Source organism: Rattus norvegicus, chromosome 10 (genome assembly GCF_021556685.1).
Source record: "Rattus norvegicus strain SHRSP/BbbUtx chromosome 10, alternate assembly SHRSP_T2T, whole genome shotgun sequence".
NCBI classification, from domain to species: Eukaryota; Metazoa; Chordata; class Mammalia; order Rodentia; family Muridae; genus Rattus; species Rattus norvegicus.
The window spans coordinates 42,444,077-42,514,560 of NC_141543.1; the positions used below are offsets into that span (position 1 = coordinate 42,444,077).

Genomic DNA, 70,484 nt, shown 5'->3' on the forward strand with positions numbered 1-70,484 from the left:
TGGCGAGTGCCTTTACACAGTGCGCCATCTCGCTGGTTGGAACCTGTAGCTTTACTCACTGTGGGCTTCCTGGATCACTGTGGCCCGTGATCTGACTGAAGGGCTTTGCAGAGTTGACTTTGCTGAGAGTTGCTAGACCTTTCCTTATACAGGTAGAAGTTTTTTCACCAAATGCCCAACTGCTCTTCAGTCTGGGCCCAGATCTCTGTCTAGAATGGGCTGAAGGTGTCTCCCAGGAAGGTGAGCTCACAAGGAATTAGCCATGTGTGGGGCTGGACTCTTCTGTGTGCTGGGCCCCCTCAAACCCCGGGGGAGGGGTTGGGGATGTAGCTCAGTGGTAGAGCGCTTGCCTAGGAAGCGCAAGGCCCTGGGTTCGGTCCCCAGCTCCGAAAAAAAGAACCAAAAAAAAAAAAAAACCAACCCGGGGGAGGCAGTGTTGGCTGGGTGTCCAGAAGGGTCAGAGATGGGTGCACAGTGTGGGTACCAGTTACGTCTACAAACACACAGACTCACACACGAGTGTTCACACATGGAACCACGCACACGGGTGGGGAGGTGCACACCCAACCTGCACAGATCACATGTGCACACACACATAGCTCTACATTCAAATGCACAGACCGGGGTGTACACAGAGACGCACGCAGCCGTGCACGTCTCATGTGCACACAGAACTTTGGTCTGTGGAAGACAGATGACCCTGTGTGCATTGTGGGAACTAAGATGGCAGCTAGCTTTGTGAGTTCAAGGACACCTGGGGCTTTCCTGTGGGCCCAGCAGCTGAGGATGCAGACAAGAAAAATGGCTCAGGTCTCCCACCGGTGGGGAGCAGACACCCGGATGCTGGCTGCCGTTGGTGGGGCCGTTAGCATGCACCTGTGCCAAGCAAGCTGCTTGAGGGTGGGAAGGAACAGAGACCCCGTGCAGATGTCACGCCAGCAAGAGGGGGTGAGCCTTGAAGCTTAGGTTCTACAATACAACTCACATTGACCCTAGAGCGGGCTCACAGGAGGGAAGGGGGGAGAATCTGGCATTTCAGTATAGTGAAGAGACTGTGTGGGATCCAGAAGAGCCCCTGCTTTGTGGTTAGAAAGGCACCATCTGCTGCTTTAGCCTTCTTATTTTATTTTACAGGTTATTATTGTGTGTTAGGAAGCACACAAACAATGGGTACCTAGGTTGAGGTCAGGGGACAACTCTGAGGAGTCAGTTCTCTCCTTCCGCTTTTATGTGCATCTTGGGGAATCAAACTCAAGTCACCAGGCCTGAGCAGCAATCGCCTTTATCCTCTGAGCCATCTTGCCGACCCTGCTGCCTCAGCTTTATCATCTCTGAAATGGGCTAATGAAGATATCTCCCTTTGGGGGTGCCGGGAGAACCAGATGAGAATGGGAGTTACTGCTCTGCTCAGTTCCTAAGAACTAAAAAGATGGCAGCCTTTAACAAAAGCCTATTCATCCCCATCCTGGGCCACCAGAGTAAGGAGCTGTTGGTGAGAGTCCTCTGTAGTCTGTTCCCACTGGGGAGTTGAATCCTGCTCCGAGTGGGTTAGTTCCTGGCCCTGATGTGGTCCAAAGCTGTGCTGGTCTTAGTCTGACTTGCTGTGTGTCCTTGAGTAAGTTGCTTTGCCTTTCTGAACTCCAGCAGCCTCATCCTCTCTAGCTTAACTAGCTGGGAAGCTCAAATAAAATTGTGCATTTAAAACCATCTGGCGAGGCCAGGAATCAGCTGGGAGCCACTCTGGTTCAGGCTTTGGAATATCACTCTCAAGGCCACCTGCCAATTACCATCCTTCCAACTGCTGCTCACAGGTGCCCATGAAGGCTGTCCCCATCAGCCTGTCTCCTACACCCACACTGTGTGGACACCATGGGAGCCCAAGAAGTACTCTAGTCTCTGCTCTACTGTGTACACTCTCCTGGAGGCCTGCGTCTCAGAGCTTCCCATTTCACCAGGAAGCTCATATCCAACTGGCCGGATGGACAGGACCTGACTGCACGCCCTGGAGACAGCCTGTGCAAGATGGGCCCAGTCTGTCCCTTGGGGCAGGACACCTAGCCTGGGCCTGTGAACTAAGGGATGGAGATGAATTTGCACCAGGGGCTTGATCCAACCTAATCCATTCCTACCCATGTAAGGAAGTCTGGAGCCATTGAATGGGAAGCCTGGCCCTGTCTGGGCCTAGTCATCCTCAAAGAAATGTTACCTAGGGTGAGTGGCAGCGGCCATGGCTGCAGTCCCTCAGAGTGGTGAGCAGACAGCATTGCTGCTGAGTGCACCCCCGCCCCCGCCCTGCCCTGACTCATCCAGAAAGCACGTGGCCACAGGGGACTCTGTCCCCTTTGCCTTTGGTTTCTGCTCCCCACTCAAACAACCTTGTTTTCAAGTGAAAACCCACAGAGCGCTTTCCCCGGGCTCTGATCCCCGAAACAAACAAAGGATGTTGGTCTGTGTTTTGGTTTGTTTTGAAGCTGCAGAAAAGAGAGGGAAATGGGTCACCTCAGGAACTCCAAGAGTGGTGGCTGAGGGCTGTGTGGTGGCCTCCGTGGTGGTGTCTAGCTCCAGAGGAGGATGGCTTGGCAAGGTCACCCTGGGTGGGCTCTAATCCTCAGGGAATGACTCCCCCACACACACTGGATGCTCTGACCCGAGTGGAGGAACCCTATGGGGCTCAGGAGCACACAGGAAGGCAGCAGGCTGGGATCCTAGGCTAGACTGAGAGACCCTTTGCCCAGTGACATTGAACAAAGCTTGTCTTTCTCTGAAATTCCGTTTCTAGGCTACCAGGCTCAGCTCTGACCCTGAGCTGCAGGGACCCAAGGCCATCGGGAAAGCCCTGTCAGGCCTGAGGGGACTTCCTGCCTCTTTCCACAACTCAGAGGAGGCTCCCACAGCACCTGGGGCCCAGGTTTTATGGCTATGCCCTTGAGGCCTGTGGCTGTTCCTCAGAGGTGTGCAGGTCCTGGAAGCCATGAGGAATAGTCTAGAACCTTTTAGCTTTGACCTTTTTCCTTCTTGCCGGTGCAGCAGCCTGAATGGCAGCCAGCCTCTGAGGGACTTGGTTTTCAAGGAGAGGTCTCAAGTAACCAGGACTAGCCTGAATCTCACTGTGTAGCCAAAGATGAGCTTTCCAGTCTGAACCTACTGTTTCCACCTCCCAAGTGCTGGTGACCCAGGCGTGTACCACCACACAGTTAATCAGCACTGGGGTTTGAACCCAGAGCTTTGTGCGTGTTAGGCAAACACTCTACCAACAGCTGCATCTGCAGACATTTCTTGTTTTGTTTTGACATAGATCTTACCGTGGAGCCCAGGGTGGCCTTGAACTCATGGCGATCCTCCTGCCTCAGCCTCCCTAGTATTAAGGATAAGTCTACCTCAGTGTTCATGCTCAGGTCAAGCCAGTGTGTTTTGGCCGTGTGTGTGTGTGTGTGTGTGTGTGTGTGTGTGTGTGTCCTTGATCCTTATTGTGAAAGCCATGGCTCCTCTGTTCCAGCAAGCTACACACTCCTTATTTTGCACATTATGTAGGGAGGCTCACAGGTCTCCCTGCCGAGTCCTTGGCCAGTTAAAGAAATGCATGCAGGAGCCTCCCAAGGCCCCATTTCTCACTTTTGAGATGTCATAGTAAACACAGGGTGCTGCTGTCAGAGAAGACATCTTATTGGTGGCCAAAAGATAAGGTGGAGACCCCAACCTGGGCCCTGTTTGGAGGTTCCCCTGCCCCTGGAAGAGCTGCTGGCACCATTTGCTTTCACACTGGCCGACACAGGTTTGTGGGAAGCTTTGGGTGGAGGGGGCTCTGCAGCCCACCCACTTGGGAGAGAGAGGCAGGCGCATCCCTGTGAGTTTAAGGCCAGCCTCCTCTACAGAGTGAGTTCCAGGACAGCTAGGACTACATAGAGGAACACTATTTCAAAAAAACAAAACAAACTCAAAACAAAACTACAACAACAAACAAACAAGACACACATCGCACGTGGAGCCAGAGGAAGGTGATGGTGCCCAGCTGTAATCCCAGAATTTGGGAGACTGAGGCAGTCGGAGCAGGAATTCCAAATCAGGAGGTCAGCATGCAACACACCAGACACCGTCTCATAAAAAGCCAAGTAGGATAGCGGGAGGCTTCAGTAGGTAAAGGGGCATGTCCCACAAGCCTGGTTCAATCCCCGGAAACCAGGTAAAGGGGAAAACTGTCTTTAGAAAGTCCTCTGCCGGGGGCTGGAGAGACGTCTCAGCGGTTAAGAGCACTGACTGCTCTTCCAGAGGTCCTGAGTTCAAATCCCAGCAACCACATGGTGGCTCACAACCATCTGTAAAGAGATCTGATGCCCTCTTCTGGTGTGTCTGAAGACAGCTACAGTGTACTTATATATAAAATAAATGAATAAATCTTTAAAAAAAATGTTTAAAAAAAAAAAAAGAAAGAAAGTCCTCTGCCTTCCACAGGAGTTCTCTGTGCTCTCTCTCTCTCTCTCTCTCTCTCTCTCTCTCTCTCTCTCTCTCTCTCTTTGAGTAATTATAAAATTCTTAAAAAGCTAAACAAACAAACAAACACACACACACACACACACACACACACACACACACACACACACACACACACACACACACACACACACACACACACACACACACACACACACACACACACTCAAGTGGCCAGAGGCTAGTGCCTGCTCCTTTCTTACTGTTGGGCACCAGGAAGGAGTCTCTTCTTTTTGGTCATCTTCTAGCGCCACCTGGTGGCCAATTATTCAAATAGCAAAGGCGCTTTCAATAGACTTGGCCCGAGGGAGCTTCACCAAATGCAAAGGCAAAATGGTCTTGGGGCAAAGGCCAGCTTCGGTAGTTCTCTCCAGATGATTCCAACATGAGGCAGGGTTGCAGAGTCACTATGATACCATAGGTAGGCTTTCTGTTTCTCGAAAATCCAGAAGGAAGGGTGGGTGGGATGGTTGGGAGCCTTCCAAAGAGCTTCACTTCCCTGGTGTGGAATCTCCCTTCATTGCTAAGGACTCAGAGGCGTTTAAACCAGTGAACACTGACCACCAGAATGGAGCACCGTGCAGACAACCCACTGAGCCCATGATAGACCCTTACATCATTGTCTGTGCTGTTTCACTGATTCCCAATTTTTCCATCACGGCCTTCATTAATTCATTTTATGGCACAATTTTTAGCCCAATATCCTGTGATTTAGTGTGTGTGTGTGTGTGTGTGTGTGTGTGTGTAAGAGAGAGAGACAGAGACTCACCCAGAAATAAAACTATTCTGTAGCCCAGGCTAGCCTGTAATTGGTCATCTTCTCAGCCTCTAGACTGCTGGGATCAAAGGCTTGTATCCTTGAGCCCAGATAATCAATAATCATTTTAAAAACTGTTGCATGTGTTTATGTGTGTATGTATACACACACCAATGCATGTTAAGGTCAAAGGACGACTCATGAAAATCAGTTTTTAATCAATTCATGTTATCAGGCTTGGTCTTTTTATGTCAGCTTAACCCAAGCTGCAGTCATTGGAGAGGAGCGGAGAGGAACCTCACTTGAGAAACTCCCTTCATAAGATCCAGCTATTGGCAATATTCTGAGCATTTTCCTAATTCTCTCTCTTTTTTTTTTGAAGATTTATTTACTATATATAAGTACACTGTAGCTGTCTTCAGACACACCAGAAAAGGGCAAAAGGGCATCAGATCCCATTACACATGATTGTGAGTCACCATGTGGTTGCTGGGAGTTGAACTCGGGACCTCTGGAAGAGCAGCCAGTGCTCTTAACCACTGAGCCATCTCTCCAGCCTTTAATTCTTTTTTTTTTTTCTTTTTCTTCTTTTTTTCGGAGCTGGGGACCGAACCCAGGGCCTTGCGCTTGCTAGGCAAGCGCTCTACCACTGAGCTAAATCCCCAACCCGCCTTTAATTCTTAATATGTGATTGAGTCCAGCCCATGTCTGGGCTGGTGGTCCTAGGTTCTATAAGAAAGCAGGATGAGGGGGGGCTGGAGAGATGGCTTGGTGGTTAGGGCATTGACTACTCTCCTACTGTGTGTTCTGGGGATCAAACTCAGGTCGACAAGCTTGTGTGGCAAGCATTTTACCCACTGGGCCATCTTGTCCGCCTTGAGTCAGGGACTCTACTGAATCTGGAACTTATCTGTTCAAGACCAGCATATCTTTTCAGAGAATATGATTTAATTTACTATGTATAATATAATTTTAAGTTGCTGGTCCAAAATATCCTTCTGAAAAACAAATGTCCTACTAGCTAGTATTTTGTCTTTATTTTTCTTTTCTGTTTTCTTTCTCTCTTTCTCTCTCTCTCTCTTTCTTTCTTTCTTTCTTTCTTTCTTTCTTTCTTTCTTTCTTTCTTTCTTTTGTAGTTTTTGCTGTTATCATTTTGTTTTGGAGAAAGAGTTTCTCTGTAACAGCCCTGGCAGTCCTGGAACTCTCTCTGTAGACTAGGCTGGCCTTGAACTTGCAGAGCTCTCCCTTCACCCCCACAGAGTTCTGGGATTAAAGACATGCACCTCCATGCCCGGCCCTTGTGTTTGCTTTTTGAGACAGTGGTCTCATCACGTATCTCTGGCTGTCCTGGAATTCACTATGTAGACCAAGCTTGCTTCAAACAGAGATCTGCCTTCCTCTGCCTCCCCAGTGCTGGAATTAAAGGTGTGCACCACTATGCCTAGCTAGAATATTATTATTTTTTACATTTTATTTGTTTGTCGGTTTATGTATTTGATGGTGGTAGGAGGGTTTGGGTCTACTTGCATATGAAAATCAGAGGACATTTGGGTTCACCCTTTCTATTCAGAAGAGTGACCCGATCCCAGCTATCAAGCATCCCTACCCACTGAGCCATCTCACCACTTGCTTCTTTTTTTTTTTTTTTTCTTTTTTTTGGAGCTGGGGACTGAACCCAGGGCCTTTCGCTTGCTAGGCAAGCGCTCTACCACTGAGCTAAATCCCCAACCCCCCCCCCCACTTGCTTCTTTATGCTGCTCTGAATGACCACAGATTTGGTGGCTCAAAGAAACACTGCTTTGAGCCAGGAGTGTTGGTACAAACCTAGAATCCCAACACCTGTGAGACAGGAGCAAAGGGTTGGCAAGCCCGCTCTGGGCTACACTGAGTATGAGCTCATCCACACTACAGCATGAGACCCTGTCTCAACAAGACCAAACAATATTTACAGTGCTGGCAGCCAGAAGCCTAAAACGGCTTCCCTGGGTCAGGCAGGCTTCTTCCCTTTCAACCTGCGGAGCTACAGTTCCTGCCATGTGGCCTCTTCCTCCACCTTCAAAGCCAGCAGGTAACATCTCTTGTCACTGGAGCTGCTTCTGAGCAGGCTCTCCTGTCTCCCTCGTGTGAGGACACAGATGAGTAGACACGGTACTGAGGAGTAGACATGGTGACGGTCCATAAGGTAACAAGATAAAGAATTCCTATTGCCTTGGGGGCGAGAGGGTAGCACACACCTTCAATCCCAGCACTGGGAAGGCAGAAGCAGGTGGATCTCTGGAGACTCCTGGTCTACGGAACGAGTTCCAGAGCAGCCAGAGCTACCTAGAGAAACCCAAGGGATCCAAAAAAGAACTCCCATTGCCTACATGTGGTCTATCACATGCAACACATCAATCAGTCCTGTATCCATAGTGACTACAGGTGGTCTATCACATGCAACACACCGATCCTGTATCCATAGTGATGCTAGTGCAAGCACACTCACTGAACTGCCAGTAATGTAAAAACAGAACGCATGGGGTGCTGGAGAGATAGCTCAATGGTTAGGAGTGCTTGCTGCTCTCGCAGAGAACTGGAGTTCATTTCCAGCACCCACACCCCATCATGGCTGTGACAGTTGGTCTCTTGTGGGTCATTCCATTTTCGTCCCTCACTTGTCACCGCGATTATACTTTCTGCTTCCCAATGACATTCTCTCTCTCTCTCTCTCTCTCTCTCTCTCTCTCTCTGAAGCCTGATCTCCTGGAAGGAAGGCAAGGACTTTGGCATTCGTGGTCCCTCCACGCCTCCCAGGCAAAATACCTTGATTCCTCATGGAGGTGGCTCTGAGGGAAGGATGTGGGGGTGCTGAGGTTAAGGGAGGTTGTGGAAGGCCTTTCCCATCACTCCACAGCCCACTGCCCTTGAGAGTCTCAGTCCTATCACTGTTGCTATTATACTATAGATAATTCTTTGTCATGGAGCCCTGCTCTGGGTAGATGTTTGCCAGCATCCCTACTGCCTCAGTGATTCCAGTGTCGTGGTGATTTTTCCCGGTGTCATGATGAAATTCCTAACAAAAGGCTTCAGGAAGGTAAGGTCTATTCTGGCTTACGGCTTGAGGGTACACTCCGTTGTGGTGGGGAAGGCTTGGGGGCAGGAGTATGAGGATGCTAGTGACACTCTGTCTGTCTGTCGTTAGGAGATGGAAAAGAATGCGGGCGGTCAGCTTGCTCTCCCCCCGCCCCCCCCCCCCGCCCCATTTGAGTCAGTCTTGGACCCCAGCCATGGGATGGTGCCGCCTACATCCAGGGTCTTCCCTCCTCTGTGCAACCGCCTTCACAGACACACATGGGTGTGTTTCCTAGGTGATTCCAAACCCAGGCAGGGTGACAATGAAGATTAACTATGACAGCCTCCTACTCCCAACCTGTGAGGATCAAAAATACCTCTTGAGATTGCCAAAATACTCCCCGGAAGCAAGGGCCGAGTCTCCTTTGGGATCGGATCAGAAAGTCGTCAGGACATGCTACTGGGGATGAGATGCAACTGCTAATCGTTTCCTTACTGGCCCCACTTACCTCATTAGGAAATATGTGGACTGATAACCTCATTCCCGGCAGGGAAATGAGAGAATTTACTTCAAGACATCACGCAGGCTTCCAAGCAAGCAACCTGGGGGAGTGCTGCCACCTGTTGGTAAGTGGGCAGAAGTGCATTCTTGGATGAGGTTGAGGGACAGCAAGTTGTTGCTAGTAAGATCCCCAAGGAGCCGGTAGTAAAGCCAGGCAGAGTGAATAGAAAGTAGAGGACTCGGCAGACACAGGGAATTTTATATCAATCAGCGATGTTGAGAAGAAATCTGGTATTGGTTCAATCGGCCCCTTTTCCTGTAGAGAGTATGACCCTTAGCATCTCTGGCTATATGCTTGGCTCCGTGCGTTCGCACCAGGGAAAGGACACCAAGTGCTGGCATCCAGTCTGACTACTTGCCTAGCAATAGCTGTCCTTGGCTAGACTGGTGGGCATTCCAGAGGCCGCCCCCTCCCCCGAGACTGGCCTCTATGGAAATCAGGAGGATGGCACAGCCAATGGCTGTTCCTATATCCACCATCTTCCCCGGAGCCCATGCCTCCTCCAGCACTTCCAGCTCTGTGTGGCTGTATACTACAGCTGGGAACACAGCTTCAGTCTGTGCAGACCACGATTTCCACTTCATCTAATTCATAGAACCCACTGCCACCCTTGTCTTAAGTCCAACTTCAGTCTCCCATGATTCTGGCTGCAGTGTTCATGGGGCTGCATTCAGTTGTGTTTGGCCATGCCTAGAATCTTCTATGGGACAGTTATAGATTACATTCCTGAGGCACCCATGTTTTGAGGAAGATGGGGTGAAGAGGCTGCTGGGGTCCTTTCTGCTGCTTCTTTTTAATTTTGTTTTGTTTTGTTTTGTTTTCTTCTTCTTCTTCTTAGACATGGTCTCATTGCAAAACACTGACTGGGCTACGACTCGCTATGTAGACCAACCTAGCCTCAAACTCACATGCATGCTAGAGGGAAGCACACCTATGCTAGACAGCTCTCAGCCTCTGTGCTGTCCCTCTCCCTCAGAGGTCCCTCATTCACCCAGCTGTCACTGCATGTCTTGCCTCCCCAGCAAGACTAAGAACTGAATAGGATATGGGAGAAGCAGGCACCACTGCCCTTGCAAAACTAATAATCAAAGGATTAGATAGACTTTGCTCAAAATGCCATAGACATTACACGTAAAGACTGGCCACGGTGTCACGTGCCCGTAACCCAGGTGCTCTGGAGCACAGGAAGGATGATCAGGAGTTCAAGGTCAGAGAAAGGTGGAAGCCTGGACAGTGTGAGATATTTTCTCAAAAAAGCAAAGCGAAACAAAAATGAGGACTGACTGGACCCCCATGTAAACCCAGCACTCAGAAGGCAGGGGCAGTTGGATCTCTGTGAGTTTGAGATAGGTTTCTCTCTCTCTCTCCTCTCTCTCTCTCTCTCTCTCTCTCTCTCTCTCTTTCTCTCATACTTGTGGGTCAGGATGCATGGGTCCTGCCTGCTGGCCATGCCTCCTGCTGTGATGTTCACCGACTCACCCTCTGAAACTGTGAGCAAGGCACTTGTCTGGGATGCCTTGGTCATGGTATCTCTTCACATCAGGAAAGTAGCTAAGACAAGGGTTATAGCTCATTGTTTGTCCCCTCCAAGAGCTAGGTAGAACCTTAACTCTAAGGTGACTACAGAGGCTGTAAGGTCATGAGAACTCTGACCTGGTGAGATGTCATCATGGCACGAGCTGCATTCTCCTGCTTACCCAACCTTTACCCGTCCATCCTGTGATGTCCCCCACCATGGAAGATGCGTGGGGAAGCCCCCTTCTATGGCACTTGCCAGCTTCCACAGCTGTGAGCCATCCATTCTCTTTCTTGTAGTGTCCCCAGCAGTGATGGCAGGAGTAACGAACTGAGACACAAGCAAAAACATTCGGGGGGAGTTGGGCAGTGGTAGTGCATCCGGGAGGCAGAAGCAGGCAGATCTCTGAGTTCAAGGCCAGCCTGGTCTACAGAGTGAGTTCCAGGACAGCCAGGGCTAACGTCTCAAGAAACCTATCTCAATAAATAAATAAATGAATAAATAAATACACACATAAATAAATACCAGCAAACCTGGGGCAGGGAAGATGGCTCAGCAGCTAAGACTGAGTACCACTCTTGCAGAGCCCCCTAGTTCAGTTCCTAGCACTCACTTTGGGCAGCTCACAACTGCCTGCAACTCCAGCTTCAAGGAAGCTGATGCCCTTATCCAACCATGTGTATTGTAATGCTAAATACTGGCCCCCAGGGTCTGGTTGCCCCAGGGACAAGAGAATTTGCACATACACACAGTGATGCTATAGAATCTTGCCCCCCCCCAAGTTATCCCTGATTGGTTAATAAAGATGCCAATAGCCTATAGCTGAGCAGAAGGAACAAGGAAGATAGGCGGGGTTTGGGGCCTGAGGAGAGACCACAAGGAGGGAGTGGTAGGTAGAGGGAGGGAAGATACTGCGGGATAAGTGAGTCATAAAAACATGGCCATGAGGGCTGGCTGACTGGAGATAAGAGCAGCTCAGATGGACCATGGCAGGTCATAACAGGGTTATTATTTTTTTTTCTTGGTTCTTTTTTTCGGAGCTGGGGACCGAACCCAGGGCCTTGCGCTTCCTAGGTAAGCGCTCTACCACTGAGCTAAATCCCCAGCCCCTATAACAGGGTTATTGATAGGGAAGTAGATATAATAACTTAGAGGACAGATGTCTGACCAGCTCTAGTGCACTAAAGGCTTATTATACATATAAAGGTTGTGCGTTTTTTATCTGAGAACTGAATGATCAAAGGTGGGGTGAGAACCCCCAACTGAGATTAAATATTTACTATAACACTAAATATTTAGAAATATTAATTCATTTTTATTTTATATGTATGAACATTTTGCCTGCATGTACATATATGCACTGTGTGTGCACCTAGTGCCTGAAGAGGCCAGAAGAGGGCGCCAGATCCCCTTGGAACTGGGGCATGGAGGGTTGTGAGTCACCATGTGGATGCTGGGAACAGAATCTGGGTCCTCTGCAAGAGCAACGAGTGTTTTTAACTGTCGAGCCATTTCTCTAACCCCATAAAAAATGTTGTTGTTGTTGTTGTTGTTGTTGTTGTTGTTGTTGTTGTTGTTGTTGCTGCTGCTGCTGCTGCTGCTGCTGCTGCTGCTGCTGCTGCTGCTGCTGCTGCTGCTGCTGCTGTTGTTGTGTTAACAATCAGTTTATTATGTAGACGAATCTGGCTTTGCTCAAACTCAGAGATCCACCTGCCTCTGCCTCCTGAGTGATGAGATTAAATGTGTGTGCCTTCACACCTGGCCTAACTTTTTTTTAATATCCTAAAGCTCTCAGAATGGCGGAGCATGCCTGTAATCACAGCATCTGGGAGGCTGAGGCAGGGCAAGGTCTAGTTCAAAGCCACCCTGGAGTACAGAGGGATCCTTATTTCCAAGGAAAAGAAAGGAGATAAGGTTCTGAAACAGAACAGAGGTTCTGAAACAGGCAGAGTGTGGCGATGCACTCTTGTAGTCCTAACGCTTCACAGTTCGAGGCAGAAGTATTGCCACAAATTAGAGGCCAACTGAGCTACGTGACTCTGGCCTCAAAGGCTAAAACCACTAGAGGATACCACAGAATGTGGAGCTGAAAGCAGCCACAGTCTGACTTTCTTTCTTTTTCCCTTGCTAAGGAAACACTTTCCTCTGGGTCTGGTGTTCTCAGGTACCTTAAGGTGCGTTGGGTGGGAGGTTGTGAGTAAGGGCAACACCCCATGGTAGAAGTGGAGCCCCTCAAACAGGGCCATGGCCCACCTGCAGCATCCCCAGGCTTCCTTCCAGGGCTCCTAGGTGTGAGTCCTGTTGCGGTAAGACTGGTTCCTGCAAGTTCCCACTCTGCTCCGATCCGTGTGTTCTAGCTGTTTCTCTGTTACCACTCTCACACACTATCCCCTCGGCGGGTCGTTACCATGCCTGTTACCATCGTGTTCCGTGGGCCATGCTAGCGTGGCCCCATGCCATGCTAGCCCCAAGCATTCTACATCCTAGCATGGCTTCCTGTCATGGACTCTGCTCACACTGCCAACAATCTAGTAAAGACATAACTCAACAGACTGTAACCCAGCAACCAGATTTATGTATTAAATGTTCAACATAAAATACATCCACACAATTAACGTACGACCAATTGATAAGGATATAAACTGCCCACCTAAATAAGATATAATTTGCCCATCTAGATACACAAAATCCTGTACACATCCATCCCTTAAGAATAGTCATAACAGGGGTTGGGGATTTAGCTCAGTGGTAGAGCGCTTACCTAGGAAGCGCAAGGCCCTGGGTTCGGTCCCCAGCTCCGAAAAAAAGAACCAAAAAAAAAAAAAAAAAAAAGGAATAGTCATAACAACCTGTAAATGCGTAGAGAGAAATCTTAACATCCACCTCCATGTTCTCTCCACTGCTCTCTCTCCTCTCACTCCTCTCTAAAACTTTTCTCCCGCCCATCCTTCCTTCTCGTTCAATGACAGGTCTCGTTCTATCCTGCACCTGCGTCACCTGCATAATGACATCAACCTACATTTCACCCTTTCCGACTAATTAAAAAAAAACAACTTTTCTCTCAAATATAACCAAGGGGAGAGTGTGTGAAAGCGATAAGAGAAACAGCTAGAGTGCGTGAATCTCAGGCAGAGTGGGAACTCTCGAGAACGAGGTCTATCGTCTTTTTTAACTTTACCACAACAGAGTCCTTTTGAGAATCTACTTCCCTTCATTTCTCTTGGCCAAGTTGGCCATGGGGCAATCTCCCTCAACCCCAACATCCCAGAGGCAGAAGCAGATGGATCTCTGTAAGTTCAAAACCATTTGTGAGTTCTATATACTGAGACCCTATCTCAAAAAAAATAAAAGCAAAATAACAACAACAAAACATTATTAATAACAAAGTACAAAATTGGAACTGTTTTGTTTTGTTTTGTTTTGTTTTGTTTTGTGAGACAGGGTGCCCAGGCTAGCCTGGGACTCACCTGGTGGCTGAGGATAACCTTGGGCTCCTGATTCTCCTGTTTGTACCTCTCAAGTGCTGGGATTATAGGAATGTGTCATAGTGGTTTAGTTGTCTTTACGACCGCATCTCACTCTGTTGCCCAGGCTAGCCTGGGACTCATTGTGTAACCCAGGCTGGTTTAAATTTCTTTGTAATCTTGCCTCAGCCCCTCAGAGCTGGGATTACAGGCATGAGCCACCAACTGTCTTCTCCTCTAGGGCACTGCCTTAGTTATTTTTCTATTGCTGTGAAGAGACATTGGGACAAAGGCAACAGGCAACTCTTATAAAACATTTAATTTGTGTGGATTGCTTACAGTTTTAGCTGGTTAGTTCATGATCATGATAGAAAGCAGACAGGCATGGCACTGGAGCTGTAATGAGAGCTTTACATCCTGAATCTTAGGGTAGCTGGCAGGGAGAGAGAGAGAGAGAGAGAGAGAGAGAGAGAGAGAGAGAGAGAGAGAGAGAAAGAGAGAGAGAGACCAGAGAGACCAGAGACACAGAGAGAGAGAGACACAGAGAGAGACACAGAGACACAGAGAGACACAGAGACAGACACAGAGACAGAGACAGAGAGGAGAGAGACAGAAAGATAGAGAGAGACAAAGAGGGAGAGAGGAGAGAGAGACAGAGACACAGAGAGAGACAAAGAGGGAGAGAGGAGAGAGAAACAGAGAGTGACAGACAGATAGACACACAGAGAGAGACAAGGAGAGAAATAGAGACAAAGAGGTGAGAGACAGAGAGAGGAGAGAGAGAAAAACAGAGAGAGAGGAGACAGACAGAAAGACAGAGACAGAGAGAGACAAAGAGAGAGAGAGAGGAGAGAGAGACAGAGAGAGAGGAGAGACAGAGAGACACAGAGAGGAGAGAGACAGAAAGAGAGACAGAGATAGAGGAGAGGGACAGAGAGGAGAGAGAGAGAGAGAGAGAGAAGAGAGAGAGAGAGAGAGAGAGAGAGAATGAGAATGAATGAGACTATTTCCTGGTCCATCTGTGTCCATAGCTGATTGGCTAGTACCTATTGTCATTAGAGACTGGCCCAGGCCCAGGCTTGAGATTTTGAAACCTTAAAACCCAACCCCAGTGGCACGACTCCTCCAATCCTTTCCAAACAGGTTCACTAACTGTGGACCAAGCATCACACATAGGAGCCTACAGGGGCCATTGTCACTGAAGCCACCACAGGGACTTTGTATTCTTATGGGCTTTGTGGTTTTATTTTCACAGTAGGCTTTGGAAACAAGCAACTTTCTTTTTTTTTTTTTTTTTTTTTTGGTTCTTTTTTTCTGAGCTGGGGACCGAACCCAGGGCCTTGCGCTTCCTAGGCAAGCGCTTTACCACTGAGCTAAATCCCCAACCCCAACAAGCAACTTTCTACGTTTCCCTCCACAGGTGGGCGGGGTAGGGGGCCCTGCCTCCTTCAGCTGGGCAGGATCACATGACATTTGTCCCCAGATTCTCTTGCTGTCTCTCTGTCTCTCTATCTCTCTGACTCTGTCTCTGTCTCTGTCTCCTGGCAGATAGACTTATAATGTTTGTGTTTGGGGCTTTGTGTATGGAGCAAAGAAGAGGTGCCCTTGACAGCACGGTGAGGAGAAAGCTTCAGGGAGGAGCTGGGGGCTGAGGGAGGAGCAGAGGTCTGACCTGCTTACGTAAGAGTCACTTGTTTTGTGATCCCCGGGTGGCAGAACTGCTAAGTTTAGACTTGAACCTGAAACTTTGGATCCTGGCAAGGTATCAGAGGCTGGCGGCTCTGGCAGGAAAGGCTGTGTGCCCTGCACTTGGGAGGCTCCTGAGAGAGGAGGGGCCTGATAGGGTTGGGGAAAGAAGCTGAAGAAGCTACAGCATGTCACGGCAAGCCCCGAAGGTCAGTTTCCTGCCTCCCTCCAGGGCACTCAGAACCCAGCTTGGTGATTTATTATCTTTCTACCCGTCACAGTCAAGAAAGTCCTCTCCCCTAGAGGGGCAAAGGGCGTTGTAGGAGGGGCAAAAAGGAGCCCATGTTTGGAGATGCATGAGCAAATCCAGACTTTGCCGGCAGCATAGCGTGCATTTGTGCATGCGTGTGCGTGCCTGTGCGTGAGTGTGTGCGTGCGTGCGTGTGTGTGTGTGTGTGTGTGTGCGCGCGCGCACATTCATGAGTGTGATATGCATGGAGGTGTGGCAGCAGGAAACCATATTAGAGGCAGTACAGACACTGCTGTCAAGTTGGGAACAGGCCAATCCATACCCCCTCTGTCCTGACACCAATTACAAATCTGGGATCCCCGAGGCCAACCTCACTAGGGGGGTTGGGGATTTAGCTCAGCGGTAGAGCGCTTGCCTAGGAAGCGCAAGGCCCTGGGTTCGGTCCCCAGCTCCGAAAAAAAGAAAAGAAAAGAAAAAAAAAAAAGAACTCGCTAGGATCTCTGTCACTCCCAGTCACAAGGAAAATTGACCCCGAAAAGTGCCGGGTGGGCAAGGCCAGGGGGCTTCCCAGGGAACTGTCTGCTGTCTCCTGCAGATGGAGTCCCAGCTGGCGCCCACCACTCTCAAAATGTGCCGCCTCACACAGAGCATCGTCCCTGGCCTTGCTACCTGGAGTGTATATTGGGTTCCATGCTTGCTGCCTGTGAGGCTGACATCAGTCAGTCCTTCAGAACTCCCAAGGCCCAGATACATAAGCTTGGCTTGAAGCTGGTAACCGTAGTTGTTGACGTACCCTGTATGACGACTCTCTCTAAATGAAGATCCTCCCCTCGAGCAGCACTTTCTGGAAGCTAGGGGCAAAGGCCAGACCTCCTTTCAGACAAAGTTAAGTTCTTTACTTGTATGTAGATAAATTCACCCTCCAGCCTGCATTAGGCTACAGAGTCCTTTCTTCCAGGACTGAAAACCCCAGGGCATGGTCTTCAGCTGTCCCCATGCACATAATGCAGAAGGAAGCCCAGTGGACTCTGGCTGCCTGTTTTCATGCTGACTGTCACCTAATGCACTGATGGTTGAACACCAGCTGTGGCACAGTGCCCTGGAAAGGGACAGGGTGGACAAGTCAAAGCCAGCTCTGACCCCCAGGCAGCATTCATTCCAGTTAGCAACGCGGCGATCAGGCATTTAGTTCCGTGAAGGAAGCAAAAGGCCAAGCTAAAACAAGAGGGTGAAAGAGAGAACCTATCTTTGAATGGGAGCAGAGGAAGTGACCACTGGGTGGAGGGTGTGCTTCAGTTGGCAGAGTGCTTAGTGTCTAGCACGAAGGAAGCCCAGCACTGGGAAGTGGAGGCAGGAAGATTGAAGCCATCCTTGGCTACCTAATAGTGAGTTTGAGGCAAGCCTGGGCTACATGAGACATGTCAAAAAAATCCCAAAACAACCTTTAACCCTAGCACTCAGGAGGCAGATGCAGATCGATCTCTCTGAGTTCAAGGCCAGCCTGGGCTACATAGTGAATTTTATGACAGTCAGGGAGGGCTACATAGCGAGACTCTAAAAACAACAAAATCCAAAAAAAACAAAAAACAAAAAACAAAAAAACAAAAACAAAAAAAACCCAAAAAACAAAAAACAAAAAAACAAACAAACAAAAAACCAAGACAAGAGTGAAAAATGAAGTAATACTTGTTCAAGTCCTTAAAGACTTAGGTTGTCAAATGACAGAGGCAGGTCCAGCTCTGTCCCTAGGGCAAACACCGTGTATCTGTTCTCTCTCTCTCTCTCTCTCTCTCTCTCTCTCACACACACACACACACACACACACACACACACACACACACACACACTGTGCAGCACATGCTGAGCAGAGAAACTCTGGCTTCTTCCTTGCTCTAGGTCTCTGGTAGGAATGCAGCCTCTGACAATTTTACTTTCCACACCCAAGGCCCAAATCTGAGAGCCTCACAGCTACTGGGGCAGGCAGATGGGTTTGCCACCCAAAACCAGAAAGGGCCGAACCTACTCCAAATCACAACCATTCTAATGCAGCAAATGAAGAAAGAGCCTCTGCCTTTATTAAGATTTATTTTATTTTATTTTTATTTACTTAATTGAATGTAGCCCTGGTTGTCCTGGAACTCACAGAAGTCCACTTGCCTCTGTCCTGAGTGCTGGGAATACAGGTGTGCACCACCACGCCCAGCAAAGAAGAGATTCTAAAATACAAGTATGTGTGCGTGTCTATGCGCACGAGTGTAGTGCCTGCTGAGGCCTGAAGACTGAAGCTCAAGCTATAGGGACATGGGACACAGATGTTGGCATGCAGACTGGGGGCCTCTAGAAGAGCAGCAAAGGTACTTAACTGGTGGACGTTCTCTTTAGCCCCCTTCCCCCGATTTGAGACAGGGTCTCACTCTGTAGCACAGGCTGTTCCCAGATTTATCTTTGCTCTTTGTCTCTTAGGGGCAGGGTGAGAGGAGGGAGAGGCAGGGTTTCATTGTCCTAATCTGGCCTCAAATATGCCAAGTAGCTGAGGATAACCCTGACTTCCTCGTTAGGCTGCCTGCATGCCAGATCCCTTCCAGGCCTGCCTCACTGGGCCTGCCTGGGGTTATGTGGGGCTTGGGATGGAATCCAGGGCATCAGGCATGCTAGGTAAGCACTCTGCCAATTTAGGTAATTCAAGGCCAGCCTGGGATACACAGTGTGTTCAAAAACAGCCAAGGCAGCTTAGCAAGCCATGTCTCAAAAAGTAAAAACTGTGGGAATGGGGAGATAGCTCAGCTGATAGAGGTACTTGTAGTCAAGCTTGTTGATCAGAGCTAGATTCCCCTGGACCCACGGTAGAAGGACAGAATTAACTTCTCCATGCTATTCTCAGACATGTGTGCTGTAGTATGTGTGTATCACCTATAAAATAAACAACAACAACAAAAAAAAAGATGAGGGCTGGCTATGTAGTCCAGGCTGGCCCCAACTTCTACTTCTGGTCTCTGCCTTAGCCTCCCAAGTTGCTGGGATTTCTGTGTGTGCCACTACACCTGACTCTCCAAGGATCCTTTGTGAGCACATTGGGCCCACCAGGTGACCCAGGATAATGTCCCTACATCACTGTCCTTAACATGGATGTGACTGCACTTACATGTGGAGAGTAAACAGTCACACCCATAGAGGCAGGGAGTGCAACAGTGGGCTCCTGGGTCTGAGGGGAAGGCACAGGGAGACCCCTGATGATACAAAGTTTCAGCTACTCCTGTTACATAATTTCCAGAGCTGTACCTGCTGGGGCATCCATGGCTGACAGTCCCGGGACAGGACAGTAGCAATCCTGTCTACTTGATGGGGTTTAGAATCACCTGGGCAAGCCTGGGAGGGAGTTTCTAGAGTGGGTTGATTGAGGAGGGTAGCCTCACCCTAATGCTGGGTGCCATTAGCTCACAGCTTAGACTAAAGAAAAAGGAGAAAGTGAACTGAGCCACCAGCATTTATCTCCCTGAGTTTGCTGACTGTGGATGCCCTGTGGCCGGCAGCCTCCTGTGCCTGTTGTCATGTCTTTCCTGCCTTTTCAACTCCCAAGCCAAAATAAACCTGTCCTTCCTTGAGTTGCCTTTGTCAGATACTGTGTTTCAGTAAGAAGAAAAACCACTCATACAAGCCATGTATTGTAAGTTTAAGCTGTGAAGATAGATTTTTTTCCTTCTTTGTTTTGTTTTGTTTTTGAAGACAAGGTTTCTGTGTGTAGCCCTGAACTTGCTGTGTAGATCAGGCTGGCCTGGAACTCAGAGATCTCTCTGCCTCTGCCTTCTGAGCACTGGGATTAATGCTGTGCACCACCATGGCCCCACTCATTTTGGTTTTCTGAGACAGGGACTTGCTCTGCAGCTCTAGGCTGGTCTTGAACGTAAAATCTTATAGCATCCCTCATGCACACACACACTGTCACTTATATAACCAATAATAATTATATAATAATTTTTAAAAGTCCCTAAAGCAGACTGGAGGCAAGGCGGCTCAGTAAAGAGCCCTTGCTGCTGAACTGTGGTTCAGTTCCCAGCACTCACAAGAAGGCACACAGTGATCCTTAACTTGGTTAAGGGGATCTAGCGCCCTCTTTTGGCCTCCATAGTCGATGCATGCACATGGTACACAGGCGTCTATGCAGGCAAAACACTCATACCCATAAAATAAAAATAATATATACATCTTCGTTTTAAAAGCGAGGAGAGATTGGTAAGTGAGTAGAGATGTTTGCTGACTAGTCTTTGGAACCTATAGAAGAGAACGGACTCCGTACGATCTTCGCGCCCCCCTGCAGCCCTCTCCCCTAATAATAATTAAGTAAATTGATTTTCAAAAAGATTTCTTGCCCCACTCCATGGGGCCCCAAGTCTCTTGAGGGTTAGGTGCATCTTCTCTGACTGAGTCCAGACCCAGCAGTCCTCTGCTGTATATGTGTCGGGGGGGCTTCATATCAGTTGGTGAATGCAGCCTGGTTTGTGGCTCAGAGATCCCAGGGGTCCAGACAGAAGTCCAGCAATGCTGTTCTCTAAGGGTCTACCCAGGAGCTGACTCAGACAGATGCAGAATCACAGAGCAAAGCAGTGGATGAAGCTTGGGGATTCTTATGGAAGAACTGGAGGAAGGGTGCAGGCCCTGAAGGTAACAGGAACGCCTCTGGAAGATAAACAGTGTGAACTAACCTAGACCATTGGCATTCTCAGAGACTCCACCACTAACCAAAAAACCATACACATTCTAGACTAGGCCTCCCGGCACATATGTAGCAGATGTGCAGATTGACCTTATGGAAACGGAACAACTGGAATGGAGCCTCTCCCAAGAGCTGTGGCCTGTACCTGGGATATGTGTTAGTTGGACTGCCTTGTCTGGTCTCAGTGGGAGAGGATGTGCCTGTCCTGGCTGACTTGATGTGCAAGGGTGGGGGCCGTACCCAGGGAAGGCCCACTGGCTCAGAGGAGAAGGGGAGGAGTTATATGGATTCTGGGAGGGTGAGGCAGGGAGGGGCAGTTAGCAGGATATAAAATGAATAAGTACAAATTAATAAATGAAAGAAAAAAGATTCCGGGGTTGGGGATTTAGCTCAGTGGTAGAGCGCTTGCCTAGCAAGCGCAAGGCCCTGGGTTCAGTCCTCAGCTCCGAAGAAAAGAAGAAATGGGTGGATGGGTGCTTGCCTGTAGTATGTAGTCTGGCTTGGTACCCACAGAGGCCAGAAGAGTGCTAGATTTCATGGAACTGAGATTACAGGTGTTCATGAGGCATATGTGGGTGCTGGGTCCTCTGCAAGAGCAGCCAGGATTCGTAATGGCTGAGCCATCTCTCTAGTCCCTAAGACAGAAGAGTAGGGATGTGATCAGCATCTGAACAGCTTGTTGATGGAGATGGTTTCCTGGCTATTCTAAAATTATGGAAATCTGTGTATTAAACATGTATAGCTTTTTATATGCCAACCACACTTGAGGAAAACAACTTGTTTTTATTTTGTATTATTTATGTATGTACGTGTGTGTATAGGGGCTGCGAATGTGTGCCACATGGGTGCAGATACCTGCAGAGACCAGAAGAGGGCGTCAGATCCTCTCCAGCTGGAGTGACAGGTGGGTGTGAGCTGCCTGACTTGTGTGTGGGGAACTGAATTCAGGTCCTCCGGAAGAGCAGGAAGCGCTCTTAAACTACTGAGCCATCTTCAGCTCCAAGAAAATAGGTTAAAAAAAAAATCTTCTGCTAGGCTTGAATCCTAGTATTCAGGAGGCAGAGGCAGGATGATTTCTGTGAGTTGAGGCCAGCGTGGTCTATACAGTGAGCTCCAGGCAGTCAGGGGTACATAGAGGGACACTGTCTCAAGAAACCAAAGTTGGTGGAGAGATACCTTTGTGGTTAAGAACACTGATTGCTCTTGCTAAGGACCTGGGTTCAATCCTTGACACTCACATAATTCTTAACACCTGCATGATAGTTCACGATCATCCAGAATCCTAAGGGACCCAACACCCTTTTCAGGCCTCCAGGGGCACCAGGCATGCATTTGGCACATAGACAGAACGTAAAATAAAATAAATGAATCTTTAAAAAAAAAGATTTTTTGCTGGGGATGGTGGTACATACATGTGATACCAATAGTTAGGAGGTTGAGGCAGGAGGATTACCATGAGTTAGTCAGCTTGAGCTATAGACCAAGACTGTGCCTCAAGGAACAAATATATTCACAGGGTCCCATGAATAGGACAGGCATCTCTCACCTTTGTCCGGCTTGCTATAACTTGCCGGCAGTCAGTAATGTGGTTACAATAATGTGGATAGCATTATAATTGCTCCCATTAACATTATGAATGAAGATTTCCTTATAGGAAGTCTCTGAGACACTTTAGCAGGCTGAAGATGATGGGGGCGGGTCAGGACTGAGGGCCATTTTTTTCTCAATCTGCAGGACCCACATGGAAAAGGGAAAAAACTGATCCCTACAAGCTGTCTTTTAGCCTGTGCACACATAAACAAAAACTTAGAATTTTTTTTTATTCATTTATTATATATGAGTACACTGTAGTTGTCTTCAGACACACCAGAAGATGGCGTCAGATCCCTTTACAGATGGTTGTGAGCCACCATGTGGTTGCTGGGAATTGAACTCAGGACCTCTGGAAGAGCAGTCAGTGCTCTTAACTGATGAGCCATCTCTCCAGCCCTAGAATTCTTTTAAAAGAAGATCTAGTATAAAAAAGAACTTCCCTAAAGTGAATAAGACAATTTTTTTTGTTTTTGTTTTTTTGAGACAGGGTCTCATGTAACCTAGGTTGGGTTTGAAGTCACTATGTAGTCAAGGATACAATAAACTTCTGACCCAGCCTCTAAAATAAAATGGTCTCACACTCATAGACCATCTCATTATTAAGAGAAAATTGCATCCTCTCTGGATGGTTTACTTTGTTCTGTGTGAGGGAGGCGGGCAACTGGATTTTGCACCTAAAGGAAAATACAATCTAAATAAATTAGGCAAAAAGAAAAAAAAAATCAACCCATTGCTCAGATGGCTGGGTAGCAGCCGAAGCCACATGAGTGTGCACTCCAGCTGCGTAGCTAATCTTTACCCCAGCTTTGGTTCCAGTCTACTTCCACAGCTAGAGAGAGAACTCCAGGGTCTCGGTGACTCCTCCCTAGAGTCAGGGGAAAGAGCAGGACTCTGACACTTAGTACTACCTTTGGCTCAGCTCCATTGAAGCCCGTGCATCGGACAAAAGTGAAATAGGGTTACTTACCCCAAAAGAACTATAGTGAGGATTGGCCCATTCCCTCAAGTCAACGAGACATCTCTGGACTCACACGGAACTGAAGTAGCTCTGGGGAACCCAAACTCAGGAGTGGGGGGGCAATGGGAAATGGGCCCAAAGCCTCTTGCAACTGCACAGTTTTCTGCTTGCTTTTCTGCGCCAACAGAAATGCAAGCCTGCCAGGGGAGCTTGCAGGTTCCGGGACATCACCCTGCTGTTTCCCCAAGGTTTTTGGATTTCCTAATTCAAATCTGTAAGAACCCGACTGGCCAGGCTTGGATCAGGTTTTCTTTTGTCTCAGACCAATCAGCCAATCAGCTTTGGCAGGCACAGTGGAGGGGAGGCCGAGCAGAGTCCAGTTTTAAAAAAAAAAAAAAAGGGTGCCTTGCTTTTACCCCTCCCTAAAGGCTGTGACTGGGAGACTGGGAGGGATCAATGAATAATCTTTCTAGTGTACTTTGATTCCAATTCCAAGAACTCCCAGGTTCCCTCCCTGTTCTAGCTAATTTTCTTTGCCTTTCTTTTGTGGCTACTTCCTTGGATTTAAAATCTTCCCTTCTGGAAGGAAAGAGATTCCTAAAAGTCAGGAAGCTACCTTGCAGGCTCCCAGGTTCAGTCCCCAGTACCAGAAAGTAAAAAACAAAACAAAACAACAACAAAACACACAAAAACCCAAAAAAGCAGGAAGCTCTCGATGATATATATATATGGCTTCGGAAGTTCAGCTATCAGACTCACGAGGCCCCTCTAAATAGTCAACAGCTAATGGAGAGGGGACTCTTGAACTTGTGCCCAGGTCCAGGGATACACACAGGTTTTGTGCGTTGGGAGCCGTTAGGGTGATCTTTTCAGCTACTTTGATTCACCTTGTAAATAACTTCAACACAATGGTTTGCCAAAGTAGACTTTGGGTAGAATTCTTTAGTCTGTCATCTGTGCTCTCTCTACAGCAAATAGCTGTCTATGTCTCCCCAGGGAACGTGACACAAGCCACTCACTGAGTCTTAGGTAAGAGCCTTACCACTCCGGTACATCTCCAGACCGTTTCATTCTAAACCAACACTGACACTCCCAGGGTGAGGTTCCCAGAAGCCAGATTTTCTGCTCACCCACGGACACACAGTCAAAAATGGCCCACAAGCTCTCTCGGTGATTGTAAACCCTACCCAGGGCAGCTGGGGAGGCCAGAGAAGGCTACTAGAACTCTTCAGGTACCTTAAAGGTACTTGGAGGATCTTGAACATTGGCTGTCTGCCTCACAGCTGGGCATCAGGGCTCAGGGCCAAGTGTAAGATTCTTGGAGACAAATCTTCCTCGTGTCCCCAGGTCTTGTCCTTCCAACTCTGCCTCCCTGTTGTGACTCAGCAGCTTTTGGTGCCTGGTTTTTAACTCTGGGAGTGGATTGGGTGTTTGTTACAGGGTAGGTGTGCAGACTTGAAAAGCTACGTAAAAACTGTGGTTCTTTGTAATGCAAAGCAAGCTCTAGGCCACCGAGCTTTGTGTCTGCCCACATCCTAGCCCGAAGGGCTTACCCTCATAGTCTAGATCTGGGCTTACGCCCGTTCCCCCAGCCCCCATCAGTTTCCTTCGTTCAGCCCACGGAACAGCATTTTAAATCTGGAGTGGCCGCCAGTGTCCCAGCTGTCTTATTCAGCACAGCAGGTTGTGAGCAACCACCTGACGTCTCCTCTTCTGGACCCCAAATGCCTTGATTCTCTTAGGACGTCTGTCAATTGAAGGCAAAGGGTGTGAAGTCTTCACTCACATGCGATTTCACAAATTCTCCAAGCCTGATTTGGGTTTGGCTTGGTGTGGCACACTGGGAGCCTCAGCAGGGAAGGAGGCCATGCGCTGATGAGACCAGGCTGGGAGAAAGTGACCGTCCGCTCTACACTGCAGGAGAGCAGACATCCAGAACCCGCGTGACCTCCTCATGTAGTGAGACTCCGCAGTCTCACGAAACTCACTTTGTCTTTTCTAATTTCTCAAATGCTTGGGAAATGGCGGAAAGCTGCTTCGACACCAGGGAAAATTGCACGCAAATGTGCAGTGCGGAGCCGGCCCTCGGGAGAGTTTAATTTGCAATTCACTCGCTGACGCACGCGGGCGTGTCGCAGGCTCCGGAAACCCAGTGTAGCGAGGTTGGAGCGCAGAGGACAGTAGCCGCTTTGCCCAATGCAGCGCCACCTTCGGAGCCCAGTGTGTCCCCACTGGGCCTCGGAGTGACTCGCGGCCTCGAGGCTGCGCAGGAGCCACAAGACTCCGGGCGACCCTATTCGCTGAGGTCCTTAGGCCACTGCTCACTGTGCCGGAAACTCCCCTCCCCCTCTTCTCAAATGCTTCCAGCAGCCTGGTGGCTCCAACAGTGACCCGCGTGTCCCCGCGCACGCACACACCTCACGCACGTCAGACCCACGCCTCCCTATCGCCCCGTGCCAAAGTGCACGCAGGCTTTTACGCGCGGTCGCACATGATCACAGAGCCGCAGATGGTGCGAACGCTGCTCCCGGGTGGGAAGAAGACCCCGGGACTGGTCTGGGCGCTGTCCGGGGTGGAGCCGAGGGCGGAGCTTGGAGTCCGGGCGCGCAGAGCTGGGGCGTGTCCGCGCCGTCGCGATCTGCGCCGCCCCGCCCTCGGCCCGTTCCCTGCGCTCCCAGCCTCCTCGCCGCAACCCCCGCCGTAGCTGCCGCTGCTCCCGCCGTCACCGCCTCCGAGGTAGGCGCAGCGGAGAGGGCCCGGGCTATGCCTGGGTCCCCAGGGCCTCGGGCCGCGCTCCTGGGGAGTCTCTAGGGAGGCGATCGAGGGAGGATCGGGCGAGGGCGCCGGGCCTAGGAGCTTAGCCCCGGGAAGGGTGAACCAGGGACGATCATCGCGGGCCTGGAGAGGCAGCGGGCTTGTAGAGGAGGCCTGGAGGGCAGGCGTAGAGCGGATCTCCGGAGGGAGAGATCCTAGCTCGATCTTTCAGAGCGCCTGCATTTGGAAGCGAGGGGCTATCCGAACATGCGAGGGGCGGAAGGGCAAGGGCGGCCGCGTGGAGGCCGGGCGGGCCGCGGGTCTAGGTGACCTTTCCCGGCGGCGCCCTCTGGCTCTAGATCCGGTCGGCATGGATCTGGTAGAGACCCTCCCACGGCCCAAGCCCTTCCCCGCCAGCTCCGAGGGCCTGTGCAGACCCAGCTTCCTTCGCCGAGAGGACGCGCTCCAGGCATGGCCATGCCCTGGATCCCCTGGCCCCTACATGCCTTAACCGGCCCACGCCCGGAGTAGGTGGCGCCGGGTCCCTCCCGTGCATGCTAGTGCCTTCCCGGGCGGAACGGGCTGCCCTGAGTGGACTTAGGCCGCAGGAACAGGGACCTGGGCCTGGACTGAAAGCGAGACCCCATAGGGAGCCATATGCCTGGCCTCCTTGGCCTTAGGGACGGATTCCGTGTTCTGTGTCGCCAAATGCAACTGTGCATTCTGGAAACTGTTTTCAGGGCCTGACATCAGATTGGAGGCCTGCAATTCTACATGGTTTGTCCAAGGTCACACTGGTAGGAAGATCTCAAACTTCAATCTTCTCATCTGCGAAATAGGAGCAATTATATACACTTCACTGAGTTTGGGGGAAGAATAAAATGATCCGATTAATACGAAGCCTTGGGTCATGCACAAGGACACCTTAGAAACCTTGACACTTACCCTAGGAGTCGTAGGAGCTTTGGGGAGGGTTGAACTCAACCTCTGCAGACCTTTCCCCCCCCCCCTTTTTTTTGGTTCCACACGGTGTACTGGAAGGGATTCCCTAAATCTACAGTCGTGTTATTTTAACGCCATTGTTACCGTGTCTGTAACAAGCATTTGGGCAGCACCAGGTACTGAATAACTGGAGAATAATTCACCAAACACTGTCTGTTTTCAGACTGACAGCCGTTAAGCTGGAACACTAAATCTGACTGCAGACCCAGAATATCCAAGGCTCCTCTTTCCTTGACCAGACAGATGAGTGAGGGGCTTTACTCAGTCTTGTTTAATAGTAAGCCAGGCATAGCTACTGAAGGCCTGCCTGTTTTTCTCCAGACTGACAAAACTCTAGGGCCAACTCAGGCTTACCTTTAGGGTCTTGGGTGGGACCACTTGGCACACATTAGGTGGCTAAGAAAGGTCTGTGGGGTAAATTCACTTAAAAAAATGTCTACTTAATGTGTGTGGGTTTTTTTTGCCTTTGTGAGTTTATATATATATATGCAGGTGAACTCAGCCCAGAAGAGGGTGTTGGCTCCTCTGAACTGGAGTTATAGGCAGTTGTGAGCTGTCGCACGTGGGTCTGGGAATTAACTACCAGGTATGGTGGGTGCACATTAAATCGTGGGATCTTAAACACCCATTTGATGACGTAGACCGCTCACTGACTTCTGGAAGCTCTCCTGGCCTAGCAGAGTCAGATATTATAAGAGCTACGACAGTACACGCTCATCTACAGCAGGAATCACGAGGGACGAGAAGCAGCTCCTTTGACATTCTACAACATCCCGAGTCCTCAGGGAACTTGTCAGACTGGTGTTTCTGGGCTTGAAGCTAGAGTGATATGGGTGAATGGGATTCGAGCCAAGGCCTTGGGCCTGTTGTGCTCTCCCCTTTCTGACAAGGTTGTGTGGGTATGACAGCTAGAGTAAGGTGCCTGGCCCCAGTGGTAGTCGCAGGTGCTCACAGGTGATTTGTTTTAGTTCTGATTTCCAGAATGAGGCTTTTTAGACAGGGGTTGTTTGGGACCATGTGGTCCTCATGCTGAAGCTGAGGCAGGTGGAGACTCTGGACTCTTGAGCTGGTGGTAGTAAGGGCTTGCCCCCCCACCCTCCCACCCCCTCATCACTTTGCTCTCTGAGGACCTTTGCTGTTGCTGGAAATCCCCACAGTATGACAGACACCTTCAGTGGTAGTGACTGAGGGAAACATGTGGCCAAAGTGAGGAGGGTAGCCCCTAGGATTCCAGAAAGGTTGTTGTACTGTGTGTGGGGCTTTGTGCTTTCCCCAGGTTCCTGTGGTAGATGGATGGTCTCCATCCCACTGTTAAGTCACAGCATGTGAGCACTTTACTTAGAGCTGAGCTAGAAAAAGTTCCAGAAGGGCAGCCTGGGCTCTCAGTGCTGATCTGACTGACAAGAGCCACAGAGGCTAGCTCAGATGAAGTAGCTTTCTTGTGTCTTAGTTTCTCTGTTATACCGTGGTGGGGTTTTGTTTTAAAGAATTAAATGTTTGGAGGTGGATAGCTCATGTGGAGGTCAGAGGGCAACTTCTGGGCCTCCACCCAGGCCTTGGGATCACCTGGGTCTGCTGTAGAAAGGTGACTGTCATCGCTGGCCATCCTGGTGTTCTGTAGCCCTGCTGGGTGTACTTGGCGCTTAGGCACAAGTTCTCTGCTAGTATCCCCCACACTTCACTGCTGCTGCTTTGAGGAACCCATAGGTGTGAGTGCCCCTGTAAAGCAGAAGTTACTGACTGGTTGGGAATGGAGAGAGGTACACTGCTGCAGGCCGTCTGTAGGGGCAGTGCTTGCAGGAATCGTTTTCCCTGGGGCGAGATGGGAGGTGTTCTTCCAGGACCTGGCCAGATAGTATCTAACTAAACAATACCTCTTTATGGGTGGGGAGGACTCTGGACCCTGTGGTTCAGATTGAGCCTTTAACAAGATGCTCAGAAACCATTATTATAATAGTAAATATACAAAAGGAGAGCTTGGTTTGCTCCCTAGCCATATGGCAACAGAAACTGTCTATTGGACTGGCTCATATGGGACTTAGAATGCAAGCCCAGCATGCAGGAAGCCCTGGGTTCGACCTTCAACACCGGGGAAACTCAGTGTGATGGGGTGTACACTCAGAGGTGGAGGCAGGAGGATCAAATTCAAAGTTATCCTCGGTGACATAGTGAGCTTGAGACTCACTATGGGCTACATTAGATCCTGTTTCAAAACAAAAACAAACCAGCCGTGGTGCATACCTTTAATCCTGGCACTTGGGGGCAGTGGCAGAGGGGGTGGTGGTGGGTAGAGGCAGACAGAGCTCTGTGAGTTTGAGGCCAGCCTGGTTTACAGAGTTTCAGAACAGCCAGGGCTACACAGAGGAACCCTGTCTCGAAAAACCAACCAACCAAAGAAACCAAACCCATTATTTATCCGTCTGCTCATCTCAATCGATAAGTCGAGCTGTCATCTGTCATCTTAACAACTCTACTTACGTTTGTTTCATGCCTTCCGCGTGTACCAGCCACAGTATTCAGTGCTGTGTGCCGAGGGAAAATGGGGTTAGAGAGAGTGACTTGGGGTCTTTTACCTAGAAAGGGAGTAGGACAGAGGTGCTTGATTCCCAAGGCTGAGCACTTGAAGTGCTGACTGTGTCAACCCCCTGTGCCTTGTGATGGCTCTTGAGGTGCCTGTGGCTTTGCTGGAGCCCTAGTGTGCCTGGCTGGACCCTGTACCCCGGAGTGCTGGCTGCCAGCATAGCCTTCTCTCCACAGGTGGGTGAGTGAGAGGCCAGGCCGCCCTGAGTCAACCACAATCTCCCCAGCCTTGTGGAAGGCTGTGCTGCCTGCCGCTGGTGGCCCAGCTTCCAGAGTGTTTTAAAATAGAAACAGAGCCTGGAAAGCCAGGCTGCCCCCCTGTGAGACTCTGTGGAGGGGGGAGGGGAAGGCAGCTGCTTTGGGAGCTCAGCCTGCTTCCAGAGCAGAGGGCCATCGCCTTGCTAGCATCTGGAACCAGGGACTGTTCCCTGAGCTGCCTTTGCTTGGAAAGAAAGTGGTGTGTGTGTGTGTGTGTGTGTGTGTGTGTGTGTGTGTGTGTGTGTGTCTGTCTGTCTGTCTGTCTGTCTGTCTGTCTGTGGTTGGGGGAAGCTGCTAGGAGGTTAATCCCCCCCCCTTGGTCCCTAGGGTTGGTGATATGGTTGATTTTGTTGTGACTATCATGACCTCTGTATTATTATTTTTTTTTTACATATAAGGGTTTTCCCTGCACATATGTATGCATATCATGGTCATGCAATGCCCACAGGGTCCAGGAAAGAGCTTCGGTCAGGTCCCCTTGAACTGGAGTTAGAGATCATTTTGTTTGTTTTTTCTTTTTTTCTTTTTTCGGAGCTGGGGACCGAACTCAGGGTCTTGCGCATGCTAGGCAAGCGCTCTACCACTGAGCTAAATCCCCAACCCCTAGAGATCATTTTGAGCCCCTGTGTGGATGCAGGGAACCAAACCTGGGTCCTCTGCAAAGCAGCTAGTGCTCTTGATGGCTGAACCACCTCTCTATCTCCTTGATATCTCTTTCGTTTGCTGGTCCATCTTTGCCCTGGAGAACCACCCAAACCTGTTGGAGAGAGAGCAGAGCCAAAAGTTTTCCCACAATTCTTTCATTCTTGGGGGGGGGGGGTGGATCCTGGGATGGCGATGGTAGCATTTGGTTGCGTTGGCTCCTGACAGTAGTAGCTATGAACTGTCATCCAGTTACTCATGCAGTGTAACAAGGAGGTCACTGGCGTGTACAGGTATCTGAGAAAGGGTGGGCTGTGAGTCTTTTCACACTCCGGGCTCTTCTGCCAAGTTGATCACCCCTCCATCATCATCATCTATGGTTACCTGGAGGGGTTGAGAGATGCCTTGGCAGGTGGCGCCTGTTCTTTGGGAAGATGTCTTGCTTCCCCTCTGCTTTTGGAGATGGGGGATCTGAGCTCACTGGGGGTGTTTCTGGTGTTGAGGAGACTCTAAGTCCTGGTTAGGCGTGAGACCCATGGGCAGGGCCTATGCTAGTTTGGGGTTCTGGTGGGTGCTTGGTACAGAGCGAGCCCAGTGTTTTTTGTAGACCATTGCTGTCTGCCCTCAGACTGTTTGACAGTTACCCTGGCAATTTTTATACTGAAGTTAAGGAGCTTTGCCCTGCTCTGTGCTTTCTGGGCAGAGTGGCCCAGATGATGGTGGTTGCTTGGGAGTGGAATGTAGCCTTGTCCAGTGATAGGGCTACTGTCTCAGTTTCAATCAGTTCTTAGAACCGGCATGAACACTGTCCGGACAGCTTTTCCTTCCTGGATCTTAAAATATTAGTCTTATGTCAATCCGTGTTTTGTGCGCTTCTATGTATATATACCATGCGTGTATGTCTGAAAAGGGATTGTATCTCCTGGAACTGGATTTACAGATGGTCACAAGCCACCACGCAGGTGCTGGGAATTGAACTCTGGTCCTCCAGAAAAGTAGCTATTGCTTTAAACCAACTACCCTCTCCCTAGTTCTTTCTCTTTTTAAAAAAGAACCCCTTATTCTATGTGTATGTATGTGGACTACATGTGTGTAGTGTCTGAGAAGCCTGCGGAGTGCACTGCAGCTCCTGGAGCTGGATTTACAGAGGTGGGCACTAGAAACCCAATCCCAGTCCCTCGAAGAGTGGACAGTGCCCTTAGCCTCTGAGCCATCTCTCCAGTCCTCTGGCATCTTGACTGCAGTGACTAACGTTGCTGACTTCCAGTATTTTCTGCTCTTCACAACAACATTTAAATAATGAAGTAGAATTGAAAAAATGGAAACCACATCTGGATTCCACATCTACCTTCCCAAAACCACATTCCTCCCCGAGGCTGCTGTCCTGCCCACATGGGGCCCCTTCTTCCTGTTTTCTCCCATTCATTCACAAGTTCCTGAATGGATAAGGGACCCACTAATTATGTAGAATTAGAAATTTCCATGCTCTTTTCTTTCCTCTTCTTTTTTATTTTAATGATTTATTTTTTCTTTTTGAGGCAGTGTCTCACTATGCAGCTCTGGCTGGCCTTGAACTCACAGAGATCTGCCCACCTCTGCCTCCTGAGAGCTGGGATTTAAGGCCTGCACCACAACACCCAGCTTGGCTTTCTCTTTTCATTCAGTAGTACATAGTGTTCTACGTTCTCACTTATAAATTCACGACTGTTATTGTTTTGAGATAACCCAGGCTACTCACATTCCCTGTGTGGCCAACCTTGAACTTTTGGTCCTCCTGCCTCCTTGCCCCAAGTGTTGAAATTACAGGCTTTCGTCTCCATGCTCATCTCTCCTCATTGCTTTTGATGACTCTTTGGCGTTCCTTAGTTTGTTAGTATTTTCCTTTTTTGGTTTCATCATTTTTCTAATGATGGGCATAGTGGTCATGTCTAGGTTTGTGTGACACAGGTGATGGTGTAGAAAATATGTATGCTTCTGTAGGTTTTTTGGTGCCTGGATCACCTAGTGAGTGGGGGTGGGGTTCCTAGGAGTAAGATTAACGCTGAGTTAATTGTCCATCCATTGTCCTCCAAGAGAGTGGACTGCATTCACACTTCCTTCCTTGGATCATGGCATTAGCATTTTACTAGTCTTGGGGTTGTCACTGTACTGCAGCTCTTGGGATAAAACCCATGGCTGGTTTTAAGGCCTAAAGCACCCAGGATTCCCTCTGAGAGGTTCCTTAGCCGGTATCCGCTCTTTCCTAGTGTGGGGTTGCTGCTATGGGGTCTCCTGGTCTACTCTACTCCTGCTTTCCAGCTGCCTTGCGGGGGAAGCGCCTACTTCCTGGTTACATTGTAATTTACTTGTTCCTATTGTCAGACACCAAGTTTCTACTTTCCTCTTTTTGTTACAATGATACTTAAAAAAAAAAAAAAACCAAACTGAGTCAGACTCTGTCCTTAGTCCTGAGTTCATCTAGAACTCCCCTCCTGGTCTCTCCCTCTTTGTCTTTCACCCTTTTTCTTCTCTCTCTTAAATTTTATGTATATGAATGTTCGCCTTCTCACATGTGTGTACACCTGTGAGCCACCATGTTAGAGCTGGGACTTAACTCGTTTCTACCGCAAGAACAGCAAGTGCTCCTCACCTCTGTGCATCTCTCCAACCCCTCCTCTCCTCTGTTTTTGAGACAAGAGTCTTATGAAGCATAGGCTGGCTTTGAACTCACTATGTAGTCAGCGATGACTTTGGTCAACTTCTGGTCCTCTTGTCTCTTATCTCCTTAGGGCTGGGATTATAGTCATGTGCTACCAAGCCTGGCATGCAGTGCAGGGATAGTACTCAGGGCTCTGTGCGTGCTAAGCAAACATACCAACAGAGACCCATCCCTCCCCTTAAGCTAGTCTCTGGCTTCAGCCTCTGAAATTGCAGCAGCAAAAAGCACAAAGCAAACCCAGCTTGCAGTGACACTTTGGTAGGGCTGGTGAGCGAGCTCAGCAGTTAAAGGCACTTGCTGCCAGGTCTGAAGACACAATTTCAGTTCCCAGAACCTATACGGTGGAAGGAGAGAACTAACTCCTGGATGGTGTCCTCTGACCTTCCCAGGTGCACCACGGTACACACAGGCTCACTGAATACATGTAATTAGAGCTATAAGACCTGATGCTCATTGCATATTTACTCATGAATGCCCATCACGTGCCAGGTCTTGACATCTATGGACATTTGGGTAAACATCCGCTTGACAGGCTCTGAGGAGCTTTGAGTGCAGGGTGTGTTGTGGGAGGAGGAGTGGAGGGCGGGAGCACGGTGAGTGAGCAGCTGTCACTGCCATGGAGTTGATGAGTCAGGAAGATGTTGTCCTCCCCAGGCCCCAAGATGGAAGTTACGTAAGTGTGTTGTGTGAACTGCTGGGTGATATACAATCCTTCCCCCTCTGCTTCCAGTATGACTGGGTATCCATTCCTTAGGCTGGAGTGGCGTTTGCATAATTGGTTCAAGGTCAGCCAGGGAAGGCTTGGGTTGGTAGACTGGCAGACCAGGGAGGGTGGGGGTTGGAGGGGGGAAACAGGTGCCAAATGAAGGCAATATGGTAAAATAGTATTGAAGGGAGCCTCACAGGGCCTGGCCCCTACCTTGAGCTCGGAAGTCCTAACTCACGCCCCCATAATAATCTCCTTAGAGCTGATGCGGTATCTGGTGTTTGCTGTGGGCAGTGGTTTTGTTTTTCTTTTGTGACAGGTGGCTTTCCATGTTGGGTTTGGGGATTATCGTCAACAGAGTGCATTTGGGGAACACTAAATAATGTGTGTTCTGCCTTTTCCTCGAGGTGGGATCTGGTCTAGATGCCTGCAGGGCGGGGCCCTGGGGGCCGTCTTTTCTGTGAGGTCAGGAAGAGTAGCAGGAAAAGGCTTGGCTTCTGTTAGTTTGGAGACAGAGCTGGGTTGGTAGAGTGCTTGCCTAGCCTGCACACCGCTAGCCCCAACACCACGTACATCCGAAATGCTCGTACCCCAGCAATCCAAGATGGAGGCAGAAAGATCAGTTCCTGTCTGCATAGTGAGTTGGGGCTAGCTTGGGCTACATAAGACCCTGTCTCAAAAGGGAAAATAAAGACGTGTGTGTGAGCACACTATTGAGGAAGCTCGGGAGTTAAGAGCACTGATGTTTTTAACAATGGATCTGCGTTTTGTTTATGACCTTGAACTCTAGCGCCAAGGGATCTGGCGCCTCCTTCTGGTCTCTGCAGGCACCTGCACTCATGCGGCGCACAGGGAGATAGATATACACAGAAATGAAGTGAAATCTTAAAGACTAGTTGGAGTGTTTGTGGGTGCTGCAGATGGACCTGCTCTCTCTCTGCTCCTGCCTCTGGGGAGGGACAGCTCGCTCTGTCTGTAGATTCGTTTGTTCTTTTTGCTTGCTTTGTTTTGTTAAGGGTTTTCAGGTTTATTTTATGTGTGTAAGAATTGTGGGTGTGCGTGTGTGTAACGTGCACTGGGTCCCCTAGTACTGGAGTTATGGACAGTTGTGAGCCACTGTGTGGGTGCCGGGAATTGACCCCTGGTCCTCTTAGCCAAAGAGCCATCTCTCCTGTTTTTGTACTTTCATGGATGGCTCTTAATCCAGGCAGAGATGGAGAATGTTCTGGGCTCTCTGCCAAGATGTTCAGCAGGTCTGCTGGGCTGTGCTATCCTTCAGCCCAGGATTGCTTCATGTTGACTGTTCTTAGGGGCAGGGCTAGGCCCATCTGGCCTGAGGTATGTGCTGTTTTTTCTACTGTGAAGCCTCCTGCCTGCCCCTGGGGCACATGTGCCTGCTTGGTTAGTGTGGAAGAAAGGGGCCAGGGGGAAGAGGAGGGCCCCTGGCTCTGGAAGACTGGATGGGGCGGTGTTGGTGTTTGTGGCCAGTCTGCTCACATCAGGTTCTGGCCTGTTGGTGGGCAAGAGAGAGGAGCAGATGGAGTAGTCTCTGAAAATGGGAAAGATGGCCCAGACTGCAGATTCCATTAACACTGGAAGTCCATGGTTGTTTCTTCTGTGGTGTTTATTGGGTATAGCTGTAGGCTGTCTTTAATTAGTTACTGATGGATTGATTTATTATGTGGAGGTCACAAGGTAGCTTTTGGGAGTCGGTTGTCCCCTTCCTTCATGCAGGTGCCAGGTGTGGCAGCAGGCTCTGTTACCTGCTGAATTACCTTGCGGGTCCTGCTGTGAGCTCTCTGCCCTGTCTTTGATTCAGGTTTTGGTCAGTTAGTTGATATTGTTTGTTTCCCTGGAGACATTTGAGATCTTCCCCAGTGGGCACCCACTTGCCAGGAATTTATCACAGTCTGTTTGTGAATGGGCACATGTGTCATGTCAGATGTCACCTATGTAGATCCAGTTTGGTAATTTAGGTGTACAACAGTTTTGTTTGTTCGTCCCTTCACTCCCGAGACAGAGTTTCTCTGTGTGACAGACCTGGCTGTCCTGTTACTCACTTTGTAGACCAGGCTGGCCTCAAACTCAGAGAGATCCTCCTGTCTCTGCCTCCTGAGAGCTGGGATCAAAGCTGTGTGCACCACCATCTAGCAGGGTGTGGTGTTTTAAAATGAAGGGGCCCAGCTGAGGATGCAACTCCATTGGCAGAGTGCCTGCCAGGGTACTTGAAGGCCTAAGTTGGTGTTGATGAGGCCTGTGATCCCAGCAGTTGCAGGATAGAGGATTAGAAAATCAACGTCACCCTCGGCTACATAGAAAGTTCCAGGCCATCCTGGACAACATGAGATCCTGTCTCAGGAAGAGGGGAGAAAATGGAACCACTCTTCTGGTTAGGGACATTACGGTTCTGGGTGGGACTTTGTCACCCATGGCTCCTTCTCTTCAGGACAGAAGTCACCGTGTGTGCTGTCCCAGAACAGGGTTTTAATTCTTTCTATACAGCTTGCCAACATAAAACCTTCCAGGAGCGCAGTGTCACCCTTACAGCAGAGACTAACCATCAGCATTCTTCTCTTTCCCTGATCACTGTGATACGTAATAAGTATTTGTTCACTGACTGAACTATGTGTCACCACCGAGTCCTGCTTCTGGCCTCCTAGGTACCTGCACCCGTGTGTGCGTACTACCCACAGACACGTAAATAGGGGATGATGGTACTTTTGATGGAACCTGGAGCCTTGTGTATGCTAAGCAGATGTGCTACCCCGCACTCTGGTCTCAGCTCCCCAGATAGTATTTTCTTTTAAAAACTTTATTTTATGTGCATGGCGTTTCCCGGTGTGTGAGGATGTCGGATCCCTGGGAACTGCAGTTGCAGACAGTTGTGAGCTGTCCCATGTGGGTGTTGGGAATTGAACCCAGCTCCTCTGGAGTAACAGCCATTGCTCTTAACCACTGAGATGGTTGCTTTTTAAAATAAAGGACACTGGAGCTGGACAAGTATTTGCTGCTCTAACAGATGACCCGGTATCCATGTGGAGGCTCACAGTTATCTGTAACTCCAATTCTGAAGGGTCTGACTTCCCTCTTTGGGCCTCCTCAGTCACCAGGCATGAATGTGGTTCACACACATATATGTGTGAACATGGTTCCCATATATACATTCAGAAACACATAAGGAGAAAAAGAAGTGGCTGGAGAGATGGCTTGGCGGTTGAGAGTGCTGCTGCTCTTCTGGAGGACCTGGGTTTGATTCCCAGCACTGACATGGCAGCTTGAGGCTGTCCGTTACTCTAGTTCCAGGGGATCCAACACACTCATACAGACATCATGCAAGCAAGACAGCAATGCACATAAAATAAAAATAAATCATTAAAAAAAAAAAAAGCCAGGTGGTGGTAGCACATGTCTTTAATCCCAGCACTTGGGAGGCAGGTGAATCTCTGAGTTCAGGGTCAGCCTGGTCTACAGAACAAGTTCCAGGACAGTCAAGTCTATACAACGAAAACTATCTAAAAAACAAACAAACGAACAAACCCCCAATACTTTTTAAAAAAATATTTATTATTATATATAAGTACACTGTAGCTGTTTTCAGACACACCAGAAGAGGGCATCAGATCCCATTACAGATGGTTGTGAGCCACCACGTGGTTGCTGGGAATTGAACTCAGGACCTCAGGAAGAGCATTTAGTCCTCTTAACCACTGAGCCATCTCTCCAGCCCCAAACCCTCAATACTTAAAATTAATTGTTTTGTGTGTTTGTGTGTGCAAGTGCACACATGGGCAGATGCACGTAGAGGTCAGAGGACGACTTGCTGGGGAAGCCCTAATGTGTTCCCAGGGATTGAACTCTGGTAGCCAGGCTTGGTGAGTGGCTAAAGAGCCACTGAGCCATCTTGCCGTTCCTAGATTCCCTTCTATTGTAGCATGCTGCTGGACGTGGTTTCACTTTTCACGTGAGGAGACACTTGAGTAGCTTGTCATGCTGTAAAAGGAAGTTTCGTGGAGTTGGCCTTGCAGAGGCACTTGAAAGCACTCCTCTGATACTTGTCGAGGGAATGAAATCAGGGCCACATTGATTGCCATGGGAAACTCCGTCTACCCTTGCGTACTTACCGGCCGGGCAGCCGGCATTTTGTAATTATTGGCAAGGGTTCTGTGGTTCAGTATAGTGGCTGGCTCCTGGGAATATGTCTTTGATGGTTCATTCATTCACCAAATACTGACTGACTCTCTTGTGCTATGGCTTAGGCCTGGTGCTACTGCAGTCAAAAGGCATCCCCGAGTGTCCCCAGGTCTGGCCTCAGAGGGAGGGTAAGACAGCTCAGGGCACACCCACACCTGGTGGGGAAAGACTTTTAGAGCTGAGTGATTTTTTTTTATTGGTTGTTTAATTATGTCAGTAAATTTTATTGGTGGTAAACTAATTTCCGTAATTACTGATGCATTCTTTCTTTTTCGTGCTTTTGTTGTGGCAGAACATGGCTGTGCCTCCCACATATGCTGATCTTGGCAAGTCCGCCAGGGATGTCTTCACCAAGGGCTACGGTGAGTGTCGAACAACAGTAGGCCTTTCACCTACTAAGGGAGTAGGTGAAAGTGTTTGTGACACTTGGGGTGGTCAGTTCCCAGTTGACAACTTATATGTCCGGTCAAAAGGATGAGAGTCCTGCAGCTGTGCGCCACCCAGCGGTGAGGCTGAGGTATTGCAAGACAAATGGCAGAGCTAGTCCCTTGCAAGCTCCAGCATCTGCCCCAGTAGAACACTGTTCTAAATTTACCCCGACGGCCCACCGGGCCTGATGATCGTCTCTGCCAGCTGCTGGAACCTGCCCCACAGATCCTGCATGGCCACAGGTCAGGCTTCTGTTCGTTATGTCTGCCACTGTTGGCCCTGGCTTTCTTTAAGCATTTCCAGATAGCCAGGAGAAAAGCAGTTGCCCTAGCTTCAAGTTATTATTATTATTTTTTTTTTTTTTTTTGCTGGGGGTCAAACCTTGAGCTTGCTAGCAATCTTTCTGCCGCTGAGACACACCCCCAACTCCTCTGGCTTAATTAGTTAACCTGATTTTGGCTGTTTTCCTTTCTTTAGGCTTTGGCTTAATAAAACTTGATTTGAAAACGAAGTCCGAGAATGGATTGGTAAGTCGCTCCACTTGCATGGGACGTTGTATTTGTCTCTGACCAGTAGGGGCGCTGTGGCTAGGTGGCAGAGCCAAAAACAGTTGCCAACTTGGATGATGGCTGTTGGTGCTTGTCTTCCAAAACTCTGTGATAGGTGGTCTGGGACTATAGTAGCTTTTAATGCCTTTTTACAAGTTATTTTGCGTTATTCGAACCAAACTCCCGGTCTAATGCACTTGGGCATCCATTCTTGATGCTTCTTATCTTTTTTTAAAAAAAAGATTTAGATTTATTTATTTTATGTATGACTACACGGTTGCTGTCTTCAGATACACCAGAAGAGGGCATCAGATCCCATTACAGATGGTTGTGAGCCAGTATGTAGTTACTGGGAATTGAACTCAGGACCTCTGGAAGAGCAGTCAGTGCTTTTAACCACTGAGCCATCTCTCCAACCTCAGACGTTCCTGGCTGCCCTAGAACTCACTCTGTAGACTAGGAAGGGTGTAAACATGGAAGCTGGGTAGTTTCTTATCCAGACTTTAGGGCCCCAGGGGAGGAAGGAAGCTTCCAACAAAGAACTTTCCAGAAGGTTCCTTTGGGTAGCAGGCTCTCTCACACCTTTGTGTTTTTTTTTTTTTTTGGTTCTTTTTTTCGGAGCTGGGGACCGAACCCAGGGCCTTGCGCTTCCTAGGTAAGCGCTCTACCACTGAGCTAAATCCCCAGCCCCTGTATTTTCAGTTGTAATTGAACTGTATAGTTTTGCCTGGACGTATCGGGGACTCTCTGTTGCTTAGAGGCCTTGGCTAAGGGCAGATTGGACTGTAGGCCAAGATCTACTCTTTCTCTTTCCCTCTCTCTCCTTTTAAGGAATTTACTAGCTCAGGTTCTGCCAACACGGAGACCACCAAAGTGAACGGCAGTCTGGAAACCAAGTACAGATGGACCGAGTATGGGCTGACGTTTACTGAGAAGTGGAACACAGACAACACCCTGGGCACTGAGATCACCGTGGAAGACCAGGTAAGGGCTCCCTGCCTGCCCTCCTCTCGTTCCCATTGAAACATCCTGGGTCCTGCCTTGGGCTAACCTGTGCCACCTCTCTCTCATATGCAGCTTGCTCGTGGACTGAAGCTGACCTTTGATTCATCTTTCTCGCCTAACACTGGGTAAGGTTCTTACCCGAGAGGACGTTCTGGGATGTTATGGGCCCTGGAAGTCCATTGCAGCACAGGAGTTTGGTGTTTGGGCTGACATCTTGTCAAAGTAGCCTCTTAGCTGGGAGGCTGGAGGCTGGAGGGTGGAGGGAATCGTGGGTTCAGGGCGAGCCAGGGCTACGTAGTGAGAGTCCACATCAAAACCAAACCGGGTAGCAACGACAATGAGGCAGCCTTGGTTCCAAGTGCTATCCGTTCTGGTCTGTGGTGGTGTTCTGTCCAGGAACACCATCTGTTAAGGGGCTGTGCTGTAGCAAGTATTCTCAGTTTAGGAAATGTATTCCTCCAGCAAATGGTTTTGTGTGTTCCTGTGCTCATTTGGAGACTGAGGGTGCCTGGACTGGGATGCTATTGCCCCAGGAACTTCCCTTTTACTTTTGACACAGAGTCTCCTGTAGCTCAGGCTTGCCTTGAACTCATTTTGTAGGCAAGGAGGATATTGAACTTGTGGCCCTCCTGCTTCTATCTCTCAAGCACTGGGGTCTTCTGCTCCCATACCCAGTTATGGGGTGCTGAGGATGGAAGCCAGGGCTTATGCAGGCCATTGGTGATGCACTCTACATCTGCACTGAGCTGTGTCTGCAGGGCTAAGGAGTGTCCTTGGTAGTGGAAGACTTAGCAGTGTTTGCTGCTAAGATCCCACAATACCGTTGTGTGCCTGGCTGCAGGCCACGGGCTTTCTGTCCCAGCTGTTCTGTTTCACACCAGGCTGCCAGTAAATAAAAGTGGCCAAGGCTGGGGTTGGGGATTTAGCTCAGTGGTAGAGCGCTTGCCTAGCAAGCGCAAGGCCCTGGGTTTGGTCCCCAGCTCTGAAAAAAAGAAAAAAGAAAAAAAAGGAAAAAAAAAAAAAGTGGCCAAGGCTGAAGGGCAGAGGTGGCATTTGGACTCAGGGGCTGACTGGTCACTGTTGTCAGCCTATTTTGTAGGTGTGGAGGGCTCTTCTCCCAGTTTTCTGAGACCCTGCGATCCTGGGAGCTTAACCACAAGGTGGCTCCTGGGGCTGCCAGGTCCTTTGGCCATAAACAGTGTAGGCTTGATTGACACATCAGAGGGCAAAGAGAACAAGCTGGTCTGCCTCCCCTTCTGAGTGCTCTACAGGGCTAGAAGGTTCTAGAATATTCTATACTCCTGAAATTTTTGCTCTTAGAATGGGGAGTCTCCTAAGTCATCAGGGGAAAGTTGTTTTGCCCACTGATGATTGAGTCCAGACTTTTACTAAATTTCAAGGCTTAAGTTTTTAGTTTGGCAGGTTTGTTTGTTTGTTTGTTTGAGGCAGGGTTTCTCTGGGTAACAGCCCTGGCTGTCCTGGACTTGCTTTGTAGTCCAGGCTGGTCTCGAACTCAGAAATCTGCCTGGCACTGCCTCCATGGTGCTGGTATTAAAGGTGTGCACCACCATTCCCAACCTTTGGCAGGTTTTAGCTTGGCAGTACATGTATAAAGTACACCTCTACCGTCTTTTACGCCCATGGTTCAGCCGTGAGTTTTTATATTTTGTGATTCTGTGCTCTCTCTTCTCTCTTCTCTCTCTCCCTCCTTCCTTCCTTCCCTCCCTCCCTCCCTCCCTCCCTCCCTCCCTCCTTCCTTCCTTCCTTCCTTCCTTCCTTCCTTCCTTCCTTGATTGCCTGCCTATGCTTCTCCAGTGCTGGGATCAAAGGTGTGAGCGACCATTCGGGTACTTGGAACTGAACCTTGGTTCTCTGCAAGAGCAGCGGGTGCTCTCAACCGCTGAGTCATCTCTCCAGCCCCCTTTTCTTTTGAAATAGTTTTACAGTTTTTCTATAGAAAATTGTGATACAAGCAATACGCAGAGCTCCCTTCTATTTCTCCCCCGTCTGCATCTGATGTTGAAGTTTTATATCTGCCATCCCATTATAACACAGCACATAGTATATAATATGTAGCTGTTCACTACGTAATAGTATTTCAATCAAGCGCATATAGGACTCTGGCCCCTTAAGATTACTACGGAGCCGAAAAATTCCTGTTGTTCATTGCCGCCAAAGCACAGTGCATTTATCGAGTCTGTAATAATTGATACAAACGCCGCCCACTCTGTTATCTCCCTATAAAAGCCGAGCATGTGTAATTATGCTCATGTATTTGGGCCGAGTGTGTACCTGGCTTGGGTACTCACTCACCATGTTCTTCGTACCATTAGAGCGTGTTTCTTCTTCTAAAGTATTTACCGTGAGCCCGTGTGCTGTGTTCTGTTGCCTGCCTTGGACATCTGTCTTTTGGGTACACAAGGAGGTTGAGTGGTTAATCATGGCCATCTAGGTTTTTGTAAGTGCACCCTGTGATGTTTGCTTAATGGCCAAATGACCCAACGGTGCAGTTTTCAGGATGTGTCCCCGTCATACAGATCTGTGCCAACAAGTGAACGTTTGTGCCACACTATTAACTGATGCCTTGTTGATACCATCGTTCTGGCCCGGGACCCAGTTCTGGATCCTCCGTTGCATCAAGCGTTCAGGTCTCCTTTGTGGCCTCTCCCTGGGACACACTCTCCATCTTTCTCTGCCTCTCATGACCTGGACATTTTTGAGGAATTGGATTGGTCTGATGTTTCCTCCTGAGCACGTTCAGGTTATATTTTTGGCAGCTGAAGAAGCGGCACCTCGTTGTGTCCACGCTGCTGTGTGCTATCTGAAGATCGCTATTGTGTGTCTTGGCCTGTGATACCAACCTTGATCATGTGGCTGAGGTGGCATCTGCTGGGTCTCCGCTGTAAAGCTGTTAGTTTCCAGCCTTGTGCTCAGTGGCTGTGTTACGGGGAGATACTGAGACTGCAAATATTCTCTCTCTTCACACCTTGGGTTACACAGAAGCAACCTTTGGTGCTTGCCAGCGTCACTATTGGCAACTGTTCCCTTCCTTCTTTTCTTTTTTCTTTTTTTTTTTTCCCCCCGGAGCTGGGGACCGAACCCAGGGCCTTGAGCTTGCTAGGCAAGTGCTCTACCGCTGAGCTAAATCCCCAACCCCCTTTTCTTGTTTCTTGAGACAGGGTTTCTCTATGAAGCCCTGGCTATCCTAGAACTCGATCTGTAGACCAGGCTGGCCTTGAACTCAGTGATCCTCCTGCTTCTGCCTCCCAAGTGCTAGGATTAAAGGTGTGAGCCACCATGCAGCGTCATTGCTTTCTTACTACAGGGAAGGGCGGTCCTACTCCTCACTTGACTGTATATGTGTTTTGTCTACATGTGTGTATGTATACTGCTTGTGTGCTTGGCACCTATGAAGGTCAGAGGGTGACACTGGAGTCCCTGGGACTGGAGTTACAGAAGTGTGAGCCACCATGTGGGTCTTGAGAATAGAACTCATGTTTTCTTCAAGAGTTGCCAATGCTCTTAACCACTGAACCATGGTGCTCCATCCCTTTATTATCTGAAAAAATACACATACATGCATACATATGTACATACATACATACATACATACATACATACATACATATATACATACACAGAAGCAGTTTCTTCTGTGTGTGTGATCACAGTGTGCATATGGACATCTGAGAACAACTTGGCGGGTTTGGCTATCTCCTTTCTCCATGCTAGTCCTAGGGATTTGCTGCAAGCACCTCTGTGTGCTGCGCCATCTTGCCAGCCCCTGATCATTTTTGACTCATGTATAGACTCACGGTCATGTATTCTGTGAGTTATATTCAGTGGCGTCATTTACACTGTGGCTCACGCTGTGACAGTTTGGCGCTCCTTCGGGTTGACATGTGTGGGCTTTGGGGGTGTTCCTCTCACTGTCTTTGAGCCTATCTGTGCTTCTTGCTTTGGATTTGTATGAAGTTCATCTCAGGCTCTTTGTTCCCTGGTCCTGCTGCCAGCCATTTCTCCTAGGAGCCTTGGCACCCATGTTGTTTAAAGGGTAGTGGTGTAGGCCCTAAGCTCGTTGGGTAGATGAACTTTGAGGACTCTTTGGCTCATGGGAAATTAACACTGGCTTTCTGACGCTCTGGTGATACCCAGAAAGCACTGACCACCCTGAGCCAAATGTAGACACAACTGGACGGGACTGCAGACCTCACTTACGGATTAGCACCCACCCGGAGTTGCCTTCCACGGATAAGGCCTGCTTGCTAACCGCCAATCTGTGTTATGTGTCTCTTGAGTGCTTGTCAAATTAGCACCACTCCTTAAGTATCTAAAAAAAAAAAATCCCAATGACATTTGAGAAAGGAAAAACTGCACAGCTGTGTTCGGGGCAGATCTGAGTCACTGCCCCTCCTCTGTCCCTGTTGTTGGGATGCTTGGACCCTTAGCTAGAATCCCATGAGACAGTGAGGAGTTGCTGTTCAAACTGGAGTGCGTGGTACCCACCATTGGTCAGAGGCTCTGCCACAGGCACCACACTTTGTGGTTAATGGCAGCTTTTTGTTGGTTTTGTCTTCTGAGAGAGGGTCTCATGTAGTCTAGCCTGGCCTTGAGTTTTTAATGTATCTGAGGCTGGCCTTGAACTCCTGACCCTCCTGCCTCCATGGCCAGGTGTGCACCATGTATTATTGAGACAGGATCTGATTACGTAGCCCAGCCTGGCCTCCAAGTTATGATCCTCTTACCTTGGAAGTTGGTTCCCTCTCTCCATCATGTGGGTCTGGGCAATCAAACTCTGGTCATTAGACTTGGAGGCAATTGTTAGTACCTTAAACCATATTACTGGCCCTAAACTAAAATTTTTTTTGAGGGTATATTTTAGTCTATTGCCAATACTGGTCTTACCAATGCTCACATTGCTCCATCTCTGAAGGCCCTGGGTAAAAAACTTATTTTAGCAATTAGATCTGTTTGCCCAATAATTCCTGCTAATCTCCGATAGCTTAAAGAGCCGCTTCAGGCTTACTTTGTATGTTTGCTGCCCTAGATCTGTAACTGGCCATTTCCCAAGAAGCAGCAGGGCATCTGGGGGAGGGAATGGGTTCAGAGCCCATGGACTGCATGTGCAGAGAGGCCCTTAATGTCACTGAATAAGGTCGGGAATGGGCAAGTATGTGCTGTCTTTTAGAGCGCTGAGTCATGGTTTCTGTGGTCTAGGCTGAGAAAGCAGTTGGCCAGAAAGTCTTCTCTTTTGCAAGTATGTGATGTAGTTCTAATTTTACTTGATAGATTTGATCTTTAAAATATATATATATATTTTGCTAGGCAGTGGTAGGTGGACTTTAATCCCAACCCTTGGGAGGCAGACAGATCTCTGAGTTCAAGGCTAGCATGGCCTATAGAGAGAGTTCCAGGACAGCCAGGGCCACACAGAGAAACCCTGTTTTGAAAAACTAAAAAACAAAGAATTTTTTTTTTTTTAAAGATTTGCGTGACTATGGCATGTGCACTTGTGGGGGTTAGAAGATAATCTTCATGTTTTACTTTCTTCTTTTTTTTTTCTTTTTTTTTCTTTTTTTTTTTTTCGGAGCTGGGGACTGAACCCAGGGCCTTGAGCTTGCTAGGCAAGTGCTCTACCACTGAGCTAAATCCCCAGCCCCAAGAATTTTTTTTTTTTTAAAGATTTGCGTGACTATGGCATGTGCACTTGTGGGGGTTAGAAGATGATATTCATGTTTTACTTTCTTCTTTTTTTTTCTTTCTTTTTTTTTTCGGAGCTGGGGACCGAACCCAGGGCCTTGAGCTTGCTAGGCAAGTGCTCTACCACTGAGCTAAATCCCCAGCCCCAAGAATTTTTTTTTTTTTTTAAAGATTTGCGTGACTATGGCATGTGCACTTGTGGGGGGTTAGAAGATGATCTTCATGTTTTACTTTCTAACGGCAGGATTTTTTTCTCTTTCTTTCTTTAAAAATACTGCATTTATTTTTATTTTATGTGCACTGGTGTTTTGTCATTCTGTGTGTCTGCGTGAGGGTGTTGGATCCCCTGGAACTACAGTTACAGGCAGGTATGGGCTGCCATTATGGGTGCTGAGAGCTGAACCCAGGTCCTCTGGAAGAACAGCCGGTGCTCTTAACCTCTTAACTACTGAGCCCTCTTTCCAGCCTGAGGCATGAGTTCTTTTGTTCACTGGTCTCTGCCAGACCGGCTGGCTCTTGAGCTTCAGCAAGCCTCCTCTCTCTCTCTCTCCCTCTCTCTCTCCCTCTCTCTCTCTCTCTCTCTCTCTCTCCCCCTCTCCCCCTCTCCCCCTCTCCCCCTCTCCCCCTCTCTCCCGTCTTCCCGTATAGGTTTACTGGGATCATGGAGGCTTCCGTTGTGCAGATGGCCCTTACTGGGTTCTAGGGCTTTGAACTCGGGTCTTTAGGCTTGTCTGGCAAGCGCTTTACCCACTGAGCCATCTACTCAGCCCAATAGGTTATTCTTTGAATAAAAGTTAGGCTGTATAAATGTTGGTAGGTGACATAACCCATCCATCCTTCCTGAGGGACACTGGGTCTTGAGAAATAGCTGACAGACACTGAACTAACTGGTCTTAGATGTAAATCTGGCAAGACTGGACTGGACCTGAGAACTGAAGGACTTAGGTTCCTCGTCAATAGCCAGGACTCTGAGCTGTGAACTCTGGGGTCACGACTATGGTGGCGAAAGTTCTCCTAACATATTCACTAAGCAGGGGAAGACCTATTGTTTCTCTTGTGTGTATGTGTGTGTTCTTGGGTGTATGAATATGCACCACGTGTGAGGGGAGCAGGGTAGGGGGAGGCACTTGAAGAGGCCAGAAAAGATATCAGATCCCCAGGAACTGGAGTTACAGGTCGTTGGGACTGCCAGTGTGGGTGCTGGGAACTGAATCCCAGTCCTTTGCACAAGCGCTCTTAACCTCTGAGCCTAATCTCCAGCCCGAAGGGATCTATCTGCTTTTTCTTTTTTTCCCCCACTGGCTCCTGGGTGAGCCACAAAGATGACCATCTCCCTCAGGTTGCTGTGTGGGTAGCTTTGAGGTATGTGTCTCTCTTCTGCAGGTTTGGAAAGCAGCAAAGATACCTACTAGATGCTTGTGTAGGGTCTTGGGTTTGCCATGGGGAGAGGCTGGAAAAAGAACATGGTGGCCCTCACTTTCTGGTCTCTTGCCGTGGTGTGCACAGTGTTGATGCAGCCTTTTGCAGACTGGAGCTGAGCTCAGGAGGAGTTGTGTCCCATTTGTGGCTTAGCAGGTGTTTAGGGACAACTGGCCACTGGCCTCTCTTCTGTTCCTTCACAAACTAGGATCAGACAAAATGTTTATAGTTCTTGCATGATTGTATCAAGATGAGTTAGCTTGGCCTTCATACACCCTTCCTTTTCCTTTTAGGAAAAAAAATGCTAAAATCAAGACAGGGTACAAGAGGGAGCATATCAACCTGGGCTGTGATGTGGACTTTGACATCGCTGGGCCCTCAATCCGGGGCGCTCTGGTGCTTGGCTATGAGGGTTGGCTGGCTGGCTACCAGATGAATTTTGAGACCTCGAAGTCCCGAGTGACCCAGAGCAACTTTGCAGTTGGCTACAAGACGGACGAATTCCAGCTTCATACTAATGTGTAAGTGTATGTTTTAGTTACTTTCCTATTGCTGGGGCAGAACACCATGACCAAGGCAACCTATTAAAAAAAAAAAGTGTTTAGTTAGACTTACCATTTTAGTGTGTTACAGTCTATGATATCAACAGGAACAGCTGAGAGCTCACATCTTTTTCTTTTTTCCAGAGCTGGGGACCGAACCCAGGGCCTTGCATTTGCTAGGCAAGCGCTCTACCACTGAGCCAAATCCCCAACCCTGAGAGCTCACTTCTTGATCCACAACCACAAGGCAGACAGAAAGAGGAAACAGTGGGGGTGGCAGGAGTCTTTTGAAACCTCAAAGCCCGCCCCTAGTGACACACCTCCAGCAAGGCCACACCTCCTAATCCTTCCCAAACAGTTCGACCAACTGAGGACCAAGCATTCACGTGAAGGCCAAACCCAGTCATTCATAATGCCACAGGTGTTTGTGTATGTGGCTAGGGTGGTGACTTTTCCTTTTTTCCTAAGTTTGGTTTTCAGTCCTTTGGGTTAATGAGCCACAGGGCCTGTTAGCATTTTTGTTTCACATCACGTGGAGGATAATCAGGCGTTCATAGTATTCTCTCCATTAACGTGGTTAACAGCTTGCTGATTGCTGGATGGTGGGGTGCTGGGCCGGGCCTGTTAGGTTGGGGAGAGTCTGTCTGTGGACTCAGGTTGAAGGACATTGATAACTTGAGGTAAACAATTTCAATCATAAAAATAATCTTATTTGGTGCTAGAGGAAAGCTCAGCAGATTAAAACACTTACTGAGGGATAACTGGTTTGGTTCCCAGCATCCTTGTCATGCATGCCACACAGTGGCCTGAAACCCCAGCTCCAGGGGATCCAGTGCTCTCTTCTGGGATCTGAAGGGGACTCCCCCCAGGCCCTCCCCATTCGGGGTTAATTCCATGAAATACTAATCTGTTCTTTCCACTAGAGGGAGCTAAATAAATGGCTTCTTAAACTCAGACCAATAATGGTATTGGTCTAAACCAATATTATTTCCATTAATACAATTAAAAACATGTATTTTGTGTGTGTGTGTGTGTGTGTGTGTGTGTGTGTCTTTGTCTGTCTGTCTGTCTGTGAACTACTATGCTCCAGTGTATGTGTGGAGGTTATATAACAACTTGCACGGAGTCTGTCCTGTTCTTCCTCATCCAAACCACAGCACTTGCCTTCCAAGGAATGTGGCGCAGAACTTTCTTGATTGTTCTGGCTGTGTCTCTTCTCCTTGGCTTCCCTCCTACCATCTTTTACAAAAGTGAAGACACAGACAGTAGACAGCAGAGAGCTCTGTAGGATTCTAATTTTCTAGTTTCTGCTTTCATTGGGGGGAGGACCAAAACGGGTTTATTTTTATTCGTGTGTGTGTGTGTGTGTGTGTGTGTGTGTGTGTGTGTGTGTGTGTGTGTGTGTAAGATGTGTGTGTAAGATGTGTGTGCAGGTGCCCACGGTGGGCTGGATGCTCTACAGCTGAGTTATGGGCAGTTGTAAACTGCCTGATGTGGGTGCTGGGAGCTGAACTCAGGTCCTTTGGAAGAGCAGCAAGTACTTTTAACTGAGCCACTTCTCCATCTACCTCCATTTTTAAAGAGTATTTAGAAGCTGTCTTGAGGTTCTGTGCTGCTCTGGTAGGGCTTCCTGTATTTCAGCACTTGTTCTGTGAAATTTGGTCTCTATACCCTGGCTTGATTAGTCTATTTCTGGCAACCTTGCTTTCTTGTTAGTGTTGTTGACTCGACCTGGGTTTCATCCCACCTCCCCAGACAGCTGGACATCTGTTGGCTATGCTTACTTGCAGGAATGATGGGACGGAGTTTGGTGGCTCCATTTACCAGAAGGTGAACAAGAAGTTGGAGACTGCTGTCAATCTCGCCTGGACCGCAGGAAACAGTAACACTCGCTTTGGAATAGCAGCCAAGTATCAGGTCGACCCTGATGCCTGCTTTTCGGTGGGTACCTGAGAATCACTCGTCTCACACGATTGAGAGATTTCTGTGCTTCTGCTTAGATGTTTTCTCACTGGGCAGAGATGATTCTTGTATTTTTTTTTTTCCTCTTTTTTCTTTTTTTCGGAGCTGGGGACTGAACCCAGGGCCTTGTGCTTGCTAGGCAAGCGCTCTACCACTGAGCTAAATCCCCAACCCTGAGATGATGCTTGTATTTAATTGAGATCCTTGAGACAGATACTTTTTAGAAGAAGCCTCACTATATGGCCTTGGTGGTCTGGAACTTACTCTATAGTTCTCATAGAGATCTGCCTGCCTCTGCCTTACCAGTGCTGGGATTAAAGGAATGTGCCACAATTGGCCTCCATGGCTTTTGTTTTTGTTTTTGTATTTTTTTGGAGACAAGGTTTCTCTGTGTAGCCTTGGGTGTCCTAGAACTCACTTTGTAGACCAGGAAGGCCTCAAATTCAAGAGATCCACCTGCCTCTGCCTCTCAAGTATTGGGATTAAAGGTGTGTCAATCCCACTTGATACCTGCGTGGCTTTTATATCTTCAGTATTTTTACACTGGAGGAGCTGAGCACTTATGGAGGTTAATTGGGTAACTTCCTTAAAGGCACCCAGCACCCAGCAAGTATGTGCTGGGCCTGGCTGTAAGCAGACCGCTCCATTCTCGAGCCTCTCTAATTCATCTGTCCCATCATGACAACTGTAAGGGGTGTTTTATTCTTCCCCTCATTTCATTTGGTTTTCAGTCCCTACAGTCCACATGAAGACATCAACGGTCAGTGTATTCCAGTGGTAGAGCCCTGGCCCAGCACGTTCGAGGGCCTGACTTCAGCCGCATTACTGGGGAAAACCCCAAACAAACAGAATCAAGGCTTCGATGTAGCTCGTTTGGTAGAATGCTGGCTTAACATGCAGAAAGCCTGTGCTTGGTCCCCAGAACTGCAGAAGCAGCAGGCAGAAGGATCAGAAGGCCATTCTTGCAAGAGTTCAGAGGCAGCTTTGGGCTCTATAGTGAGATCACATCTCTAAAAAAAGACAAAACCAGGTGGCATCTTGTCTTGCTAACCCCATGGCACCCGTCAGGGGCCCAGAATGGCACAGGTTTTATGGTGAACCCACTCAACTGGCTTCTGTCATCGCACTGTAGGTGACCACCTTTTTGAGGTGGAATGAGGAAGTGTTGTGTTGCAGAATGTTTCTGTGGGTTGGTGTAACTCACAGAGTCTATTGTAAGTCTCCTGACCTGGGAACTGGACTCGGCTCCCTCAACATGAGGCATGCTTGTAAAACAAGGGCTCTCCTTGTTGGGATGTTGGGAGCATAAAGGAACAGTTAGAAGGGACACGGCCTGCCGAGAGCCCTTCTTCTCCTTGCTCTGTCCTTGGAAGTTCACAGAAGCGGGGAAAGCACACGCACCTGCACGTGACACATCTCATGTTGAGTTTTCCAAGATGGCCATGAGCAGGCGTGAACATGGTTCTGATACCTGGGATTTGCCTAAGATGCTGTCACCAATTTTGGAGGTAGACCTGTAGGACAGTTTTCACGGGTGAGGGACACCATCTTCACTTGGACTTTTTTTCTTTTTTCCTTCAGGCCAAAGTGAACAACTCCAGTCTAATTGGCTTAGGGTACACTCAGACCCTAAAACCAGGTAGGTGTTACCCACGTGCAAAGCTAGTTTTCTGTTGCGTTTTGCTGATTTCCGCTATTGCTGAGGGACATTATAAACGAGTATATATAGGCTTTTATAATAATTAAATGTTTATTAAGGGAGTTGGGAAGCCATTGTAAGAAGAGAGTCCGAGAAAAGAGTACAGAAGGAAACGGCCTGGGCTAACTCACATCACATCTCTGGTTCTTTTCTCCTTTCCTTTTCCCAGTATATGATACCCGATAGCTACTCCCAGGCTGGAGTCAAAATTATCCTGTCAGTCATCCTCACGATAGACATAGGGATGGTGGGTAGTGGGTCTTCTATGCATAGTTATCCCAGCCTCTCACTAGAGTGTGAGGACTGCAGAAATGCTCAAGGCTGATTATGTGATATGAGAATCAAGTTCCTCTAGGGAAAACCAGCCCGTTCGATCTAAGTCCCAGGAAAAGAAGAAGTTTATTGTTTGCGTGTGTGCGCGCGTGTGCGTGCGTGTGTTTGTGTGTGAAGATGAATGTAAGACTCAGGCTGTTACAGGATAGGGTTTCCCTCTAATGCAGTATTGCTCCAGCAAGTCTTGTTGTAGGGTGGCAGTAGTGGTTGGCACACTCATTGTAACTGGGCTGGGGGAGGCAGGATGGAACGGGGATTCGGAAGGATTCCAGCAGGGTCTCTCTGCTCTGCGTCCCAGCGGTGGCCATTCACATGTGTTGCTTTGAGGATGGCAGCAGGCCGTGTTGTATTATAGAAGCTTGAAGGCTCACCTTGCTTGGCCACCGCCTGGAACAGACTCTGACTTTGATGTTAACCTCTCTTCTCTTTCCCTCCCTCCTGCCCCTTTCTTCCTCCAACTGTCACCCCGCCCTCCCACACCTTCTGCCTCATCTCCCTACAGGTATCAAACTGACACTGTCAGCCCTGCTGGATGGCAAGAACGTCAATGCGGGTGGCCACAAGCTTGGTTTAGGACTGGAATTTCAAGCATAAATGAATATTGTACAATCGTTAATTTTAAACTATTTTGCAGCATAGCTACCTTCAGAGTTTAGTGTACCTTTTAATGTCATATGTTGGGGATGCGAGAGTTGATTGATACCACGTTAGACCTCCAGGCTAAGGATGACTCGGCTTTAAGGTGTTTACCGTTTCAGAGGTACAGCGGAAACCCCATTCCAGGAAGGGTCCTTTTTAGCTGTAGGCGTGGGCTGGGGAGGAGCTCCTCTAGAGATGCCAGGCTGCAAGTGGAAGCTGGGAACGTGTGGACCCTTTGTAAATCTGTATCCAGTCCGCACATGAAATTGTGACTTCCTGAACATCGAACCCCGGTGTCCCGATCCTGTCTGCTCGGAAGCATGTACACACCTACGTGAAAGGGACGGTTTTTTTTTTTTTTTTATCGGATGGTCACGCCCTGTTCCCATCGTGCCCTGTTCCCATCCTAGCCCATCAGTTACCTGTTTTACACCAAAAGTAGTCTTTAGGGTGTAGTTAGCAATTTCTTTTGTGCCATTTTAGGGTGGAGAGGGTGGGCATGATGAAGCCAGTCATTCAGGACTTAATTCTTCCTTGTGTTGTGGTGTGGTTTTCTTCCTTTCTTCTGTTTTTTTTTTTTTTAATTCCTTTTTTTTTTGCCATTGCACCAGAGTATGAAATAGCTTCCAGGTTCTCCGGCTCAGAGCTGGGCGGGTGATTGTGGTCACACCCTGACAACACTAGGGATCTCAACGGACTCCTCTTGTAGCCGCACCACTATTTTTAGCAGTTTAATGGGTACATTATAGAGTCTTCCATTTTGTGTGGAATTAGCTCCTCCCCTTCAAATGCTGTAATTAACATCACTTAAAATAAAACTTGAATAAAATACTGAAACCTCATCCTCTCTCGTTGCTTTTGGTAAAACTGTGAATGGCCAGGGCACTGGTTTGGATTTGTGCTTTGCTCCTTTGCGTTCATAGGACTTTTGTTCTTGGTGTCTGTCTGATAAGTCACCACTAACCTGACAGAAAAGAAGACTTTGGAGGCTGGAGAGGGGCTTAACAGTGCTTCCTGCTCCTGTAGCCCTGCAGCCGCTCTCTGACTCCCTCTCCTGGCCGCCTTAGGTACCCACACGTGTGTGACACAAATAAAAACATCTTTTAAGAAAGCATCACAGTTGATGTGATGGCACATCCTTGGAGATAACACAAGGATATAGTGAGTGAGTTCTGTGAAGAGGAGAGTTGTGAGGTGTAGGTTGATGTCATTATGCAGGTGAAGGCTGGGATGGATAGAAAGAGGCCTGTCATTGGGCGAGAAGGATGGACAGGAGAAAAGTTTTAGAGAGGCAGAGAAGGCTGGAGCCAAGGAGGAAGGAGCTGAGAGAGCATGGCGGCGGATGTTAAGATTCCTCTCTGCACATATTACAGGTTGTAATGACTATTCTTAAGGGATGGATATGTATAGGATTTTGTGTCGTCTAGATGGGCAAATTATATCTTATCAGTTGGACCAGAGGTTATTGTGTGATGTGTTCTTTCATGCGATGATTTAAATTGAGTTCAAGAAAGTGTATGGTGGCAGGATGTACTGGGCCCACCATGGAGTTGGGATGTGTATACCTGACCTGGTGTGATGGAAACCAGCCAAGAGAGCAGTGAGTGAGGGCGGGGCAGCCTGACAGTCGGGTTGGAATGGCTCATGGACAGTGGGTCAGAAAGTAGATGGGGCCAGCGTGGAGCTGCTGAGATAAATTAACACTAGTTCCAATGGCCCACCGGAGCCAGAGCCAGAACTATCGAGAGAGCTCGAACGCCAAGGTACGTGTGGAAACTGTTCCGCTGTTTTTGCGAGGTTCGGGAGGGCCTGCCCTTAGTGTTGGAGTCAAACCACAACAGACCAACATGGTTCCACGTGGAAAGGTTTAATAAGAGGAATAGTAGAAGAGGAGAGGAGTAAAAGCCGGCCATGAGCATGTGGAAGGAAGGGGGGTGGTGGGGAGAGAAGGGACAAAGGAGAAGAGGGCAAGAGAGTGAGGAGGGGGTAAGCAGCCCCTTTTATAATGCCAGGCAAACCTGACTGTTGCCAGGTAACTGGGGGTGGAGCTTAGACAGAATGCCAACAGTTGAGTCAGGAAGCTAGGGGTGTTGGATCTAGAGAGAACTGCAATCAGTCACAGGCAGTCTGATGAGGGTACTGGGAATTGAACCAGGGTCCTCAGCAAGAGCATTAAGCATTGTTGAACCACAGCCTCTTCCAATAATAAAATCTTTTAGAAATTATATATATATAGTGTAAATATAAATTATATAATATACATTATATAATCTATATAATATATAGTGTGTAAATTATATATAAATAAGTATATATATGAAAGGTCACTAATCACCGATATGTCGAGGGTGTGCTGGCTTCTTGGCTCAGGTTTGAATGAGAGTGTTCTCTTAGGCTCTGGCATTTGAGTGAGTACTTAGTCTCCAGTAGGTGCTGTCTGGGGAGGCTTAGGTGGCGTGGCCTTGCCAGAGGAAGTATGTCACTGGTGGGTGGGTCTTATGCTGTTCCTAGTTTGTGGTTTGATGTCTAAGCTTTCAGTTTGCCATTCCTGGTGCCATGCTTGTCCACTGCCATGCTTCCCGGCCTCAGTGGTGATGGACTCCTAACTCTCTGGAATTGGGAGCCCAAATAAATTGCCCATGGTCACGGTGTTTTGTCACAGCAGTAGGAAAGTAAACACAACTAGGATGCACCCTCATTTCAGCGAGAGAGTTTGGGTCTACATGGTTGTGGTAGAATCCACTTGTTGGTTGTGAAACTGAATCCCTTCTTGCTGACTTGTTTCCTGAAGAGCATGCAGTGCCTGGATGATATCATTACATTGTCTTCTGTCTCCAGTGTGTGGAACTGGAAGGCTCCTTGTCTAACCCTTACTAGGCTCCTGTTCTCCAGGACCGGCTCTGTCCTTTTACTGGCTCATGATTAAACTAGGCTCCCCTTTATAAGGTGAGCATCCATGAGAAGTAAGCTTACCACACTTACAATAACTACCACTCACAGGCTTTCCCTTGTGGGCCATGAGGGGGTGGTCATTTTGAAGTTTAATCTTGTTTTTTCAAGACAGGGTTTCCCTGTGTAGTCCTGGCTGTCCTGGAATTTGCTGTGAAGACCAGGTTGGCCTTCTCACTTCTCAGATTCACCTGCCTCTGCCTCCCAAGTGCTGAGATTGGGTGTGTCAGCCAGTACCTCCTTTTTTAAAAGAAAAATTTTAATTGCTCCTATTTCCTAGATATGGCTGCTTTGCCTGCACATGTTTGTGCACTACATGCAGTCTGGTGCCTACAGAGGCCAGAAGAGGGTGTCAGATCCCCTGCGGCTGGAGTTACAGGTGGTTGTGAGCTGCCACGGAAAGCTGGGAACCGAGCCTGGGTCCTCTCAAAGAGCAGCCAGTGTTCTGAACCACTGACCCACCTCACAGCCCTTCTCCTCTATTAACGTTTTTATATTGATTCTCCTTATACGTGTGCATGTGCATTACAGAGAACAGCCAAGGGAGTCTATTTTCTCCTAGTATGTGGGTCCTGGGGATTGAACTCAGGGATTGAAATTTAAGGAACTGAACATACCTGAGTGGAAACCTATAGGAAATATACCCACAGACAGGAACTCTGTACCAAGGCTCTAGGCAAACTTTCTAAATTTATGTTTTCTTTTTCTTTATTTTTTATTTTTTTTTTGGGGGGGAAGGGTTTCTCTGTGTAGCCCTGGCTGTCCTGGCACTCACTCTGGAGACCAGACTGGCCTTGAACTCAGAGATCCATCTGCCTCTGAGGTTTATATTTTAGCGTTTCATCAAATATTTAACACTTCTCCATAGTTAAGGATGCATCAATAAACAAGGTAAAGTCAAGCTGACCTTGGCAGGCTTGCTGTCGTGTGGGGGACACTGTAAGCCTGGATAATATTTAACAGGGAGAAGGGTTAAGAAAGAAAAGCAAGAAAGTTGGCTAGGAAGTCAGAACGAGACACTGCGGTTGAGGATAGGCTCAAATGTCCCAAAGACATAATTCGATCACTTCACAAAACCCTGAACAAAAACATAACCCAGCAGGTGGGAGGTGGAGGTGAAGGAGTTCAAGGTTATTCATGGGTAGAAAGGGATTTTGAGGCCATCCTGGGCTACTTGAGATCCTGTTTCAGAACCAAAATCAAAAAGGGTGCTGGGGAAATTATTCAACTGTTAGAGCACTTGCTGCTCTTGTAGAGGACCAGGGTGTAGTTTCCAGGATCCGCATGGGGTGGCTCATAATCACAGCAAACTCCAGCTCGGGGTGGGGGATGTGTGGGGAGATGCTCTTCTGGCATTGGAGGGCACTTGAACTTACACTTTTACTTTATTTTTAAAAAGTTATTATTATTATTATTATTATTATTATTATTATTATTATTATTATTATTGTCGAGACAGCATTTCTCTGTGTAGCCCTGGCTGTCGCATAATCACTTTGTAGACCAGGCTAGCCTCGAACTCACTTAGATTTGCCTGCCTCTGCCTCCTGAGTGCTGGAACAAAAGATATGCGCTATCACACCTGGCTATTTTTCATTCAGAAATGATTGCTTTCATACATGTATGTGAACTCCATGTGCCTAATGTCTGTGGAGATCAAAAGAGGTTTTGTGATCAGATTCTCTGGAACTGGAGTTAGAAGTGGTTTGTGAGCTGTTTAATCTGAGTGCTGGGAACCAAACACAGTCCTCTGCAAGAGTAGCAAGCACTTTCAACAGCTGAACATTCTCTCCAGCTCCATATATATTATATTTATAAAACGTATTAAACCTAAGTGTGTAGGAGTTTTGCCTGTGTGTCTCTGAATCAGCTGTACGTCTAGTGTTTGAGTGTGCCCTAAGAGGGTACCACATCCCCTGGGACAGATGGTAGTGCGCCCTCACAAAGGAGAAGGGAATCGAGCCCAGGAGCTCTGGGGGATCAGCCAGTGCTCTTAACTGATGACCCACTTCTCAAAGATGACGACGACAAATTACACAACAACCACCAGTTGAAAATAAATTCGTACCATTCGTCTTTCTCAGCACCCTTCTCTACAATCCCACGTTAACCTTTCCGGTTCAGGAATGCGACGTCATCACGTCGGGACGTAGCAGCTTCGGGAGTGCGCTTCGGACGCGTCTCTGACGTCACTTCACAGAACCTAGCAACAGCGCAGGCTCCGGGCCGAGTCCGTTATGGCTGCCGCCTCCTTGGGCAGAATGAGCGGGGCTGCACGAGAGAAGCTGTCGCCCGGGTCGGGAGCCCGGAGCTTCGGAGCGCTGGCGCGATCTCTGGTGCTGGCGTTGCTGCTCGCGCCGGTCCTGTGCTATGGTAATGGACGCGGGGAGACGGCGAGGGACCAGGCCGGGCCCGACGGGGACCAAGTGCCGCCGACTCACGGTGGTTCCCACTGGCCGAGTTACCGCGGCCAGGGCTGGGCCAGGGATATGAAGCGTTCCCAGTGCGGTCTCCCCAGGCCTGAGAAGTGGGGTTGTGAGATTCAGACACCCGAGTGGGTGGGCGGGGACGAGAAGTGGCCCTGTCGTGGACAGAATCTGAGAATACGCTCCCTGGAGGAAGGGCGCTCGTTGTGTTGGGGAGGTCCCCAAAGTGCTTGAGAATGGGGAGTTCAGAGATCTTGCAGACTGGATGGCCGAAGTGATAGCCGGAGTTGGGGAGAGTGATGTTTAGAGAGAAGAGGCTTGGAGTTAGGGGACAAACAAGGCTAGGCAAGGTTTTGTTTTGTTTTCTCCCGGAAAAGGTGACAGAGACAGTGACCCAATGTTTGGACTGAATTGATTGACTGTTTCAGAGTGGAAGAGGAGGGAGTTGTTTGGGGTTCCATCTTTGAGGTCCGGGAGGTTCTGATATAGAGGCGGAGTGCAGGGACACTGGACTGCCGAGGGCCTTGGAGGAGGAGCAGAGGAGAGCATGTCAGCAGATGCCTTTCCTTGAGCTGAGGTTTAACTGAATTCCCTCTCCTTATTTTAATGGATTTAAGAAATCCATTTGAGACTTTCATTTCTTGAAAATGTTACAGCATAAATCAGGATATTAAAAGCCTTTTTTTTTTCTTTTTCTTTTTTTCGGAGCTGGGGACCGAATCCAGGGCCTTGTGTTTGCTAGGCAAGCGCTCTACCACTGAGCTAAATCCCCAACCCCTTAAAAGCCTTTCTTGAAAATGAAATCTGTAAGCCGAGGCAGAGACTTAGCAGGAGAAACCTACTGTTCAGAGCTGAGCATTGTTAAGTAGTTTTCTTTCTGTCACGTTGGTGCAATCATTCTCTCCCCAAAGTCAGTCAGTCTGTCTGTCTGTCTGTCTGTCTGTCTGTCTGACTGTCTGACTGTCTGTCTGTCTTTCTTTCTTTGGATGAAAACTAACGTGAACTGGGGTGACTTCCTTCTCTGCCCAGGGGGACTCTCCAGCTGATCACACATTCCTTTCTTACAGTGCTGGGTCTCACACATTGTTTCCTTCCAAAGCAGCACCAAAAGCAGGCAGCTGACTGCCCTACCTGGAAGATTTTGGCAGAGTCTGTAACGGGAGAGACTGGGGCTTCCAAGCTCTTTTATGATTGATAGACTGTAGTGAGGATTTCCCTGGTGGATGCAGACATGATTGCTTTGATTTTTAATCATCTAAGGCAACAGTCTGTAACCGCAACTTTAGGAGTATCTGACACCTGTGGCTTCTGTGGGTACGGCACTTAAGTTTGTCTCTCTCTCTCTCTCTCTCACACACACACACACACACACACACACACACACACACACACACACACACAGAGTCTAAATGTTACCTTTAAGCTAGAGGTAGTACCAGTTAGGCAAGGGGTCAGCACAGTCTCAGTGATACCCGTGTTGACAAAGCTCGACCATGAAGTCTTTTAAGCACACACGCAGTCGGACGTCAGTTGTTCTGAGTTTTCTTTTCACCCAGTTGGGTCAGCACTGCATCTGATGCTTCATGGAAAGTCCTAGCTTACTCTCCTGTGCTGTACTTGTGTGCTTCTTATAATTTCATTTCTCGACTTCCTTGGTGCTGGGTGTGGCCTTCATCAGAGGGATTTTGCCTAGCTGGGATCCAGGGAGGAGCCCTTGGGCAAGTATAGTCGGTAGTGAGATGCTCTTTGGGGCACAGTGTGCATCATGATGAGATTAGGTTGGACTGAGTGCATTTACTGTTCATTCACTGAATGTTGTGATCTTTTAAGTAGACAGGATGGGCAGGCGTTAGGGAGATTAGGAATCGGGTGATCAACCTGATCTTGGTTGTTGACTTTTTAAAAAATATATCGTTCTTTACATTTATTTAGTGTGTATGTATAGCTGTAGGACATAGGACAGCTTTTGGTTCCTGGTGAATTCCAAAGTACAAGCTTTCTTATTTACTGAGCCACTTCACTGTCCCTCAAATAGGATTTTGTGGACAGTTTCTAAGACTTTTTCAAGAATGAGGGAGCCAGAAGGTTTAAAACAATGTGACTGTGTAGTGGTAGCATACACTTTTAGTCCCAGCATTCAGGAGGCAGAGGCAGGCAGATTTCTCTGAGTTTGAGGTCAACCTGGTTTACAGAGAGAGTTCCAGGACAGTCAGAACTATAGATAGAGAGACTCTGTCTCAGGAAAAAAAAATGTGTGTATGCATCTGTGTTTCTGCCTGCCTGCTTGTCCGTCTCTCTGTCTGTGGGTATATGGTGGTGAGTGGCAATGGAGGCTAGAGCATTGATGAATTGCAGGCAGTTGTGAGCTACCCGATAGGGATGTTGGGAACAGAACTCTGATTCCCTGGAGAGCAGTCTAGCATCTTAAGTTAAGCTCTGAGCTGTCTCTTCAGCCTGCTATGGGAGTTTTTTTTTTTTTTTTTTCTTTTCTTTTTTTTCGGAGCTGGGGACTGAACCCAGGGCCTTGCGCTTGCTAGGCAAGCGCTCTACCACTGAGCTAAATCCCCAACCCGGGAGTTTTTAAGTAGAGGAGTGACCTCATGTCAGTTTCTGCTTGGCAGCAGGCAGGCTGCTATGCTAAAGGAGGGCAGTAGGGTTAGGACGGAAGCAGGCAGATGAGTTACAAAAGCTGAGGTGATTGTGGCTTGGACCAGGCTTGGGCATCAGAGTGAAAAGCTTATGCTTGGTGCTAGGTATAGGCATTAATTTATTTGTGTGTGTGTGTGTGTGTGTGTGTGTGTGTGTGTGTGTGTGCGTGCGTGTGTGTGTGTTGGGAGTGTTGTTCCTCTGCACTGTAGCTTGTCTTTTTATCCCAGGAGGCTCTTGACAGAGCAGTTTCTCTTCTGAAGAATAGCAATTACCAGGTTTTTCCCTTTTACACATTGTGTTTTTGCTTTTTTGGTAAAATATAAGAACTCCTTTTCTAGTTCCAAATTTCAAAGGTTTTTTTTTTCTCTTTTTTTTTTGTTTTGTTTTGTCCTTTAATATTTTATATTTTACCCGACTTATGCTTATTTAATTTTTGCGTGAGGGGCGAAACCTAGGTTCATGTGGTCTGAGATAGTGTGTGGATTGCACTGATGGACTTTAACCATCAGGTCAGCTTTGCAGCCGAGACTACACAGCAGCGGTTTCTCCACATTTTCTCCCTCAGTTCTTTCTGCTTTGTGGGTTGAACTGGGATCTTGCCTCACACAGCTGGCCCTTTATTGCTTTTGTGGCTGGCATGGAGAACCTGGGAAGACTTTAAAGGAGCAGGGTCGGTTGCCCATTGTTTCAGAAGTTTCTGCCCATGGCTGCCTCGTGTAGCATCACGCAGGAGGGGTGTGCGGCAGAGGGCCATGCTCATCTGCATGAGCAGAGTTCTGGTGATTCGTGGACACTCTCTTCTGATGATCACTTTTCTGAGAGAAGTTAGACAGCATGTCACCAGTGGTTTTCACCAGGAGAAAAGTGGGGTTATCTGAAAAGGTGTTGGGAGTTTGAGGAAACTTCGGGGAGTAGGAAGGAAAAGGGACTAAGAAATTCCAGCATAACCACTAAGAGTTACACACAGTGTAGAAGCTTCCACATTGAATTTCAGATGAAATGAAAACAGTGGTATGGCTGTAATTCTAGCTGTGAGTGGCTACATGGTGCACTTGGGGATAAAGAGTTTGATTTAGCCTTTGACAAATGAGGGAGGCTCTGTGTGAGTGGCGAGGCCATTAGCCGTGGACACGAGGGATTTGAGTGCTCGGCCACACCACTGAACTGTGAGAAGAACAGAGTGTGACGGCCAGACTTGGTGGTGGCTGCAGGGGCTGAACAGTGAGCATTGGACTCAGTCTTCCTGGGTTGAGAGGAGCAGCCCAGGAGTCAGAAGGCTGGGCCAGCACTGCAGGAAGCAGCTGGATACAGATGGGCCGGGCTCGTGGGCGAGCTGGTAATAGTGGGGTGAGAGGCTGATGGGGAGTTGGGCTGAGTCAGCAGAAGAGAGGTCATGGATTTTGAAATCCACAGTAGCTCTTCTCTGGATGGGAGAACACTCTACAGTTAGGAGCTAAAGTCTTACATGGAGGGGACCTGCCAGGAGTTGGTGATAGGGGAGATGTGTGTCCCAAAACCAATGGCACTTCTGGGGATGGATGGGAAGTGGTGTGTGGTACAGACTGTGTCCTTCTGTCTGTGCAAGGGTGTGGGAGGGAAACCAGCTGTGGAGTAAAAGGGCTGTAGGGCCAGCGCGTTTAGAAGGGAATCAGATTTCTGTTCATCGACAGGAAAGCATGAGAAGAGAGCTGGAGGGCCCACGAGAGGGTTCCTGTGTAGTCAGCCATTCCTGCTCCTCCCCCTTTAGAGACTGTCCAAAAAGTTGGGTAGGGAGAGATACTTTGTTTATTTTGGAGATAGGGTCTCCCGTAGCTCAGAGTGCTCTCAAAACTAGCTGTGTAGACTAAGGATGACCTTGAACTGCTGGCGTTACAGACGTGTTGCTATGCCTGGCTCTAATTTACTATCTTTTAACATTTATTTTTCTGGTGCTAAGGATCAAACCTAGAGCCCCACATATACCATGCAGCATTGTTAAATCTGTTATCTTTAAAAACTGTTTTTTCTCCTTCTTTCTCCTTGATTTATTTTATTTGTAAGAGTATATTGTAGCTGTCTTGAACTCAGGACCTCTGGAAGAGCAGTCAGTGCTCTTAACTGCCAAGCCGTCTCTCCAGCCCCCTACTTTTTTGTTTTTTAGAAATTATTTTTTCTGGGAGACTTCTGTCCAATTAAGACTTCCCCCTCCACCTTCATACTAAATAACAAAGTAGATGTCAGCTCTGCTGTCTAAATGATAGTGTATTTATATGAACAGTTGTCTTCTGTGAGTGGAATATTTGTGAAGGCCTGTGGCTGGTTCTTACAGGCTGAAGTTTAGGTCACACATTATAGGGTGTTGTCAACACCATCACCATCACCATCATCACCATCATCACCATCACCATCACCACCACCACCATCACCATCATCACCATCACCATCACCACCACCACCATCACCATCACCATCACCATCATCACCATCATCACCAACACCATCATCATCATCATCGAAGCTTACTGAAATTCTTCAGCGGCAGCTCCACTCAGTAACATATTGGAAACAGATTAGTTTAGCCACCTTTCCTCTGTGGACTATATCTCCATTGATTCTTCCTGTTGGGTGGAGTTACTTGTGTAAACAGTCTTAGCTGTACTTCAGTGAACTTCACTGAGGAGGTAGGGCACAGGACTGGAAGGTTGTGCAAGCATTTGGCCTCATTTCCCACCTGGAGGCTGCCTTCCCAACCTTCAAAACACATTGATTTCACTAAGCTTTCAAGTTCTGGTTTCTGGTTCTTGTCCCTTAGAATTTTGGTGATTTTTTTTTTTTAAGTCTTCAAGTATCACTTAGAGATGCTGTCTACAGCTTGTTTTGTAGCTTTGTATACTGATTATATGCTTGAAATAAGATATTTTTAGAGTAAAAGTCTGGCCTCTAGCAGCCCCAACAAACTAGGCTCTGTCACCTATCTCCAGTGTTGCAAATTAGAGTCAACGAATGGTGAAAAGCAGAGAACTAACATGGCTGTATTGGGAGAGAAAGAAACTGAGAAAGAGATTTAGTGACCCTTAAGCCCTGTTTTCAGTAAGATTCTGACAGGAACTTTGAGCATGGGGGCAGGGAGAGGACAGGTGATGCATAATTGAGCATCCTGGTCAGGGTGTATTCTGGGATTCTTGTCTCTGGTTTGGTTCTGCAAGGCAGTCAGAAGTTCCTTTTGCTGGAGGAGACGTGGCGGGTTCTCAGGGGATCTCCGGTGCTGGGGTGCACCTTCTGGTGGATAACTGCTCTGTTCTAGGAGGGTCTGCAGGTTTAGGACAGTGGCTTGAAGGGAACAACATACCAAACATACCAAACTGCAGAGAGAGGCAGGACACAGACAAAATGAAGGCTTTTAAGCTGTGCTTGCTCATTTTTTGGGTTCCAATTGAGGGTCGGTCAATTTTAGCAAAAGAAATTTCTAAGTACCTGTTTTATACTGTCTTTAGTTCCAGACTCTCTGTGCCGTGTGTGTGTGTGTGTGTGTGTGTGTGTGTGTGTGTGTGTGTGTGAGAGAGAGAGAGAGAGAGAGAGAGAGAGAGAGAGAGAGAGAGATTGAGAGAGAGATTGAGAGAGAGAGATTGAGAGAGAGTGAGATGTATGTGTACTAGTTTTTTGTGTTCCAAGGCCTCCTCCCTTTCTATTCTGGCAATGAGACAGAACCTGGACAGGGCTGGCTGAGGCCCAGTCTTTGGGAAAGGGAAACAGTGAGGAACTGACCTGAAAGCTGATGCTTGCTTATTCTCTGAGTAGTAGGCTGTGCCACAGCGGCTCTTCACTCTGTTCAAGTTGTTACTGAGCAAAACCATTATTGCCTGAGGTGAGCTGACCAGGAGGAAGTGTAGTTGACTGCTGGCCATTGACACTTAACTGGATCTTAAGAGAAAACCACAGGGATTTATTATACTCAAGAGAAGTTTGCTGCTCAGTGAAAAATTCGATAAATACATTTTCTTTTGTTTTTCTTTTTTCTTTTTTAAGATCTATTTATTTATTATGTATACAGCATTCTGCATTACAGCTGCATGTCAGAAGAGGGCACCAGAGCTCATTACGGATGGTTGTGAGCCACCATGTGGTTGCTGGGAATTGAACTCAGGACCTTTGTAAGAGCAGTCAGTGCTCTTAACCACTGAGCCATCTCTCCAGCCCTACATTTTCTCTTAGTAAAGGTTAGCAATGTTGGGGTGCTTTTGTTTTTCAGGTATACCAGAGAATACTCCAAACAATGCTACCACTACTCCTCCGGCTGTGCCTGAAAACTACACCAAACCTTCTGTTTCCCAGATCAGCACCACACTTACCCCAGCTAGTACAGAGAAAAGTGGAAGCAGCTCTTCGGCGCCCAGCCCCTCTGCTGCCCCGTCTGTGCCCCAGGAGGAGGCCGACATCAATGAAGATCCCAGCATGGAGGAGGAGGATCTCCTGGCACTCAACAGTTCCCCAGCCACAGTCAAAGACACTCTGGACAATGGTGACTACGGAGAGCCAGACTATGACTGGACCACCAACCCCAGGGATGAGGAGCCTGATGATAATGTCAACATTGAGATAAGCAGAGAGAGCAGGCGCTTCAGAGGCTTCGAGGACTCAGTGCAGGTGGTGAAGCTCTCACCCCCCAACAGAGAGGATAGCCATTTCTTTTTTCATCTCCTTATTTTTGCTTTCTGTGCAGCTGTTGTTTATGTCACCTATCACAACAAAAGGAAGGTAAGTTGGGATCTTAGCTCTTCTGTAAGGCCGTTGTCTCAGCCCGATTTGTAATTAGAGACATGAGGAATAATGCTACATATGTTGCTAGGAAGTTACTTGAAGTTCTTCATACTGAACTAAACCAAAGTCCAGCAAGCTGTTGATTTCTCAGACAGGGCCTCACTAAGTAGCCCTGGCTGTCCTAGAACTCACTCTGTAGACCATGCTGGCTTGAACTCACAGAGATCCACCTGCCTCTGTCTCCCAGGTGTTGGGGTCAGAAGTGTACACCCCAAAGCCTGACTTGCAATTCTTAATTTGGTAATGATATTTCAGTGGGAATATTTATGGAACAAGAATATTAATTTAATATTTTAATTTATTATGCATTCACTTAATGATCTTACAATGTTATTTTCTGGTTATTCAAGGATTGGGCTGAGGATGTGACTCCATTGATAGCATTTTGTCCTAGCGTACATGAAGTCCTGGGTTCATTTCCCAGCCTCACATGAACCTGGGCATGGTAACACTTCTGTAAGCCCAGGTGACTTCCAGAGGGTCTGAGATTCAGGGTTAGTCATTGTCAGCTTTGACTTTGTACTGAGGGACAGGCTAGCTTGGGCTATATATTTAAAACCCTTCCTTAAAAAGAAAAGAAAAAAAAGGACCTTGTATAACCAGGTGTGGTGGTGCATGCTTGTCACTTGGGGAGTAGAGGCAGGTGGGTCACTGTTGTCCATGGTCAGCCTAGACTATATGAAACTGTGTCAGAAATAACTAACTAGGGCTGGAGAGATGGCTCGGTGGTTAGGAACTCTGGCTGCTTTTGCAGAGAGCTGGGTTGTAATTCCCCACACTCATGTGGTAGTTCATAACCGTAACTCTACTGGGGGATCTGGTTACAAACAGACAAACAGCCCACCCTCCTAAACAGCATGTTTAATGTAGAGAATTTAGAAATCTCAAAGACTTTAGGAAAAAAGGTAAACGTAAGCTGTCACTCAGAGCATTAAAATATACTTTAAATGTATTTTTGGTCCACAGATACACATACATATACACACATGCTCTAATTTTTCAGTGAATGTTATGCAGAGTTTTACACTTTGCTTTAAAATCTTAGGTGAGCTGTGGGTGTGGGCACTTGCCATAGGGCTTGTGTGGAGGTCGGAGGACAGTTTGCAGACTTGTTTTCTTGTGTGTTTCTGGGCTCTGGACATTGAGCTTGGGTCACCATCTTGTGTGACAGTGTCTCTACTTGCTGGGTCATCTCAGCGGCCCAGTATCCTATCTACTTATTACTGCTATTCTCAATTGTTTGTGTGTTCGCGCACACGTGTGAATGAGTGCAGTGCCACCAGGGGCTGGAATTAGAGGTGTGAGGTGCCTGAGGTAGGTGCTGGGGTCTGAACTTGGTCCTCTGCAAAAGCAGCACTTACCAACCGCTGAGCCGCTCTCTCAGCCCCAGTAACTTGTGTTTTGCCAAACAAATTATGGATATTTCCCATAGCATATCTCCCTCATTTTATCTTCTATTTTTAAGATTATAATATAATTATACTATTTCTTCCCTCCATATCCTTCCAAATACCCCTCCTTGTTCTTTCAAATTCATGGCCTCTTTTTTCATTAATAGTTGTTATACGTATATATATATATATATATATTTTAAATATATATTTTTATATGTTCTTGAATAGAAATATATATTTGCAGTGCTGCAGGGCAGTGGGACAGGGTGACTCTTGAGTGTCGAGATCCTGCAGCAGTGCTGAGCAGGTTTCTAAGCCTGTGCTACTGGGAACTGGCCAAAAACTGGATCCCTACATCCAGCGTGAAGGGCACTGTGGGGGCCATAGGATGGCTATGGGCCTCAGACTGGCCGCTGGTCCTGGACTGGGTGCCGTCCATCAATAGCAAGTTTAAGAAGGGTGATTAGGCAGCCCCTCCTCCCCCCACAAGCCTCACTGGTGTCACGCCCACTGCCTTAGAGACAGCTTAGCTCTGTGGAGGATGCTGAGGAAGCCGCACACTGAGGAAGCCCACATCACTCCAGGGGAGCATCCACATTGATGGACATGGGGCGGCCTTGATGGGGGCAGCATTAAACCTTGTACTTATACTCGGGGGGGGGGGGGCAGGGAGAAGTATGTATTCCTCAGTGTGAGCTGCTCAGCTTGCATGTTGCTTGTATGTGTATTGTCAGGGCTGACCGTTTATATTAGTTAACCAAGTGCTGTGCTTCCCTGAAGCAGACTCCATCCAGCTCTTCCTGTAATTCTTTGTGTAGGTTGAGGCCTCATGAACTTTCCCTGTCCACGTTGACACCATAGCATATTATTTAAAAATGTGGTTTAGGGGCTGGAGAGATGATGGCTCAGAGGTTAAGAGCACTGTCTGCTCCTCCGGAGAGCTGGAGTTCAATTTCCAACAACCACACAGTGGCTCACAACCATCTGTAAGGAGATTTGGTGATCTCTTCTGGCCTGCAGGCATACATGAAGGCAGAACGTTGTATACATAGTAAATAAATAAATCTTTTAAAAATGTGGTTTAATATCTGCATACTTGATTGTGCTGTGTTCCTTCTAGATGGCTTGATGATTCCAAGTTTTATTTCAGAGATAGCACAATGATGGCCTTTCTGTGCTGCAGTTAAAGGAGGTGTGAGCTAATGGGGGCGGCTGTCACTGCGACTGAGTAGTTGAGCCTTTGGGAGTTCTAAAGGGTGCTCAAGCGTGGTTTCTCAGTATATGGAGAGCTTCTCTCTCTCTCTCTCTCTCTCTCTCTCTCTCTCTCTCTCTCTCTCTCTCTCCGACTTGCCTTATCATTTAAGCTGTCGTCCTTCTTTTCTGAGGCCTGAGTTTTCTTACCTGAAAAATGGACTAGTTAATTTCAGAATGTCTTCCAGTTTCCAGAGCCAGCGACCAAAGCAGCAGTCAGACCACCAGAGTTGCCTGTTAACTGAGCTGAGTGCTGACACTCAGGTTGTGGGCAAGTGGGCTTCTAGTCTCCACCCCACACCCACCCAGAGGCACTGTGTAGCTATGTCGACAGGCTAGAGAAGGATGCCATCTTATTATTGCTAATATTAGTTTTTGTGTCCCAAAGCCTGAGCAAGGTCCTGCACTTGTTACAGAAATGTTACCAGGTAAGTTTTTTCTTTGGCATGTCTAATTGTTCTGTTTTCTTTCAGATTTTCCTCCTAGTTCAAAGCAGAAAGTGGCGTGATGGCTTGTGTTCCAAAACTGTGGAGTACCATCGTTTGGACCAGAACGTGAATGAGGCCATGCCTTCTCTGAAGATCACCAATGACTACATTTTCTAAAGCACTTGATTGGCGTTGGCTCATTATGCTGTTTTATTTGCTTCACTTTTCTATGATGTGCAGATGTTTGCCACAGGCAAGTGGGACCTAACCGAGACGGGGCACTCTCTCTTGCCTTGGTGCTTTGAGAACTAACTGTCGCAAACAAGGAGTATATGATTTTTTTTTTTTTAATCTTTCTTTAGAGCTAGATTCAATCAGGTATCTGAAATGTGAGTTAAACATTACTCTATATTTTTGTGTAGTTGTTATTATTTTCCATTTATTGTGCCTCTGGCAGCTGTGTTCTCTTTGAAAGGCCCCAAACTGGAGCTCAAGTCTCACAGGGTCCAGCACTGCTGGTTCCCCTCCCTCTCTGACACCCAGATGCTGTTTCCCGGTTCCTTTATTCTACTTATGGTTGAGATCGGGTTCCACAAAGTAGCCTAGGCTGGCCTCAAACTGTCAGTCTTACTGCCTTGGCTTCTCAAGTGCTGGTACTACCAAGCGTGGACACTCACCCATTTCCAAATCTCATAGTTTCAAACACATCTTGGGGTGTGTGGTCCCAGTTTTAATGTACAAAGATTGCAATCTAATGCTTTGCTTTAAAATAACATTTCCCGGGGTTGGGGATTTGGCTCAGTGGTAGAGTGCTTGCCTAGCATGCGCAAGGCCCTGGGTTCGGTCCCCAGCTCCGAAAAAAAAAAAGAAAAAAAGAAAAAAAAAAAAAAAAAAAGAAAAAAAAGAATAAAATAACATTTCCCCATCTTTCAAAGCTGCTTTAAGGACAGTGAAGCCTGCTCAGTTACTGATGGCACTTGCTGCCTACCCTGACAACCTGAGTTCAGTCCCCAGGTAGAAGGAGATAGTGAAGTCTTGGAGGTTGTCCTCTGACCTCCACATGTGTACCATGGCATTTGTGCACCTACACACACATGCTTAGACACATAGTAAATAAATTAGTTAAAAAGACCCACTGTGGGTGTTCTAGGCACTTGAAACAGTGTAAGATAAGATAGTGTAGTTGCTGCCTCACTGGTCATGGTGAACTTGTTCACAGTGAGCACAAGGGGAATGTTAGGTGGATTCCAGTGTTTGGTTTGGATTATGGAATGAAGTGTAGGGTAGAAGCTGGTAGACCGTTTAACCCATGACCAGGGGCTATTCATCAGCACTTGATTTTAGCATGGGTTCCAGGGTTCAGATGACGAGCGGAGTGTAAAACAGGTCAGAGGTCTCTTACTTTGTTTCTTGATCACAGTACATTGGAGGAGACTCTCCAGCCCATTGTTACTTGAGTGATACTGTGTCTTGGTCCTGCAGTTAAAGCAGTAGTGGGAAGAAGTTCACACAGGCCTATGTAGCAATGACCTTCAAACCTGCCTCCTCCCCAGCCCCCAGCAGCTGGGGTTATTTGCTGTGTTTTATGGTAGCCTGTTTTTTTAGAGTTGATCAGAATGAAAATGTGTGATTTGAACCATGCTTGACTATCAAGCTTCATTACAACTTTCCAGAAAACATGGTCTTTACTGCGTGCTCAGTAAAGCTGGGGCAGCCAGCAGCCATGCTCCCTGCGTGGACACGGAAGCATCAGCGTGGTCTTCCCCCTTCAGGGCAGTTGGCTGTCCCTGGGAAGGGCACTGTGGTGAAACACATCTGGACTGTTTTATTGCAGTAGTTTTTTTCATATCTGAAATTGTATTATTTAATATTTTGAATAAGATTTTAAGAAATAAATGGTAAAGATATAAATCTGTGCTTTTGTCAGTGTGGTTGTTACAGTGCTGACCTCAGTGGTCACAGAAGACCTGTGCTGGCTGGGAGGGGTAAGTCTTAGCCAGTTTTTCCTAGGCCTGCTCAGCCTTGGAATTCCAAAGCAACTTACACTTCTGCCTGGGTCCTGCATCTGCTGTCAGCAGCAGACTAGGATGGCAAGAAAGACTTGGAGGTGGCCACGCGTACTTTCCAGGCCTTGGCTCCTTATTGATGTGAGCTGCCTAAACCAAGAGGGTCAAACCAAGAGGTGACAGACCTGGGCCTCTCGGTGACCTCCTGGTGTGGTTCACTGTTGCGGTGCTGCCTTAAATAGTCCCTGACTTTGGGAATACCAGATCATCACAGGCAGAAAATGCTGTTGTGAGGGCGGGAGTTAGCAGGCACCTTAAGTGCTGGGTGAGGGGGCTCACAATGCACATTCGAACCTCGGCTTTCTGGACAAAGGACCCACGATCCGCACTTAAATCGTACAGTACTAATGGATCCAAGAGGAAGTGACCTTCCTCCCATG

At 48.1% G+C, this 70,484-nt stretch overlaps 2 protein-coding genes, 1 long non-coding RNA gene and 1 pseudogene across 4 annotated transcripts; all 4 read left to right on the plus strand.

Annotated features, from left to right (window-relative positions):
- The first annotated feature begins 15,677 nt into the window (after window positions 1-15,677).
- Window positions 15,678-24,066, plus strand: LOC148002860 (uncharacterized). Its single transcript, XR_015631600.1, has 3 exons — window positions 15,678-15,734; window positions 21,308-21,390; window positions 24,009-24,066. It is a non-coding gene; the product is annotated as an uncharacterized LOC148002860 (long non-coding RNA).
- A 1,644-nt stretch (window positions 24,067-25,710) lies between these two features.
- On the plus strand, window positions 25,711-52,986 carry Vdac1 (voltage-dependent anion channel 1). Its single transcript, NM_031353.3, is given in 9 exon segments — window positions 25,711-25,773; window positions 38,161-38,230; window positions 38,775-38,824; window positions 39,677-39,829; window positions 39,923-39,975; window positions 47,263-47,490; window positions 49,302-49,452; window positions 51,055-51,112; window positions 52,008-52,986. Coding segments are annotated over 8 exon segments (852 nt in total). The 5' UTR covers window positions 25,711-25,773; window positions 38,161-38,163; the 3' UTR covers window positions 52,100-52,986.
- A 4,321-nt stretch (window positions 52,987-57,307) lies between these two features.
- C10h5orf15 (similar to human chromosome 5 open reading frame 15) lies at window positions 57,308-69,949 on the plus strand. 2 transcript variants are annotated; one of them, NM_001106999.2, is given in 4 exon segments: window positions 57,324-57,466; window positions 64,397-64,902; window positions 68,084-68,812; window positions 68,955-69,949. In NM_001106999.2, coding segments are annotated over 3 exon segments (774 nt in total). In that variant the 5' UTR covers window positions 57,324-57,330; the 3' UTR covers window positions 68,216-68,812; window positions 68,955-69,949.
- Window positions 66,584-66,898, plus strand: LOC120095229 (cytochrome b-c1 complex subunit 10-like; annotated as a pseudogene).
- Window positions 69,950-70,484: the final 535 nt, after the last annotated feature.

Excerpts from the sequence above, each read along its gene's own strand:
- C10h5orf15 (XM_087571651.1), top strand. The coding sequence starts at position 57,331 with ATGGCTGCCGCCTCCTTGGGCAGAATGAGCGGGGCTGCACGAGAGAAG. Across the intron at positions 57,467-64,396 it reads CGCGCCGGTCCTGTGCTATG|GTATACCAGAGAATACTCCA; the intron begins GTAATGGACGCG and ends TTTGTTTTTCAG. Across the intron at positions 64,903-68,083 it reads CCTATCACAACAAAAGGAAG|ATTTTCCTCCTAGTTCAAAG; the intron begins GTAAGTTGGGAT and ends GTTTTCTTTCAG.